Source organism: Ischnura elegans, chromosome 1, assembly GCF_921293095.1.
Source record: "Ischnura elegans chromosome 1, ioIscEleg1.1, whole genome shotgun sequence".
NCBI classification, from domain to species: domain Eukaryota; kingdom Metazoa; phylum Arthropoda; class Insecta; order Odonata; family Coenagrionidae; genus Ischnura; species Ischnura elegans.
The window spans coordinates 159,238,704-159,310,792 of NC_060246.1; the positions used below are offsets into that span (position 1 = coordinate 159,238,704).

The following is a 72,089-nucleotide window of genomic DNA, read 5'->3' on the forward strand; positions in this document are numbered from 1 at the left end:
CTTTTCAATATAGTAATATAGGCATTGCACTGTCATAAAGTATTAATTTCAACCTTTCTTTTGGACGGTTTGTATTGCAGGTCCGCCGCTAGTATGTATTTTCGCACTAAATCTAAACATTTCACATTTCTCTTTACGGGGTCTGACCCTACCCTATAAGTTGTTGCAGATTTTTTGATTTTCAAATGTGCGCCCTTGCGGGCTTTTTAGTCCCTGCTCTCGCCGCTAGGGGAACACTACGGCGCAGCCTGTCCGCGCACCTCCTGTAGATGCGGTGAAGGCCTGTTCGCCTGCTCTCTCTCTCTCTCTCTCTCTCTCTCTCTCTCTCTCTCTCTCTCTCTCTCTCTCTCCTGAACCGTAGAGCAGAAAAGAACACTTCTCTCCCTAACTTCACTTGTTCACCGCGATGTCTCGGCCGCCTCACTTTACTATTTGCAGTATTAAATGTCTTAAAAGGAGCTAACGTGCCTTTCTTTTGTTGTAATACGCAACATAAGTTATCTAGGGGAATACCCACATTTCTATAGCTTTTCTTTTAAAACCCCGTCCACATATCGGTCGAAACATTTTGGTACCCTTCAGTTTCTCCTTTTCTGTCCATGTGAACACATACCAATCACTAATTGAGAAGTCCTATTTTGGCCAGTTTGTGATTAACATGAACTCATAAAGAAGTTATAGTGTTTTGATAACTAAAACAATTGTGAATCGTAAATTATTAGTTCCTGACAACCACAGAAATAAGGATTATTGAGCAGGTATACTATGTTTCATTTATTTCCGTTTCTAGTTTCCGTTTTTTTAATTGGTCTGAGACGAGGCACCACACTAATTTTTCATATTTTCCCTTCTATTTGATATTTAAACTTTGTACAAAGAAGACTTGTGTAGATTTTCACAAGCCTCTGTTTTTATTATGACTGTCAAAAATGTCATGGACATTTGCGCGGCGAGAACTGCACGGAAAAATGCTGGAGAAAAAAGAGAAAACCATAGTTGCTCGAAAAAGGAATTTGAATGCATATCTAGAGGGTTGTTTCAGATTACACGGAGATGAGGATGCAAAACTTGAGCTTATTAATTTTTTGAACGTGACATTTTTTTATTCCGACGAGAGAAGATGGCGAGCTAGTTCGCGATCAATCTCTCTTTTTGGAGAGGAATGGCACCTGGTTGGACAAAATTGTTGATTTCCCTGAAGTATTTCGCAACCTTCCAAGCACCTCAGGTTCGTGTTTTCCTAGTATTCTAATGGTGACACGTGGTCCCCTGGGATATTGTTCTAGTAGTCTTATTTTTTAACAGTTACTTCCGATATAAAAAGGGGTAGGCCAAGTAAGCAATTCACTGGCGTTACTACGCGCTCCAAAATTAGGAAAACGAAGTTGCTTGAAGTCAATTATTTGCAGGAGTAGAAGAGTTAATCTTTCAATTCTCAACAATTTTGAGATCTCTCTCTCGCGGATTTTTGATTGATCCAGTCAAATTTTAGTAGTTCTGCTAGGATACAGCGGAAAATTTTGTGAGACATTATGGATGGTTTTACATGCCACCCACGGAGCAGGTGCAGATGGTGGCAGAATACATGGTGCAGATGTCATCGAGTCGGCTCTCCTTCGGAGGAGGCCCAGGAATCTCGCAATAAAGATATTGGAAAATATTGCGAGCATCACGCGAGAAAAATATCTCGAATTCATACGAATGAGGATATTTTCCGGAGACTGATCCTAGCATCGGGCCCTTTTATTAGCACATTAGGAACTGACTGAACAAATTCCGGTGCCTTAAAGATCTTCCGCAGGAGGATCGTGATCTCTTGGTCTTGCAAGAGTCTCAAAATTCTGCGAGCGAATGCGATGAGGAGGATGGGTGGGTTCATAATAATCCGATGATGAATAATTACAATACATAAATGTAAAGTTAAAAGGCATTAACTATTCTTATAATAGAATAAAAGAGTCACTTAAATACTATTTTGACATTTATTTAATAATTACTTTTAGTCCATGTAGAAGAGCCTCACGAAATCTGGAAATCGCAACTCTTTAACCTAAGTCAATGAACCCAACAACCCTACTTTTAGCAGTTTTTTTTTGTTTATTGACTAATTTCAACGATCATTAACTCATACTATATAACTAATTATCATTTATTTTCAGGCTTTGCCATGATTTGCGTTTGTCTATGCGGTCAGCGTTACAATTAGCCAGTTAATAAGTTAAAGTTCCACGATGTCGCCTAAAATAATGTTTTTTTTCGTAAAAATAACTGCAGAAATGAAAAAAGCATGCCAAAAAGCATATAGAGAGCAATTTTCAAAGCAAAGAGATATAACGAAAATCTGATCTTTGTCCAACTTTTTCGCGATCCGTACCACTATGCGACGTAGCCCAAAAGTTTTTATTAAGAATGTAACATGTTACATTTAACATTGAGTTATAAAACAAAAATTCGTGCTACACAAGTTTTTGGATTTCCACACGAAGCGGAAAACCAAAAAATTGTTGTATAGCACGATTTTTTGGTTTACAACACAATGTTAGATGTAACATGCTACACGGATTTGTAACTTTTTCGTAAAATATGTTAGTTATTGTTTATAGGGTGCGTCGACATCTTAGGTCATTTTGCATCGCATCATTCCAGTCGTAAAATTTCATTTTGGGAGGATCACGTCATAAACCTGAACCTGAAGGAATCTGGATATTTATTTCCTCGGAGTTAGTTATTATTTTTTTAGGGTGCGTCGACATCTTAGGTCATTTTGCACCGCATCATTCCATTCGTAGATTCATTTTGGGAGGATCACGTCATAAACCTTAACCTGAAGGTATCTGGATATTTATTTCCTCAGAATATAAAATAATAGGTGAGAAAGGTGAATGCAAATTGTGTAACGAGGTTAGATTTCATTCAGCAGACCAATAGTTTAGAGAAATTTTATTACCCGACTAAGACGTTCTGGGTCGTCACGAAGCATGTCGTTTAGTCCTCCAACAAGGTTCATCCTATATCGCAATACCCGATATAGGTCACATTCCGTCAGGATATGTCTCACACTGATTATAGAGTCACATTCCTCACAATGAGGCGGGATTTTCTCTTCTGTGAATAGATAGGAGTGAGTCATGGCGCAGTGCCCTATCCTCAGTCGTGTGATGACTACCTCCTCTCTCCGAGTATTCCTGACCGAAGAGGCCCACTCTGACAAGTCAGGTTTCACGCTACGGAGTTTGTTCCCCGTTTGGGAACACCAGCGTTCTTTCCACTGATTTAGAACGATTCTCTTCCACGCTACCTGGAGACCACCTGCAGGTACTGGCAGTGTATTGCGTTCTATATCGGATAGAGCCTCTTTCGCCGCTCTGTCTGCCTTTTCGTTTCCGCGTATTCCCATATGCCCTGGTATCCACATGAAACTGATTTTCGCACCCCTCATTTGGAGGGAGTGGAGGGCAACATGAATTTCGTTTGCAATGGGATGCGACGGAGAGAAACGGAGTATGGTCTGCAGAGAGCTCATTGAGTCAGTGCAGATGACATAAGGTGTGTCATTTTGATGGATTCCCTGAAGGGCCATCCACAGAGCAATCCATTCAGCCGTGAAAATACCGCACCGAGGGCTGAGCTTCCGCTTGATGACACCGTGGTGATTTGAGACCACGGCACATGCACACGCCGAATCAGTTTTCGACCCGTCCGTGTACACGGGAATTAACTCTGGGTTTAGGGATAAGAATTCGTTGAAGAGCTGCTTGAACTCGGCGGCCGAGGTGGAACTCTTGAGACGTCTGTGGAGTTGCGTATCGCATAACGGTCTCGTCTTCTCCCATGGAGGTAGTCTAGAAGTAGTAGCGGGGAATAGTACGGGAACGTTGAACGGGCATTCGTCTAAAGTTTCTTAGCCGTACGCTTACTGGTGTGGTGGCTTTCCGTCGTCGGTTAAATATTTCTAAAAATCGTGGTTTGAAAATTACATTATGCGCTGGGTGATTTCTCGTCGCTAAAATTTTTGCAGCGTAGTTGCACATTAGAAACTTCCGTCGCGTTTCGAGAGGTGGTTCTCCAGCTTCAGCACACAAACTCAGGGTGGGTGACGTCCTGAAAGCCCCAGTTGACAAGCGCAGGCCAGTATGGTGTACGGTTGATAGTGATTTCAGGTAGGAGTCACGTCCGGACGAATAGACTATGGACCCGTAATCTAATCTGGAGCGAACTAGTGCGCGGTACAGTAAAATCATTGAGGAGCGATCCGCTCCCCAAGTTGTTCCGGTTAAAAACCGTAAAATATTTAAAATCTTCAGACATCTCTCCCGCAAGTCTTCTCCTCCGCCAGACTCTGTCATACGCCTTTTCTAAGTCGAAAAAGACTGCTACGACATGCTGTCTAAGGAGGAAGGCTTCCTGAATGAAATTTTCTGCACGGACGAGGTGGTCTAATGTGGATCTACCTCGGCGGAAGCCACATTGAATGTTTGAGAGAAGCTTTTGCCCTTCCAGCCACCACATGAGTCTCCGATTTATCATTTTCTCCATGACTTTACATAGGCAGCTTGTGAGGGAAATGGGTCTGTAATTATTCGGGTCAGCTTTTTCTTTTCCTTGTTTAGGGATATTTACCACTATTGACTCCCGCCATGACGATGGAAAATCCCCATCAACCCAAAGTTGGTTTAAAGTGAGCAGAACTTCGTCCAATGCCTTTTCCGGAATATTACGGAGGAATGCATTATGTACCTCGTCCAACCCTGGCGAGGTGTTCCTGGTGTCTTCGATGGCGGAGGCGAGTTCCCACAGGGTGAACGGGTCGTTGTACGGAGCATCTGTATCACCTTCTAACAAAGAAAGGCGAGAGGTTTCGTGTTGACGATTACGGAGGAGAAAGGAGCCGTGAAAGTTATCATCGCTGCTTGTGTTGGCTAGGATCTGCCCAAAAGCTTCCGAAATGGTGGGCGCTGTTGTCTATAAATTGCCGTCAATTTTCAAGTAGGATAGGTAGTTAGGCTGTCCCGAAGCTAAAATGGATTTGACCTTGCGCCATACCTGCGCAAGTGGCGTTTTATAGTTAACAATTGCAATAAATTCCATCCATATGATCCTTTTAGCCTCTTTCACCACACGACGAGCTTTGGATCGCAGACGGCGGAAAGAGGCCAAGTTTGTTGCTGTGGGGTACTTATTAAATATTCGAAGAGCCTTTTTACGAATATTAATAGCTCTGGCACATTCATCGTTCCACCATGGTACCCGTGGTTGTTTTGCCTTACCTCGAGATCGCGGTACACTAACATTTGCAGCTTCTATGATGGCCGAAGTTAAGAGCTCGATGTTTTGTACTGCGTCCCGATTATTATCGTGCAAGTATTTAAAACATTCTTTAAAATGGTCCCAGTCGGCTTTACGGGGAAGCCAGGTAACCGATCGATTAAAATTGTCATTTACACAGTGGTCTTTTGTAATTAAAAGCGGGAAGTGATCGCTCCCACATAGGTCGTCGTGCACGGCCACGCTAGTCTTCGTTATAAGACTGCTTGATAAAATACAAAGGTCTATGGAGGAGTATATCAAGCAATATAAAGGGCCTAGGTAGTTGGCGGGTAAGGTTCTCCAAGTTGCACCGCGTGACCGGCGCACCCTCCGGTAGGTAAACGTTGCATAACATTATAGTCTCCGGAGCATGGATTGTCACCGCTACTGCTTGGAGTGGTCAAGTGCAATTGGGAGGTGCAAAGGGTCTCCCGAATAGCAATTGCCACTCCACCTTGGGCTCTTTGACCACTGGTGTCGTCGTGTCTAAAAACATTAAAACCCTTTAAGATTCCTTTATCTGTAGCTTTAAAATGAGTCTCTTGGAGACAAACACAACTAGGGTTAAAATCACGAATTAAAATGGTAAGCTCCTCCCTGTGTCGGTAAAAACCATTACAGTTCCACTGTATGATAAAAGCCATTAAAATAGGGAATAAGTTAAATAAATAAACTAAAACTCGGTCACTAGGCTATAGGGAGACCCAACGCTTTAAGCGTCTCTTCTCCTTAGCCTTCGCCCGGTTTATCTCTGACTCCGAGATATCGTCTTCATCCATGGACTCTGGTAGGCTGTGTGTAGCCTTACCAGATGGACCGGGGGACTGGGACTTCCCACGCTTGTTTCGCGTGGCCCCAGTGGTGCCCGAGTTCCGGTTCTTCTTCGAAGAATCAAACACGGCGTCATTTTGTTCAGTCAGAATGTTCTTTGTTACCGGTTTACTAGCCTTATCCGGTTTGGCTTGGTTGTTGCTGTTGTCCGTTGCTTTGTTCTCTTTCACGTTCTTTTTGTTTCCTTGGAAACATAATGAAAATACACTTTTGTATGTTCCACAAGAGTTTTTAATACCGACCCAGGTTTCGGCAGTACACACTGTCATTATCAAGGTGATTGTTTCCTTGGCTTACATTGTTATTATTATTAACTGAGGTGTCTACTACTGCAGCGTACGATCTTGAAAAGGTAGGTGCCATTAACATTCTGAATTTTTTGTGGGCTTCAAAATCGGGTAACTTCTCCACAGTCTTGATTTCCATGATTTCTTCTCTTCCATCATTTTGGGACAATCACGGGCGTACACTGGGTGTGTACCCTCGCAATTGACGCAGGATGGATCTGAGGTGCAGGAATCACCGTCATGTTTAACTTTACCACAGCGTGGGTAGGTGGCCTTGCCCTGGCATCTTGTTGCGATGTGGCCGAAACGCTGGCATTGGAAGCATCGCATAGGACTGGGCATGATGGTCGGACTGACACAGATTCGTAGCCCACATATACCTTTTCGGGAAGTGTGTCGCGTGAGAATGTTAGGATTACAGATGAGCTATTTATCAGCTCCCCGTTACTTTTAATTTTTAATCGGCGACAGTCTATTACGCCTTGTGGAGCCATCTCCGTCTTAATTTCATCATCGGACACAGAGGAGGTCATAGTTGCTGATTACACCCCGGCAAGTGTTAAGGGTGCGGTGCACTTGAACCTTGACAGGGATATTATTAAATTTCTCTAATGCGAGTAATTTTTCGCGCTGTGCTTCGTTTGTTGTCTGTATAAGAAGCGTTCCGTCTCTTAATTTTTTGGCGGATTTTAGGTCACCAGTCACCGTTGCTGAAAGGACTACGTATTAAGAAAGAAGACACCTTAGTAAGGGTCTCCCCTTCGTTTACACATTTCATCACAAGAAATCTGCGGCAAGGGGAAGTTATGTTTACTCCCCCGTCCGTTTCCGGACGGGATCTTTTCGTTGGAGGTAAGAAGTTATTGTCCATACACACATACAAAATTCATCCCCTGGGCTCCCCACCCACCACGGAGCCACACATTCGGGACGCCACACCGAGATCCGGGGTGGTCGCCAGGGCTACCCAAGGGATATAGGAACCTTCGAAAGGGGGTCTCTTTCGGGTTAGAACCTCCAGCGCGGGGGCCCTCCGAACCCACACGCCTTCGGCCGCCCTACGGAGACCCCCATATCTCCAGCACTAACCCGTCCTGGCGTACGCTCGGAAGGAGCCGCCAAGCTCCCCAGCCGCCAGGAGCCGATTGACCGAGCTGGGCTCTTCTCGGCCGCCCGTTTTTCGGGGAATCCAGGGCCGAAGTGGGGTATTGAACTCCGGCCCATACCGGGTTTCCGACGCCCAGCTGGGTGCCGGAGAACTCACCCACCAGGATCCCTTTCTCTCCCATGTACGGGTCTCCACGCACGGCAAACACGTGGGTGATTCTGGACGCCAGATGTTACGGCTACTCAGAACAGTAGTCACATGCTGTCTGGACACTATTCGCGCGAGCGACGGGGTTTTTTAACGAGCTTGTCTCCTCGGTGGGCTCGGGTCCGTGGGGGCGCGGCTCCCCAAAGGAAGAGATTTCTCTCTTCCCCCCGTGCGGGGTCGTAAAATGTTTTATGTAACTTGTTTACATCACGTGTTACTCCGTGTAAACGCACCTTCACAATTCACACATTGTGGGTCCTCGGAGGAGCTTGCGTCACCGTGCGCATCCAGGTGGCGGCGCAGTCGGGCGGCTTTGCCCTCACATCGTGTTGGCGAAACGTTGGCGCTGCGCTCTTTAATTACACTATTGCCCTCATCCCATTCTCGCGCCCCGCATTCGCACTACCCGGGGCAACTGACGGTGGGGAACGTGTCTAACTACACAAAGGAAAGATCAAGATTTCATTGAGAAAGAATGTGGAAGACAGAGCAGAATGGTTAGCGAGCAATCGGTCAGGTTAAAATTGTTTTTAACAAGAATTATTTCTGGATGTCCTTAAGTTTACGATATTATACCCCAGTTCTCAGTAGTAAAAGTATCATATTTTAAAATGCACAATCGAAGGTAACTAGATTTACATTAGAAACCGTTCTTAGAGTTTCGTGTCCCAGATAACCAATTAAAGTACAGAATCAATCGCAAAATTGTTTTTTTACCGAAATTGATGATTAAATTTTCTATAAGGCAAGAGGGAGGGATTAAACAGAAACCCAACTGTTTAAGGATTTAGAACATCATACAGAATTCTGCCCGTGGGAAATATTTTAAAACCACCTATAACTTCAGAGATAATGACGCAATGCTACCCCTAGATGATAACACTGCAGCTACAAGTAGTAGCATGCCAACAGCACACAAAGAGACAGGAGGAAGAAGACAACTCAAGTGGTTCGTAATTTGTCTTAGATAAGAGCGGAATTTAACGAAGATGTATTAACTTTGGAATATTTCTCAATTGTTTTCTTTGCTCGATATCTCCTTGGCTAAAAGTGGATGCATTAACTGCAAGAAAATTTTCTGGGAAGAAAACAATTGAGGACAGTAATCACATATTAATCATGGAAAGAACATTTCCAGGAATAACTAAGGATGTAGAGGGTTTGCTGTGTCCATCAAAGAGGTTTATCAGAATTTGTAAAAAAAGCGCTGTCAATTTTCAGAAATCAATTTTGTAATAAAACTCATAAAATTGAGAAAGTCGGTGCTTTCAAATGCAGAGAAGTTCAAGTTAGGGATAGAATATGAGCCCGAGGCAATGGACATTTAATGTTCACTCTAAATTTACTTTTTCAGTGTGTGATATAAAAGTTTTAAGTGGTCGTCTCCAGTTGCTTCACAAGCGAAACAAAAAAGGAATATTATGTCAAATTTATAGAAAATATATGCAACTGAATCATACTTGACTTTGTCACTAAAGCAGATTAAAATAATCATTTTAACTATCGACTCGTTTCTGAATTTCGATGTAAACAAGCCCAGACCCCAGCATTTACTCGGTTACCAACTGATGATAACAAAGACAGAGAGAATCTCAGCTGTTGGATGAAATAGTACAGAAGAAAGTATGAGGACCTCATGGTAATCAATGTATCAAATGATTAAATATACCAATCTAAGGTGTGTCATATTTCAGCTATTCATGGTTTACATAGCTATATCCATACGCGATAGTTCGCCGTAATGATGAAATTATCTCTTATGTCCAAAGAATTAATTGCAACGAATATGATCTAAATGTAATGTTTCCTCGTGCGTTCATTCATTAATGGTTTGAATTTTTTGTAATATTATTCCTTATTGACTTAAAGATATTAAAAATTCTGTTTTTGGCCAAGGAAAGGGTGTCCTAGGAGGATTATCAATGACTACATTGATCCTCCTTCGGATGAAGATTGGACCAAACTTGAAGCGCGTGTTTCAAGGACATTTGGTTAGTGTATTTGATATGCTGAAGATATTTGATGTCTAGCCATTTAATATTGTGCGTTTGTGTTCATCATTAAATATTTATCATTTCAGATTCAAAGGAAAAAGTGTCTTCCTTTTTGGAACACTTAACTGTCTCCACTAATCTTGACACAGAAAATGATGGCGATGGGAAAGAGGAACGGAGGAGAGAGGCAAGGAAGCGTTGGCCTAGTGATTCCAGTGAGGACTTGGAGCTGCAGGGTCAAGTATGGGAGAGAAAGACAATGCCAAAGAAAAAACAAAATGATAGCTCTATGCTCCCTGAGAGACCTAGGGTCTTCCTCAACCATGGCAGTCATTCTATTACACAAAAGACTTCTCATGTAGATTAATTGCCTGGGACAAGCACATCCTCGCGCAGTAAGTGCTAATTTATTTTTTATCATTATTTTTTCCCGAGTCTTCTCAATAACTAGCATAATTTTTACATTTTCAGGTAGTGGTATGAGTCGATCCATTTCGAGTTTTCCAGGTAAGGTGAATTTTGACCGCCCAGCATTAGACTCGAGAACTCCCTGCCAAGGTATAAGACAAATTGTGTTCTTTTTTCACTAAATGACTTCAATGCAATGTAAATACCGGCTTGGCATTCATTGATGGATAATTTAACTTCCAGGTACGAATAAGATTCTGCGAGAAATTTTACAGTGATTTTGGCCACACTGGCAGAGCATTGGGAAATACTGCGTTATCTCCAGACGGCATCTCAGGATGCTGAGAAAAATGCTCAGCCAGAAGGATGACGGGCCAGCAAGAATGCCTCTTTCTTGTCTCCAAGACTCGGATGAGTGGGAGTCATTCCTAAAGAATGAGGACAATCATTCTTTTGCGGTCAGTTAATGCTTTCAATTGACAACTTTTGTTTGGCATGAAAAGTTGGATGCATAAACTATCACTTGGAGAAATCTGTCCACTTGGCAGGTGCAGCCTCCTGTATTCTTCTCCGAAATTGACCTTCGCACGTTGCTTTTGCATTTCATGTGTTCTGAGATACAATTTGACTTGATCGGTTTGCGCATCTGTTCCATCATGATCATTTTGTCCATGCCCAGGGACCCGAGTATGATTTCTGAAATGGAAAACCCCATAACACAGCCATTCTGATTGCGTAGTCTTCTCAACTTTTGGGAGTGTGGCATTAGAAGCAGATTTCGTTCTCACCATCAAATCTGACATTTATCTAAGAGAAGCAGCATTCACTTGGTGGAAATGATATATACCTATTGCCTTTCATCACAGGAGAGAAATGCATTGTAAATTTCCAAAAATTCATTTGCACGTGTGGTTTTCAGGTTTCGGCAGATTAAGACACCACCCTGATCAGCATGGTGATGATGGAATACAGTATGACATACGTAATCTGTTTGTACAGATTTCTTTAATGTGCTTTAACCTGCCCAATTATTTCACTGCGCCCCCTATTCCTGTTCATCAGTATATAATGTTAGAATGTATTTTCCATGCAGGTGATCTACTTCATCCGAGTCGGGGGTGACAGCTGCGGTGAGATGTTCCGGCGCATCTTGAGGAAGCTGTTCTCGGTTGGCCTTTCAGCCAAATTAAATATCCAAGGGAGCGAGAAGAGAAAGGGGTTGCGGTCAACAGCCACTTGGATTCTATTCCATTAAAAGGAAGAATGAAACGAAAACCAATAATAAAAATGAATGGAGTGAGCGTCAAATACAACAATGAAGTTAAATACCTGGGAGTGATAGAGGGTGAGAATACCACTTTTAAGGAACACTGCAATGATTTAATAAATAAGATAACAGAAACATTTCTACCACTATCACAACTGGCAAAAGCATCACAAGGCTGCACATGTGCATCGTTGAGAAAATTGTATATTGGGATTGCAGAGCCAATAATAATGTATGGCTGTGAGGCGTGGGGCAACGAAATAAAAATTCGAGGCAAAAGCCGGCTTAAAGTTTTAAGAGCTCAGAGAATAGCGCTATTGAAAGTTACTAAGGCCTACATGACAGTTCCTAGTGAAGCACCATGTGTATTGGCGGGATGCATCCCTATCCATCTACTAATAGAAGAAAGGATGGAGATTTTTAGCAATAAAATGACGAACACCGACAGTGAAATACGAAGAAAAGCTCTCAGAAAAGTGACAATTGCCAAATGGCAAAAAGAATGGGATGACCCAGACGAAGGCAGAGAAACCCATCTCTTTTATCCTGGCGTGCGCGAGTGGATCCGCAAAAAAGCAAAAGATCTAGATCACAATACAGTGCAATTCGTAACAGGACATGGAAATTTAAATGGAAAACTTAACGATTTCAATTTAACCGACACCAGAATATGCACTTTCTGTAACAAAATGGATGAATCCTCTAGGAACATTTTTAGCTGAATGTGAATCGCTAATGAATGAACGAAGTGAGTTAATAAAAATGCTGCAAGAGAATAACCTCACTATATGAACAGAAGGAACGTCATAAATGAGATGACCATAAACACCACGAGACAGTTAATGAATAAAATCTTAAATATGAAAAATGAAACAACCAAAACTGAGAAATAAGAAAGCCGATTCCCGATGATCTTACCACGACGTGGTAAGTGAGGGAGACACTAGCCCGGCGAAAGCCGGGGCCAACCAAATAATTCATTCTAATAAATCGGCAAGCCAAGCACATGGATAAGAAAAGCAGCCCCCGGGAAATAAGCCTCTGACTTGAAACCCGGGGGGGGGGGGGATGGAGGAGGGTTTATGGGGGCTTTGCCCCCAACACTAGCCACTTTGAAGTTCATTCAAGGTAAGTCTTTCTGTTTACAATTTGTGTTAGTCTTTTAATTTTCATATTTATCATTACATCTTCATGTCTGCTATGAAATGAAGATTCAAACTTCTTAAGTGGTGATTTGATTTTTTATCCCTTAGGTGCATGCTGCAAATATTTTCCTGATATAGCCCAGGCCAATATTGATAAAGAAACAGTGTATGCCATCGGTAAATGGCTGAGAAAACCAATACTCAAAATAAATAAAGTGTCCAATAAATTGAATGAGTCTTATTTAATTCATATCTTTACCTCTCAACTTCTTTTTACAAAATTCAAGCAGCCTTTTTTTTTTAGGCGCCTTTTCAAGGCGCCTAAAAGGCGCATCGAAGCTAGAAGATGATACACTTTATAGGCGCCTTGTGTGCCTTTTGAAGGCAGTGGCTTGCCTTGCTCTACTCGTTAGTATTGTATCGCATTTAATGCTAACGAGTGTTATCTAAATCCCAGCCGCGTATTGCGTCGCTTTTGTGTACACCTATGTGTACCTTTTAGCCAAGCAGTGAGTGATAAACATTCTAGATCGCGGTGCATTACGGTCATCTATAGGAAGTCGAGGCAGCTTGCATCGGAACTATTGGCTTAGCGTGTTTCTAACGCCCGAGATTCAGATAGCAGCTGGCACACTTGCATGACAACAGCCCATCGGTTAATGATTCGTCCGATACGCCAGCAGAGCATAAAGGATTTCCACTGGCAACCGCAGAATTGGGTTCTTGTCAACGTTCTAAAGCTACAATTCGCCATTTTTTCATCTTACAATCGGAAGAACAATTCATTTGATAGTGTTGTATAAGTACTCGCCGGGTATCTTTGGATATATCGTTTTCCGGCCCCTGTCAGAAGGGATTCATATTCCTACGGCAAGAATTTAAGCAATGAGAGAACCCCGGCCAGTTGCAGCGGCTAATTGTTTTACTTTTCAAAACCTCCAATAAATGTTAACCGACTTACGCTTAACGCAAAGCTTTCCATTTCCTTTTCCAAACGCTTTTTTTGCCGTCGCGATTTCATGTAATTCTGCTATCATTCTCACTGTAGGAAACTTTCCACGAGACTGTTTCCCTGCATGTGCTCAAGGTCCTGGGCGGTCCTGGGTCAAGGCCCCCCTGAAGTGCCTTTTCTATTCAGGCGTATGCTTATTAAGGTCCGCTTCTGAGGTCTTGATAAATGCTTTTATTTGTATAATATGCCACATTTCATTTTCTAGTTGTAGGCAAGGACCAGGAGATGAAAGAGGCGCAGGAGGAATTTGAAAATTTGATGGGTAAGGAAAATATGTCGCCACGCAAGGCCATCGTGGTAGTGCATGGTGAGCGTCCTCCAAAGGAGGAGGAGATGCCCATAGATGGACAGTAATGCTCGTAATCTGGCTCCCATTCGTTTTGGGGAAGATTTCCCCCCACTAGCAGATGCTATAGGAAATGCATTAAGGATTCAAGGGGACGACGACTGGTACAGTCCAGAGGCGTGTGGGTCAAGAGTGCCAGAGGCTGTTACGTTACAGGACAATGTTAATAACAGCTTGTCCAACATTGAAGGTAGACCCTCAATGGAGGCACTGTTGGCCAATGCTGTTAAGTTCTTCATGGCTTCATGCTGTTTTTAATTACGATAGTCATGGATAACTGGTTCAGAATCTAATATCCTGATTGTTTCCACTGTTTTTAATAGATTCTTGTTTAATTTCTAGCTGATGATAGTGAAAGGGGCCACATTCTGCTTCAGCGTGCAAGGCATTTCTTGCAAAAAGGCCCTTCTGAGCTGAAATTATGTCTTCTTGGTGTAGTACCTTAATATATATGTTCCAATATCCTGTCACTCCATTCTATAAGCTAACATGTTATTTTCAGGTTTTATTGCATCCGTCATTCAATGTTTACATGTGAAAAACTAACAAGATATCTGCTATAAGCAATGGGACAACTCCCCAGAAGCTGCAGGATCAGCTATTACTAAAATTGTTTGGGAGGAAGTACATTGGAGTCCATTCTTCTAGCGGCCAAAGGAGAGGGAGAGGTGGGAACCCCACTGCAGATGTGGAGACGATGGAGGCCGTCGATGGTAATTACTCATGTTGCATGGGAGGAATCTAAATTCTAATTCTTCCCTGGGAATGATAGGGCATGTTAAATATCCATGGAATGTTGAGTAAGACTTTCAACAGTCCTTATACTGTTGTGGAACCACAATAGTCAATATTTCATGTACAATTTTTGTGTCAAGTTGGATGATAATAATAATAATGATGTCTGTGTATTAATAGTGATTCTCTTACGATTCTTGCTGAAAATACCGTTTTCAAAACTGAATTTTAACAATTTCACGTCATCCGTGAATATGGATGCACTGATGGCAACTTCATTTTCATCAACTTTGCATTTTATGGAGTTTCACAGAAAGTTCTTTTTTATGTCTGAAGTTAGTATGTTAGGAAAGAGCTGTGGACTGTGAAAAACACATTTAACACTACTGCTAGTTTTCCCAGCATCTAGTGTAGGTTTCTCCTTTATTTTTATTGCCTTTCTGTCAAATGGTGGTGTATAATTTGTAGCATGTCCTTTGCAAATTGCATAATTTGTGATAATTTCAATTTATTTTAACTACTTACTGCAACTAATGTATATGTTGTTCAGGCTGTTGCAATAGCATTTCTTTTTTATCTCAACATTAATCTTGTTCTTATGCAGTGTACCTTATTTGTGCGAGTATTCACTGCTTAAGATTTGAACAGATGAAAATTGCTTTAAATCTTCCTTGGGTACAAATGTTTTCTCTCATTTATATTTCAATGGAAGTAGGTACCTAGTTTGTTTCATTTTTTATGAATGCGACATTGCGAAGTATTTTTATGAATGTGCAATGTAAATTTGTTATAGAAACTAGCCCCAATTTCAAATTAGTTTCATTACAATATTTTCATCACTGTTCATAGAATGCAATAAATCTGCCTAGGATTAGGTTTGTCTTCTCATGCTTAGTATGCAAATAATTATTTAGGTAACTACTCAGAGAGCTAAAATCAGGCTTCATTTAGGGAGTAATATAGCACATCAATTCTTAGATTATCATTGCTTTGATTTCAGCATATGCCAAGATGAAGTTTAGATGCCAAGAGGCTTTCAACGACCTATAATAACCTGGCGAAGAATGTGTGGGTGCCCAAGGGTTACCGGCTTGCATCGACCTATAAATAACCTGGCGAAGAATGTGTGTCCAAGGGTTACCGGGCAGGAAAATACCGTTATGTGAAAAGGTAAATATCATTTAAAATTGGTTGATGTAGAACAGGAGCCCAATAGCAAATACTGGAAATATTTCTGACAAGTCTGTGCTGAGCAAAATGTCCACAAAGAAAATCATTCATCATCAACCTCGAAGTGAAACAAGAATATTCCTTTTTTATCCAAGAATATACCTAATTTTGGTTTGGGGGTCATATCACAGTCAAGGCAAACTAATTTCCCCCTTTGGAATTTTCTCAACTTATGACATTCCACCGCCGCATAACCTCTAGTTTCTTGTCTTAGCCCTGATATGATCATCTCCACATGAATTCACTTTCATACAATTTTGATGAACTTAAATCGAGCCCTTTGGGAACTATAAAACTTTTCATTTGAAATGCTTCTAACTTAGTGAAGTATGTGCTTGAAACAAATTACTAGTTCAGAAGTTAGAAAGATGTTTGTAAAATATTAAAATCTTCCTGGGTACTTGCCATTTTATGGCAGCTGTGACCTGACATTTGACATTGTCATTTACGAAAAAAATTACCTTAACTTATGGCTCATGACTGCAATGCTGTAACCAATACTGCTATAGAGTTTAACTTTAAGGCAAACAGCACAGCTAATCCTTAAAAATTCCTGTTTTGCGTATGAACTTTAGAAATTCTAACAATTTAGTGCATGTATTCTTTGTAATTTCAGGAAGGCAGCCGAAGAGGCATGTGGAACCTCATCATCATGAAGATTTTTCCATGAAATGATAACATCATTCTCATAGCATCATTCTTTTTCAACATTCGTTTGCTTCTTGGGCATGTTTATATTAAAGGATTGTGCATTGTATTTGTATTTCATAAATTTCTTTTGTAACCATATCTAACCCATTTATTTTGCTCCACAGAGTTACAACTTAAGCTTCAACAGCAGTAAGTGCGAACTTCGGCTCCCTTCAACGAATTCTATTCTATAAGCAATCTACCATTTGTGGGGAAACTCAACAAAGGCACTTTTGTAAATTTAGGTGAACTTTAGTTGGTGCCTGTTGATGTACAGAATAAGAGGTTTTTCTCAGTTATGTCAATCTTTTGAGTGCCATCAATTTTTTCTCACTAAGGAATGCAGTCTACCTTTTCTTTGACAAGTCTACATTTGGTCATTTCAGTCTATGATACATCTTGATCCGTTCCTTCTTCAACATGGATCAGTGAATCAGGATCTTTGCGAATTGCCTATCCAGATTTGATTTTTTTTGTCTGACTCTTCATTAAAATAAGATATACTGGGAATTCAATAGCCTTTTCTAGGCTTTCAAACATTGTTTCAAGGAAAGAGTATTATAATGAATCAACTGTGGCTGCACTATGGCAACTGCACTGACCGTGCTGTGGCAACTGCACTGCGGCTGTGCTATAACCAATTCAAGGGCAGTCTAAGTAGTCCTTTTAGCACAGTTACAGTGCAGCTTTAGTACAGCCACATCACCAATTTTTTTGAATGGGTAACCCTCAACTGAGCCCTTCAGAGAAAGGTTGAGTGACGTGACGCCCACAATAAGGGAAATGTGATATAACCCAACCTAAGGGAAATCAACCCTTTATTACATCAACGAGCGAGCAGTAAAATGTGAGACCAATACAAATTCACCTGTGATTTATACATGAAAGGAATCAATCTAAATTCTAATAGGCTGATTCTCTTGTCGAGTCTGGTAGAGTGACTGTGTTGGGAGCTTTCTCATCAACTGGGTAAGACTGATAAGACTAATTGAGTTGATGTTACATGTTAAGACTTATCATGTAGCAAGAAATTACAGCGTAATTAAGTGGGGTTTTGGCAGTATCCTAGCAATGCAAATTCATTTTCCAGAATGCAACTCCATCTTTCTATCTCCATGTTCCTAACTTGTTGAATTCAGTTTGTCGTTAAACCTCAGCGAAGTCTGAGCTTTCTGATAAGCTTTCTACCATTATTTTAAATTCACATTTAATTTTAATTTACATTAATCAGATTTTACCTCATTAGATAGCTCAATGGGATTGTTATTGTTTTGCTTAATGTCATTACCTTTCTGGATTTGACCCTTCACAGCACTGAGTATGAATAGAGTTCTGAACTTGGGATAGTTGACATGCATAGCATTTGATGTATCTAATATACACGTTCAGGCTTCCTCCAAGCTAATCATTGTAAGCCTAGTCATGTCCTCCCAATTTCATGTCCCCTGGAGGCTCAATGAAACAAACAGGTTCCAATGAGTACTTGGATGGGAACATTAGTGACCCTTTTAGTCGCCTTCTACGACAAGCAGGGATACTGTGGGAGAATTCTACATCCCCCTACCCACAGGGGAACCTGATACCAACACCTACACAACCAACAGGGTCACTATCTTGTCAATTTCTTGTTGAGCTATCTGATTGCATCATTAATTCATTTTACAAAGCATTCCTCACTTTGAAGTGATTCTGAGGGAGAGAAACGATTCTAAGGAAGCAAAACGAGTCTCTCCTCACAAACCGGAGATTAAAAAAGCAGTTGAAAACTAATTAATTACAAATCTACTCAACCAATTTTAATTACTAAGACCACTCAAACGCTTTCACTGATAAAGCAAGAGAATGTGTCTAACAATAAGATGACCTCTAGCCAAATGATGGGAAGGAAGCAAATGTTGCTTTAGCAAGAAGCAAACGATTCATAACAACCTATTCAGCACCATGCCCCCCACAAATTACACACAAGGATAAATACCAAAGTGTGAAAGTACCTCCTTTCCCTTACTTTGACTTTCGTAGAAAATACAGGGCAAATGAATGCTTCTCTGTATTACTTCAGGATTCTTTATCACCATACAAAATATTAACAATAAGACCTTAAGCAGTGCACAAGAGTACTACAAATCTTCAAGGACACATGCCCTATATACTCCTAATGTAAAAGCAACTCCAACTAACACAGCAAGAGGGTTATAATTTGACTTAATGAAGCCAATACATGAAGGGAAAGCCATGGGCCAGAACATGGGTGAGGCAGATGGAGCACATGCCCCAGGCGGCAGATTTCAGGAGGCAGCAAAATTTGAAAAGTTTGCTTAATAAAGTTATTTAATTTACCTAATTAATTCACTTAAAAATTATTATTAATAATTAAGTAAACAATTTTAATAAAAATTCTTATTTGCAAACATACGGTTTGTACTTTCAAGTACTGCATCACAAAAAAATAGCTTACGGATGTATATACTTCATTTTAGCGGTGGGGGAGGAGGGGGGGAGCAAGGGGGCATTAAGGGAAAGTGCAGCAAACTGTTATTTCCCCTACCTGACAAAACTCCTAGTTCCGCCCCTGGGAAAGCCTATCTAAATATATAGAAAGAGATATTAACATACACAGAGGGATAGGTTAATAAATGAATACACACTCTATGCACATAGTCTTTATAATAACAAATTTAATTTTCATCAGTCTTGGGGAAAGATACAAATTTAGAGGAGAGCCAAGGTAAGGGTTTCCAGATAAATTCCTTTTCACGCAAAACACGCATCCACAAGAAGGCATCCCGAAGATCCCCTGAAGATGATCAGCAAGTCGTGGATCAAAACGTCGGGAGACATGGACGACATCAACCGGTGGAAAACCCGAGAAACTTTTCTGCCACGCATCCACAACTTTGAAGATTAGTTAGACAAATTTTGCAATTGCACAAACAGGGTTTTTAAATTCCAACATTTAAGTAAATACTGAAGATTTCATGAGCCGGCTGACGTATTTTTCATCAAGTTGCCATGACAAGGGCTAGTATTTTTGATCTGATGGTCATTCAACACTCCAGGGGACTTTGCATTTTCATTTAAGATTATGTGACACCCACAGCTATATTTAAAAAAATTTTCATCCATCAAAACTGCACCGAGCGTTAATTATACTAGGCTAGCTGATAGTTATAATTTTAAAAAAACCTTCATACACAAGTTCGTATGACATTTTATGACGCAATGATGTGAGAAGCAATTCCAGCACACAATTTACCATTAATCCTATTGTTTTTCATGCAAATGCCATACTTTACAATAACTGACTGCTAGTCCTATAAATATGATACAGTGTATCGAAACTAGTCAGGAAAATAAAGTTCCAAATTGTAGAAACAGCAAAGTTTTTCATTCACAAATCAGCTTTACAATAACGTTAACTACTGTTTACCAGCATTTCAATTTTCAAATTTATCTGGATGATCTTTATGATGAAATTGCTGAATTCCAGTGTAATGCTGAAGCTGTTTCTTCGTGGATAAAAGATGACCAATCAATCTTGAACAACACTAAAACCAAAGCCATGCTAATCCACGGCTCCCAATCAATCAACAAAATCAAAGTCTTTCCAGGCTCTGAAATAGATAAAAACACCATTCAGTTTTCTAAAATTGTCACAATTTGTAAATCCTTATGAATAACAATCTTAACTGGTATTATCAAATAAATGAAATCTCTAACCATGTCAATAGTATATCATATCAACTGAAAATCCAAGGAAATGTTAAACTGACTCACAGAAGAAAGCAATTAGGTAGTAACTGCATTAGCAATCACCCACCAACGTTACTGAGCCTGAATGATTAGTGACCTTTCCAAAGAACACTATGACAAACTTCAGAAAATCCAAAACTCACGTGTCAGATTCATTTTCAACCTCTGCTATGATGAGCATGTATCCTCGTATTGGGGTGAATTAACTTGATTAGGGGGTATTCATTAATTATGTGAGGCAATTAGGATGGGAGGAGGTCGAGCAGAGTCTCATCCAACCTCAAGTGGGGAAATGTGGGGTCCTGGCATGTATCACACAATTTTTTTCCACCAAAAACAGTATAAAATTGTGGTCTTAGCAATCTTAAACACTAGTCTACACTAATCTTGCATAAAAATAATTGAGCTAATCTTTTTCATTAATAAATCAAACACAATGAAGCATATCATACCTAAACTGAAAATATGCATTTTGAACAATCTCACGAGAGATTAGAGGGATGATGATAATAATAATAATAATATTTATTGTTCTTGGACAAATTGTCCATCAAGAACATAAAATGGATATAACATACAATAGAGCTCAAAAAATAAACTTTTTACAAAATATATCAAATATTTCCAAATGGAATTCAGCACAACTAACATATCAGGGCATAGAAATGAAATCTTGTAGTTAACTCAATCGATCATAGCAAGAAAACCTAACTACCGTATAAGCGTGTGTAAGAGGCGCACACGTGTAAGAGGCGCACCCCTATTTTGAGCATCAAAGCTATGAAGAAAAAAAATTTTGCGACATTTTTTTTATCCTATCGTGCGGTGTTGCAGACTTATGCCTGGAATTTCGACAGTTATCGAAATGTCCTCTTTCAGTACTATTTGAAAGAGGAAATTTTGATAACTGCGGCGGCATAAGAGGGAGTAGAAAGAGTTCCGATCCTCTCTTTGCATACGCCATCGCTCTACGTTGCTTGTCCTACTCACGACCAATTTTGTTTAAAAGCTCTCGCAGGAGTATTGCAATAGAATTGCAGCCTTGGAAAATTTTAAGGCAAAACACGACAGGCAAATGGTAGATTGAGAGATCTCCCATGAGATTGAACAACAATCGGGGCAATCTCAGCGCCGTAGGATAATAACCACGTCGTAGATTTAAGGCCCCTTGCACACGCACGGATTTTGAACGGCCGGTAAAATATCGGCCGTCCACATTCCAATAGTGAACAATGGGAGAGCATTGGAGCTTGCACACGTACCGACCACACGCCGGCACCGGCAAAATGCTGGTTAGCTGCCGGCTATTGTCACTGTGGATCGCCGACGCCGGCTCAAAAACTTAGCAACGTATCGTTTGACCGGTAAAAATCTGGCGTGTGTGCAAGCATCGCTTCGCCGGTTTTTTCGTTTCCGAGACTCCACAGGAAAATATCAAGTTACAGGGGAACAATGGAAACGTGTTTCATCCCTACCCCATTCAACCAACTGACCTTTTTTGGTCTACCAGGTTCAATTCCCCGAGTTTCTGGAGGTCAAATGCTACGTGAGTCACCTTCTGAGCTCGAAGATATCTCGATATCTTTCAGCAATTGTATGACACGCACGAGGTTCTAAAAAGAATTAGACCAAACGCGACGTATATCTTACAGCATTTAAGTTTTTTGAGCTCTAATTGATTGACACAAAGATTTATAGCTAAAATAAGGCTACTAATATTCAACATAGTCCAAACAGCACAATTTCGGAAGAAACAAGCGCAGCATAAGCGCATTCAAACAAGACGAGACGGACTGGAAACTCAGGCAACGCAAACTGCGTATATCACATTGCTGCGCCTTCGCCCCTTCGCTTTAAAGGCAATGACGTCACATGCAAGATCGGACGTGTTCTTCCCTTGCTCCTTCGCTCGTAGCTTTAAATACGGAGGGGAGGGAGCCCTCTTCCCCTCGACCTCTCCTTCAGCGCTCTTCACTTATAAGCATTTCCGATTTCTTCTATCCACCATTAAGTCCAACAATGAGCACACTCGTTCGAATTTTTTCAACCGCAGGTTTTGACACCAATATTACTATATGTAGTATAAATGCCGCGGGATGCCCACTCGTGGCAATAAATTTAGCGCGCGCTCCGGAGCGAATCACCCCGCGCGATCTTTTCAATGTTCACCTCTGGGGTACCGACGTGACGGCGCGATGCTTGCAAGAAATTCAAACAAGAGCATTTTAAAAATACGTCACTAAGGGAGAAACTCCCCTGCCTGCCGCTTGATTTTGACCCAGGGTTTCAGATGACTGACTCACGCTGAAAACCAAGGCCACTCAGTTCCCCTTGAACTTGCAACCGGTGAAGGGGAGGGGGGGAAGATAAGAAGTTTGTGTAAGAGGCACACCCCCATTTTCGGCTGCAATATCTGGGATAAAAGGTGCGCCTCTTACACGCGCTTATACAGTAAGCACATTTACCGATCACAAAATTTAGGGTAGAACATAAAAAAAATAAATAAAACTAAATAAATAGAACATGAATAATGATGGAATAGGGTTGAACCAGATCTCACGTCACTTTACTAAGGGGAAGGGAGGTCTGAAAATCACCACAATTACCTCGCGTAATTAATAGATGCCCCCTTATCCTTTAATTGTAGGCGTTTTTACCTGATAAATTTTTTAACTTAATCTCAGTTTCTGAACCTAGATATTAATTGACATGTTCTTACACCAACCACCAACCTGATTAACTTAATTTTTAATTAAAACTTGGGAGTGCATTATCTGAATTATACCGCTACGGCCAAAGAACTGCCCAATGCCATAAATGCTTTCTAGTCAAACCCACTAAATTGCATAATTTCCTCCCGATAGACCAAAAACTGTTTAAAAAAGTCAGTAAAAACAAAAATTTTGTTCACCTTCAGCATGATAACATTCAGTAATTTGGATTTTAAATAGTTTTAAAAGCTGTTTTTCGTTGATATGCTATAAGGGATTTGTTTAATGTCTTCCATATCATTGTTTTAATTGTGAGCTCTTTAACTGAGTGAAAACAAAAAATATATGACAACAATGTCCTCTACTGCCTCCCTCATCGTTGAAAATATATTTTACATATTAGAATTGTAAGTTTGCTGAAAGAGAATTTCTGTTAAAGAATGTTAAAATGTCATAAAAGAGACTACTTTGCTCATTGTTATTCCTTATTTGGTGTTAGTGATTGATTTAATTTCTTTCTGAGCTCACTACTATTACAGTAGACTTATTAACACGAACAACGTTATTACAAAGTTCTCCTTATTACAAAGCAGATCATTGTCCCTGAGGAAAAGACCAATCCAATCTATAGTTAAAGAAACATTAGTACCAAATATTCGTTATCATGAAATTATGAGCCTCAGTCCCGGTCCCAGTGGTTACAAAAAGAACTTCTTCATGAAGTCCCACAAATAATGCAACATAATAATGCAACGGCATTTTGGTGAATACAGTAGACTCTCGTTACGAAGTTCAAAGGACCAAAAAACCGGTAATGACGAAGTTCGAATAATGTTTCCTTCAGGAATCATGAAAAAAAGGTACATTCTAAACGCGATTAAATTATGCGGAAATATATATATAAACAGGAAAATTTGTTTCAAATTCTCAACAGAAGGATGCAGCATTACACAATCGAGGGTTGATATCTTCCCGAATACAGTAAGCCCGATATACAAACTAGATGCGTTCCAAGACCTTGCTCCTAAGTTGATAAACCTACAGTCTGGCCGACAAAAGTTATCCGATGACAGGCATAATGGTCAAGGTTGGGGTAGGGGGTGAAGGCTGCCAGGTAAGAAAGGGAAACGCCTGGGAACGAAGAAAGGAACTGGAAGGGACGACGAGCGTGAAGGACCCAGGGGAAGAATTACTTGTTTTGGTGGATCAGGCTTATTCCAGTGCTCCTTATGCATTTAACATCGTTGTACGACTAGGCAAGGGTGTGAGGTGCATTTGGGGGACAGCGATTGGCTGTAAATCGTGCCCTCCTATAGTGCCGTCATCGAGCAACTCTCACCGGCCGGGCAGCAGGCAAGGAATCGAGGAGTACGATTATCCTACAGAACCTAACACTGCTTTACACTTACGCGCTAGCTCACGATTGTGACGAATTGATCTATCTGGGCATGTGACACATCTGGAGCCGAAAAAATAGCTCCCCGCGGTGACGAAAAACGGGCAAAATGCTGAACAGTTACTAAATTCACACCAGATTCAATGATACTTTGTTCAGATTGTGCCCTAAGTGAGAGTTCCCCAGCACCACACCACATAGCAACGGCCAAATCGAAAGACGACAAATTCTAAATTTTAAAATTTAGAATGCTCGTATCACTGAAAATTCGTAAATCAAATGTGTGTAGGAAGAGGACTAACTGTACGTCCAATTTACGGTTATAAGTGGATCACCATGACTCCTGATGAATGAAGCTTATTAAATGATGTTGCGTGTAAATTGAATTAAGAACCATAATTGACGCTCTTGGGCACAGTACACGAGAAGAACTTAAACGTGGCGCGATTATTAAAACTGAGCATAGTGAATATCCACCTAAATCCGTAGCTTATGCAGGTAACTTTGTAATAAAGTTCATTTTGTAACCGCCGCTACCGGGACTGAGGTTTGTATTTTCGTAAAAATGAAAATTTCATAATAACCCTTCTCTTACTTTAGCTTGGATAGGCCTTTTTGTCGGGACCAACGATTTTCTTCGTAATAACGAGAACTTTGTAATAACATTGTTCGTATTGACGAGAGTCTACTGTATACACTATGCTACGTTATAATCATTCTTCTCATGACTCTGCCCAAAAGCGTCGATTATGGTTCTTCTTCAGCACGCAACATCATATAATAAGCTTCATTGCTGCATGCATCAAGTACTCTTCTCAAGAACATTCGATTTACAAACTTTCAGAAACCTGAACTTTCAAAAAATTCAAACATGTGCGGAACTTCAAATTTGGTGCCTTTCAAGTTGTCCAATGCAACGTGGGGTGCGGTCCATTGAACGCTACCAATGCTTCGGAGCGCCACAGACGAGCTCCCTAGCGGTCCGTTATTCGCTACGGAGTGCTACAGGTTAAGGTGTGACGTCACGGAAAACATTTTTATATAGCATTTATATATATAGCAAGAATAACATTGTTCGTATTGACGAGAGTCTACTGTATACACTATGCTACGTTATAATCATTCTTCTCATGACTCTGCCCAAAAGCGTCGATTATGGTTCTTCTTCAGCACGCAACATCATATAATAAGCTTCATTGCTGCATGCATCAAGTACTCTTCTCAAGAACATTCGATTTACAAACTTTCAGAAACCTGAACTTTCAAAAAATTCAAACATGTGCGGAACTTCAAATTTGGTGCCTTTCAAGTTGTCCAATGCAACGTGGGGTGCGGTCCATTGAACGCTACCAATGCTTCGGAGCGCCACAGACGAGCTCCCTAGCGGTCCGTTATTCGCTACGGAGTGCTACAGGTTAAGGTGTGACGTCACGGAAAACGTCACACACCCATTTCCCGCCTCGCTTCAGACGCTCCCGTGAAAACTAGGGCCTGCGGAGGAGTGAGTCATTTTTTGGCGGAAATTCGAAGGGAATTCACTGAGGCAATGGAGAGTTTACTCACGTTACAGCATTTGGACGCTGAATGTAGATGCCTTTTATCTGTAAAGGTGAATACGAAGTAACGGAGTAGACGTACATAGTAAATAGATGTAAATTTAATGGTGATTTAAATAAATATATAGCAAGCACTATCTCTCCGTAGACATTCTCGTATGTCCCCCAAAATGAACTCAAATGTCTCTGGAAGCAGCCTTTACATTCAAAAGGCAACAAAAAATTATTAAAAGGGACATGTACTATAAGAAAGGATTGTAAGAACATATATCGACACCAACTCATGCCATAAATTAAAATATGAAGAAAAATAGGATACAAATGGAATGGATTAATGTTTTATAATAGTACAGTGCAACCTCGATATAACGACACCCCACGGTGCACTAATAAACACTCGCTATAGCGAATTGTCGCTTTACCGGAGGTGGAGCAAATAATAGCCAATATACCTGTTGCGAACAGATATACAGGAACAGGAGTGGTGCGGCGACAGATAAACATCTATCCGATAAACATAAGCATAAATCCAGACGAAAGGCGATGTTTTTTTGCATCACTAAATTTCCTTAATTAACGACTAACTATTCAAACAATTTATAAGCGCCGCACTGAATAAAAATCATGCAAAGCATTGTTTCGTCAATCATTATATTTATAGAACGACAGTTTACCACATAAATTTGAGACTGAGCACTCCATTAACTTCATTTATAACAGATCGCTAGCAGTTACAGAGGTTAAGGAGTCTTGATGAAAGTCTTCCAGCGGTGAAACCCTCGCTATGGCGAGAGCCAACGCCGAAAGGGCCTCGTAAAAACGAATTTTTTAACACGCTTATTATAGGGTCAATTGATGGTGCATCGGCTATCTCTCGTAATAGCGGGGGTGTCGCTATAGCCCGTACTCGCTTTAACGAGGTTCCACTGTAGTTAGCCATAATAAGTTAATATGCTTCAAGTGAGAAAACGGTAGAGTGCCTACTTTTTCCTTTACTAGGGTAATGAGTTTCAATTAGAAGGGGTAGGCGAGGGTAGGTGTGAGAAATACGGTCCAAAGTTTCTTGATTTACTTTGTGGAACCTCGATATTGGAAAATAAAATTCATTTAAATCATATTCAAACATATTTATTAATATTCAATGACCATAATCACCTCAATTCACAATTAAAACCATCTCTTCGATTTCATAATCCCAGTTTGCCTGCCCTTGTTCATTTCCGCCATTTTGACTTTGCTCCTGATCGGTCCGAAAAGAAATTCTCGTAGCGAACGTAGTGCCTATGGACCAGTGCTCCGGAGCACTTCCGTCTGTAGCGTCGCGAAAGCGAAAGTAGCTTTCATTGGACTGCACCCATGGTGTCAAGTGTTTTGCTCGCACTTACACTTTGGGCATAATCTGAACTAAGTATCACTTAATCCATTGTGAAGTCAATAACTGCTCAACATTTGGCCCGTTCTTCCTTCCCACTGAGAGCGATTTTTTTACGACTCCTGCTGCATCACACACCCAGCTAGATCAGTTCATCACAGATGTGAATTAACCAACCAATGTAATACAGTGCTGCATTCTGCAGGATAGCCACATTTCTCGAGGACTTCCTGAATTCGAGAAGACATCATTTGCATTTTATTACATCATGCTGCATTTGCCCTTTATTGCATCATGCTGCATTTTTCTATTGATGAAATCGAAAAAATGAATGTGCATGTTTTTATATATTTGTGCGTAATATAATTGCATATATGACTCTGAAGCTATTCCGCAGTGTGACTATAAGCACAGGAGATTGAAGAGACTAGAAAATTTGACACAGTATGCTTTTTTTGCGATGACTCCCAAAAGAATTGTTCACACAGAATTAGTCATTACAAACCTTCGGTTTTTCAGTCCCAGGAACTTTAAAATAACGAGAGTGTACTGTACTGCTATTTTTCATGTGACGCTATTAGGGGTAATTTACTCAGAGCAAAGAAATTATATGATAATTATTATGCCACATTGCATCCAAGGGATTAGGACCACCTCTACCTGAAGATAAAAAAGTTAATGAGCAACAATTCAAAAGGTTTAGTTGAGATTTGATCCAGCAAAATAAACTCAATCACTCAGCAAATAGTATAGTTACTTATAATCAGCCAAGAGCAGTGTCAAACCATTATTTGAATTGCTAACTTCTGATTACAATGACAGGGTACAGTGGAACCTCGTTAAAGCGAGTACGGGCTATAGCGACACCCCCGCTACTACGAGAGATAGCCGATGCACCGTCAATTGACCCTATAATAAGCGTGTTAAAAAATTCGTTTTTACAAGACCCTTTCGGTGTTGGCTCTCGCCATAGCGAGGGTTTCACCGCCGGAAGACTTTCATGAAGACTCCTTAACCTCTGTAATTGCTAGCGATCAGTTAGAAATGAAGTTAATGGAGTGCTCAGTCTCAAATTTATGTGGTAAACTGTCGTTCGATAAATATAATGATTGACGAAACAATGCTTTGCATGATTTTTATTCAGTGCAGCGCTTATAAATTGTTTGAATAGTTAGTCGTTATTTGAGTAAGGAAATTTAGTGATGCAAAAAAATATCGCCTTTCGTCTGGATTTATGCTTACGTTTATCGGATAGATGTTTATCTGTCGCCGCACCACTCCTGTTCCTGTATATCTGTTCGCAACAGGTATATTGGCTATTATTTGCTCCACCTCCGGTAAAGCGACAATTCGCTATAGCGAGTGTTTATTAGTGCACCGTGGGGTGTCGTTATATCGAGGTTGCACTTTATTTACCCAAATAATCCTTTTCAGACTAGTTGAAATAAGTACTTAAGACTATGATGAGTATAGCGTATCTATTAAATAAAATGAATTTAATACATAAAGGCTGCAAAGCTTTCAAGAAAGGATGGCCATGCTTTGGGGGAGGGCCAGATGAATTCGAAAAAAAAAATAGATTTTTCCGATCCGCCCTACAGTATATGTAGTGGTCTGTGCAGTGTCCTTCAAATTCAAAGGTCTGTAGTTTAATTCTAGCTCCATTGGAAATCTTTTCAAGTCATTTCATGCTTATGTTTAAGTCATTGTTGAAATTGCTTCAGTAACAGACAAGATGTCAAAATTTAAGTGGTATGTATTTGTTTTACCTGCAAACATAAAAAAATACATTGGAAAAATATTAAAGAAATTTATAGCGAAGTTTGACACATGGCTCAATGGAATAGGATGGTTTCCTATTATTTTTGTATTGCCTAAATCAAAAGATTATAACTCCTGGAGTACGCATTTCACGCTCTTAGATTTTTAAATGACGATATCTATTTTTCGCGATTAAAGGACGCGAAAACGCGATGGCTAAGTATGAATGCTGGGAAAAGCCCATGTGACGTCATACTGGTTCCGGCTGACACCATGTGAGGCCACCTTGGTGCGAGGCTATGAGCGCCACTTGACCTCAGGCAATTTTAATAGGTGATTATGAAGAGATTTTTCCGTGAGCTCAGTGCCTCATGCATGCATTGGTAATCTCAAACTATGTAAAACTCCTATCTACTCTTATAGTATCTAGGTTCTGGTGATGTCACGTGGAGTGGCATCACATGGCCGCTAATCTGGTCTTTTTAAAATGAGATTAATTTCGACCATTAACATTTGTCTAAACTGGGAGTTCTAAAACCAGCTAATTTGCATATTGTGAATACAGTAATGGTGGTTAACAAATCGCAATCAATGCCTTTCGTTTCCTTTGATGAAGGAAACTACCATATTCAGTTGGGTATTTACAACTCTAATTTACTAAAAATTAAACTCTCTAATCACTAGCAGTGCTCCTGAGCATCTATTGGTTCTTTCGCTTGCAGGAAATTTTATTTCGTTTACTCGCTACCTCTTATCATGGAATAGAAGTAAGCTGAGTTTCGCCTTCCTGATCTGCCTCAGTAAGCAACAGACCTCCGCTTATCTGCTTACCCCTTTTCACGGTTGGAACGTTTTGAACTATTTTGTAAACTGACTGCATGAAAAACATTTCCAAACGTTTGACCATTGTTTGGCTACCTACAGAAGTTTCCAAAATTTTTATTGCTACCCGCTTAGAGTCGAAGTGTACTTTCCCTCACTGTAGGGATCGCTCATGCAGCTCAACTCTCCCCCATCAACCTTCACGACTGGGGGTGCCTCCCAGAATTTCCTATCGTACTGCCCATTCCATATTATTTCCTTCCTGCTCCACACTGTTGACATGCCAACGACAAGTGTCCATCCATTAGAAAAAAAGAAGGGTTGGCCCAAAATATACGGATTCATTCCTTGCGAGACACTCCGCCAGGCTAGAGGGAAAAATATTCATAGGTTCTTCCCCACACAGGCTGTTAGCTAAAATCATGCTCTCCCGCAGCTAAAAGGGTTAACTAGCAACGTAGTTTCAAGAGAAGCTGCAACACTAACAATGATTTCAAATTCATTTTGCAAAAATTGAAGCCTTAGTAGAATAAGTGATGGAGTGAAGCGAAGTTCAAATACGTACTGTAGACATTTTTGAAGCTGAGTTTACACATTTGTGTCTAAAACTGCTGCATTGTAATTATAAAAAATTTACTTATTAAATTTCATTCTCCTTTAAATGTTAAATATAACCTCATTTGCTTCGGCTAATTAATTTCCTGTATAGGTATACGATTCAAGTCCACCATCAAATGTCTTTAGAGTCTTGTCTCATTCTAGTAAGATTCATTTTACAGTGGGTTAACTCTTCTCGGGATTCTCACCGGGTTAAATTATCCATTTTAGCCAACGTTTCAAGTGCCGAGTGCAGGGCTCTCGGGTCTCATCCTGCAGGAAGGCATGCAGCCCTGAGGATGAGCCAAGAGTCGTATCGTGGCTCACATCATACAAGAGTCGGAGCTTGAAACGTCGACTAATATGCATAATTTAACCCAGTCGCAATCCCAAGAAGAGTTTATCCACATTATTCCCTGAGAAAGAATCACTAATTCATTTTTATATTCGCTAACATTCACGATCTTAAATTCCCTGGTCAATTCAAACTTCCCAAATGGCATCACTTCCTTCCTTTGTCATGAACAAGCAAATACACTCAATTTCCTATTATACCAGCAAAATTCAATCCTAAATTATGCAAGTGCATGCAAGGCTATTACAGTATACGAAAGAGTGAAAAAAAAAAGTATGTACAGATAGTTAACATACATGACAACACAAGAATTTTTCCCCAAGGTACTAACACTTCACAAAAAATTGTTAATTACTACATATGTACATACATTTATTAAAGAAGAGCGTGGTGGACCAGTGGGTAGAGTGCTTGGCTACTGATCAACAGGTCCTGCCCTTGCTCCTGCCCACCGTTTCTCCCTCTTCCTGACGGACTGCGTGGCCCCACAGACTGGGCTGTCGTGCTCATTCACCTTCTCTCCACAAATCCTCACCAAAATCCAACAGTCTGCTGCCCTTCATTATGGCTGGTGTTGCACAGAAGTCGGACACATCAATCTGGCTGGAGAAAGGTCAAATATCAAAGTCATAGTTTTTAAATTAAATTTACAATGAGTGGAGCATAACATATGGCATATTATTCACTAATGATTTTGCAGACAAGAGCATTAATCATATGCTAAGTTAATATGTTAATTAAATGCTTTTAAATAGAGTCACTATTTTAGTTTTAGAAGGTGTAAACATGTTCCAGTGAATAAAGTGTTCTGTTCTCAATTACAGTTTAGAGATGAGAAAGTTACTACCCACTATTTCATGAAATATGCCTTATTAACTGAGGAAACCACCATCTGCACAAACCAGCCCCCATGCCCATGCCATGGCTGGCTCACTAGGCCAGCAATTATTTCAAAAAAATGATCTGATTTAAGGAATCATAGTCTAAAACTGTGCGAATTGGCTAGAAAAATTTATAGAATATTTCCTGGTTCGTGCGACGTCAGAAGGCCTGAGGAGTCTAAATTAAGTTTTTTTGACTGTTGAGTTTTTTGACCTGGATAAAATGTTTTCAAAGGTAAATATGATATTTTGGAGCCCCAAGAACATAAATTGCAGTTGTTTTGACATATCTTGATCCCGAATATCTTGATTTCGAAGAGAATTATTGTATGTAGTAGGCAATGTCGCGGTGGAAAAGCTTGTGCATTCAGACGACTCATACAGGGTTCACACACTACCTAAATAATGAAAGTCACGGTTTTTTCCAGGTTTTCAGTCTCAATGTCATCAAATTCACTGTCTATTAATAAGCTAACAATAAGGTTTTTTCAGGTTTTATGGCAAAATTCACGGCTTTTTCCAGGTTTTTTCACGGCAGACTAAATTCATGGCTTATTCGCGGTTTTAAAGTTTTCACAGTTGAATTGGAACCCTATCATAGAGCTGCACTGATGGGATTAATTCTTAACTACTTCCGGTAGGGCCACTTATGCCAAATAGGTCGAAGGGTAGGAGCCAGACAAAAGGTAGTCCACGTGATGGTGTCATATAAAAAACACAGTTGGAATGGATGTAGGAAACCCTACCAACTACCTCTTCGCTGAAAATGTGGAGTTCAAACATGAGCCTTGGAATCTCATCTAACGGGACCCATCCACAAAGGGCGGGTGTCATTCACGGTAGCGAGGTCGGCAAGGTCCTCAGGGTTGGCAACATGCAAAATCCTTGCCGACACTTATCTTCATCATCATCAGCAGCAACAATGATGAAAGAAGAAAAGAAGATGGTGAAGAAGTCAGCAATACATGTAGGGACGAGGAATGTGAGGACAGTGATGAGGGTGGGGAAGCTAGAAAATATCAAAAAGAAAATGGATAAAGGGAGGATAGATATCATAGGATTATGCGAGGTGAGGTGGAGGGATGGGAGGGGACTATTGGAGAGATGGTTATAGGATTACCTATATATAGTGGTGGAGAGGAAAGTCAACGAGGGGTAGCTTTACTATTAAACAGGAAGATGGGTAAGCCTGTGGTAGGTAAAGATCAGGTAAGCGATGGAATTCTTATAGTAGAAATTGAGGCACAATCCACCAACCTTGTGGTTGTTCAAGTTTGCATGCCCACTACCAACCATAGGGAAGAAGTTGATGAGGTGCATGAACAGCTCAAGGAAATAATAAGAGAAACTCCGGGTAAGAAAAATCTGGTAGCAATGGGGGACTGGAACGCTTCAGTCAGGGAAGGGAGGAATGGAAACAAAATAGGAGAATTTGGATCAGGAATTCGGAATGACAGGGGTGAGAAACCAGCAGAAATTTGCAGAAGAAACAAGTTATTCATCACAAACACGTGGTTTGATCATCACAAAGGTACACATGGGAAAGTTGAAGGGATATTGGGAGATATCAGATAAGACTGCACCATGGTAAGGCAGAGGTTTAGGAATAGTGTGAAAAACTCGCGCAGTTTCCCTACAGCAGATGCAGATTCAGAACACAACCTGATACTTATGAAATGCAACGTCTGATTCAAAAGACTTATGAAAAATAGGAAGGCAAGGAAATGGAATGTAGAAACGCTGTGAATTGAATTCCTCCTTTTATTCTGAGAATTGTCAAATTTTTAATGAAGCCCTACCATCAATATTAACGCATTTAATGCCGCAAAAATTTCCATGATGATGTTCATACATACTGAAATTGAGAAATAAGTTAACATTTACTGCAGAATTTCGTTTAAAAGTTGTAAACACTGCTCAAAAGACAAAGAATTCAATTCTTAGTTTATATTTTTTGCGAAAGGAACAAATATTTATTTTGAAAACTGACTGAATGAACAATTGAATAACCACATCCCTTACCACATAGAGGGATAAAATAAGGCGAGGGGTCAGGGTTCCTACTCCCGGATTTCGAGGGTACGGCTGAAGTCCCACTTTGCTGGGTCACGAAACTAAAACATCGCGAACAACCGACCATCATAAAGGGGGGAGAGTAAGGAAACATAATTTTTTTCATTCCTTCAACGTAGAAAAATCTCCAATGAAAATTTGCAGCTTTTGTCTCCCTGGCCAAGAAACGAGCTGCCACATATTTTCGTTGTTAGTAGCATAAGGGTTAATTGGTAGAATACTTAAATAATAATAGGCAATGACATAAATGCTCAGAGATATATAGACTTCCACAACGACCTTCTCATGGGCAATGAAGATGGTTCCCAGGCAGATAGCATAAAAGAAGACGAACCCTGTGAATCCGACGAATAAGAAAGTGTAGCTGTAGAAGAAAAAAATATCCTATAGAGAACTGCTGTTCCATCAAAAGAATTAGCAAAATGCATTCTCACCGAAGGTAACACTGATTTAATACTAGCTGACCCAGTGAACTTCGTAGCACATAGGGGAGAGTGGGGGCAAAACCGAATGGGCGGGTCAAACCCACCCCTTTAAACTCACCCAGTAGTTTTTGCTTTCAAGCAGCAACATTATAAGTTGAAGTGGCCACCAACAGATACAGATTGTTTACATTTGCGAAGTGGCCGCCATTTAGTTTCTGTGAATTTTTAAAATTTTATAGTTTTCTTAAGGATTTTTATTAAGTTTGTTTTGGATCTGACAGCTATAACGCGGATCTGATTTACCAACGGTAGTTGATACGATAATTCCGTGTTTTTAGTTGTGTTTTAAGCCCGTGCAGCCGAGTAGTTAATTATGGATACGCTTGTATTGCCATATTTCTGATGTCATGTGTCGAGGGGGCAAAACCGTCACCGGAGAGTGGGGCAGGACAGACAGAGATTGGATACTCTTAAAGACAGGGATGATTGTAACGAAGGAGACGAGGAGGCTTGCAAATTTTGCATTTAGTTGTATTCCAGTTCCGAGAACAAAGTGGGTTGAATACAATGTTTAAACTGCAAAGGATGGGCTCACGAGGCGCGTTCAAAATTTGAAGAAGAAGATGACAATGTCACTTGCGATTTATGTAAGATTTATATGTAAATTCATATCCAACCTCACATATTGTTAATTTTCTATTTCATGTTGAGAAATATCACACACGTGTTAAAAGAGTGTTTGTAAAATAAATCTTTGAAAATTGTACAATAAAGGTTATGTAAATGCAAATTCAATGGGTGTCTGTTTTGCCCCACCTATGGGGCATCATAGGTGGGGCAATTTTTTGTCAATGGTTGAAAAAAAAATTTTAAATATATTTAATTACTACAATAAAAATTCATTTACATAAATATTCTACACCCTACATGTATAAATGTTTCTATTAACCACATTTAAAAGATTATTAGCGACCGAAGGATCAAGTTTTCAATGAAAAAAGGTTAACCGCTCGGTTTTGCCCCACTTTCCCCAAATAATCAATGAACAGTTTAGTTACACCATTTACAAATCAATAATGGCTATACTGAATTTCACAATTTTTAACATATTATAATAAATTAAGGAAAGAAATCATGAAAACCACAAAAAAAATCTATTACAATGCCTTGTTAGAAGGACATTTTCTTTAGTAGTTTGAAATAGGGTAGACTGGGGCACATATACACAGAGATTTCCCAATTAATTATCTAATTTTTATATTTTACTAAGGAAATTTTAGGCATTGTTTTATAAAGCAGTTTATGAAGTAAATATTTTATTCGTTCAGTGGTTGGTTTATTTGTTTTTAAGCCATAAAAAAAAGTTTTTAGGTTACAGTCTGTTGAGTTAACTTGTCCCCTCCTTGGGGCAAGTTTACACAATGACAGAGCGATGCTCGACTGATGCTCAAATCTCATGAGAAAAGCCCCTAGGGAGCAGCATTAATATGTCATGACTTGTGGTGTGCCATTTACAACTCAGTTAGGAAAAGTGCACTGCGTAAACGTGCTCAGTCTACCGTACACATTCATTTTAATTATCTTGAATCAAGCATCTTCTGATATACAACAATTTTTGTTTTGATATCAGGCCCAGTAACAAATAAAGCAGATTGTTTACATACCGTTAACACACCACATATAATTGACCATGGGAAACGTTTTTTTTTCCAGACCATTTTTAAACTCAGATGTTTCATAAGATTTGAGAAAATTTTGCATTAAAAAAATTGTTCCATAAAACATAAAAATTTTGACCAGAGGCAATATATGTGAATCAAGCTAAATTATTTTTTCTAATATTCTTAAGGTATATTTCTCTCCCACCCCTGTAAAAATAAAATTGACGGCTTTTTGCTTGCTTTGTTGTTAAAAAAATTTACGAAAAAAAAATCCCTTTTTGCAACTCGAGTAGTGAGTGTTGGGTCTTCCTTCTAGTGTGATGAAATGCTTGTGTTAACTGTTTCTATGCCTGAGCAAATATTCATGACATAAATCTAGTACATAATCACTTAGGTCGTGACAGACAGGGTTCTGAAAACCCTATGTTTACATATGACTTCCTGCCTGCTGTCACCGGTTTTTCTTTAAGTATCCTAACTAGCACATCCATATCACTGTTCACATTATCAAGAACTTCTGTACCATGCTCTGGAAGTATATCTTCATCCAATATTTTACAAACCTTTATCACCAGGCATCTTACTATACAGTGGAATCCTGAAAACTATGAATACATAACAAGTTACCACGAGAGCTCTTGAAAGACAAGTTGGGCAAGTTTCCTTTATCACAATTTCAATATTTGCTGCAGTAAGACAATTTAATAACAATCTTAGCCAAAAGAAATTGAACATAAGTCTTTATGATTAAATAACTCTCTTGAAAGGTCAACCAAACATGAAACATAACACTAAAAAAAAGACTTGAAGATCGTAAAATCGTAAAATGGATCCATTGACATAAGGGTTAAGGGCTGTCAAAGCTTTAAACATGAGAATTTGGTTTAGGAATCGCTGACCATTAAATTCCTGCCACGTGAAATTCCGCGACGGCCAGAAAATAGAAAAAGGCGACTCCATTGACGCACGCCAAAAGAAGAATACCTTCAATGCTTTACACTAATTTGTACAGTTTAAGCATTGATTCAAAGAGGAAAGGCTACATTCCTCGTGGTAGAAGCATTACTTTACATTGATCGATACCGCAAACTGTCGAAAATTGTCACCTATGTCACAAATTCACTTCAAATACCTTAATATTAACGGCAATTTACATCATCCCTAGTAGCACAAAAAGGATTATATCTGTATATTTTTAAGATTTCGAAATACATCCGTATACATATTTGCAAATCTGTATATCATACATATTTTATACATGTCTGATGATCCATGGTTACACCATAAGGATATTAATTGTATATTTTAAAGATTCTGGTAAACATCATATACAGATACACATATCTGTATTATATATATATTTATCATATATTTTAAAATCTCTGCTTCTCTTTCAAACATCCCCACACAGCACAAGAACTCGCGTACATAATGTATTTACCAAGGAAATTGATGTATACTATACATAATGTATTTTGTAACGTATTATTGCTGTATTACAGAGTTATTATATGTAGGGATTTACATTATGTATATTGGTGTATCCATACCGGCATAAACCTTTGAGTTCATATTAGCGACTAAAAATATTAATGTAACATATAGATGAGTATACTGCCGAGGAAAATTATATTTGTGGATTAATATTCACTCTGAAAACTAATAATTGCCTAGTTGCACATTATCGGTTTTAATGAGTCCACTCATAAGATCATCTTTGAGCGAAGTAGTGATATCCTTGAAACTCCTACGTTGTTTACGAGTGAATTTACGTTACGTTTCACCACTTTATAGGGATTTTTGTGGTGTAAGTTGTTGAAAATTGAAGTTTCTGAGGATAGTGAATTTTCCTTTATTCTTGAATTTCATTCGCTGGGCTTAAGAAACGTGTGTTTGTGAGACATTTTTGTTAAAAACGCCTTTCATGTGTTCAGTACCGGGGTGCGAAGAAAACTCCAGAGTGGACCCAAAGTTTAAGGTTTTAGCTTTCCAAAATATCTTGAGTTGGAGATCAAGTGGATTCGGGCGATCAGAAGAGACAATTTCACCTCCACGAAAAACAGTAAGGTATGTACCCTTTCACGCTGTAATTATTTGGATGTAATTTCTAGCTAGATGTGGCTTGGGGATGTTGATGAATGTCTCCAATACTAAAAGTGGTGGTTTAAAATATTGTAGCGGCAATTCGACTGAAAATTCTTCTATTTTAGTTGTTTTTTGTATTATTTCGTTCAGTAAACGTGTGGTTGAAGGAGTTAGTTGGAATTATAATTCAGCAGCCAAGTTTATGGTATCGAATATTATTTCTTAGCTTGCCCTTTGGTGTGTTATGCGTCTGAAACTCAGTACTCAGTTAAAAATACTTATTTAACTTAGATTTGAAAAGCTGTTTGAATTATTTACGCCCTAAGTTATATACTAGGGTATTTTTGATGAGGCTTCCTGAGTCATTGTATTTTTGGCGTAGTACCGTATATTACGGGGGAAAGCACATACCTTTTAAGGTATTCATGCTTTCGAATTAATTTGAGCTTATGTATCATTTCGCAAGACCAGTGATACTCAATTAATAAGTTGCATGGAAAGCAATGCTGAGACATTCATTGAGTCTCGTCAGAAACTTCTATACTATTAGTGTGTATGAACCGCCGTGAATGGAAATATGCGTTTTTCTCTTACAATCGTGAGTGGTGCAATGAACCGGAATTTAACTGTGTCCGGCTTTTATCAGCTCAAATTATCTTATGCTTATATCTAGTTTTTTATAAAAAAATCATTGAGGTATATAGTTATCTCCTGTATTTACCAGCCAAGTCATTAGATATATTTCTCATTCAGAAATGCCTTAAATTGAAAATGAAATGACTAAGTAATTTACTTGGTATTTTCTTATTTATTAATTTTAGGTGTGTGAGCTGCACTTCACATCGATTGATATCAGAAAAGAATCTGTGGCCTTGCACGAGAAGATGGGGAGATAATTCGTGTTGAATTAAAGGTGCCGAGACTGGAGGAAGGTGCCATTTCTTCAGTTACCAAACTATCATTCAGAAGACAGAAAGACAGTGGTATTAGTGACGTATAGAACTATGGTGGATGTGGATTTTTTTTAAGTGGATGATGTGACAATAGACATTCGTTGGAGAAACTATTGAAGATAGTATGGCTTCTGTCAATGCACTTAAAAATAATTTTTGTTCAAAGAGAATGACAGTATTTGTTTCAGCAAAGTATTTCATGGTAACAAGAGAGGATTGCAGCTATTATTGTGATTGAATAATGAAAATAAAAAATATGTATTTTAATTGTTTTTTTCTTTCCTGCCACTAAAATTCATTATGGTGATGTCCTCATGCATGCTAAGAGCTGAGATGTGATTTAAGAGATATCATATTCTTTATACATATTTTTATGCTGGTGGTTTGGCAGGACTTTCAAATTTTTATTAGATTGATACATCTACTGAAGTGACATTGAAACTTTTGCTCATCCCATACAATATTTCAAATACATATCCGCCTGGGACTGGTACGTTTTAGTAGCTGAGGTTGGACTAGTAGTTGAGGTTTGGATTGATCTTTGCTTTTGCTGGCATAGTGGAAGTACAATCCTTTCAGACATATTTAGTTGAAAATATTATTTTTCTCGCGAATTTTACATTGTCAATAGTTCTTTGTGGCAAGTATAGTCTCTCTCTATTATCTCGTAGGTATATGGAGGGTTAATATATATTATCTTATTATATTATGGATTATATTTTGAATATATATTATGGAGGGTTATATTATGTCGCATATTTAATCTGTATAAAATCCATATTATTGCAGCAGATATAATACGTATAATATCTAGATATTATATGCGTGGTAGAGGACATTTGCATGGATTTTATACAGATATAATCTGTATACAGTGTATACAATGATACGTATTATATCTAGATATAATCCTTTTTGTGCTACTAGGGATAGCACATCTAGAAAATGTCACATTTTCATCTCAAAACTGAATATGTTACCTTCTTCGTGGTCGCATTTCTGGAATACTGGAAGTAGATGTTAGCGTTCGCAATCCTCTCATCCCACGTTACGAAGTCTCAAAACTATGCACTACAACTCTTCACTTCCTCCGATTTTAGGTAACTCTCTAATGGCTCGGTAGTAGTAAAATTGTCCGCTGTGAACAAGGGAAATGCATTACAATTTTCCATAGGGTACGTGAGTCACTATTAAATATTAAAATGCAACACCATGATTCCCGTTAGCAAGCAAAATTTTACCAATGAATCGATCGAGCCTTAAGGCCAAAAGAGTGCAAGTAGACTAATGAGCACATAAAATGCTATCCATTCGATACTTACCCCCACACGTGCTTCTTCTAGAGAATACAAATGTACGGTGAAAGTGCCAGCCTGAAACATAAATTTTCAATAAAATTATAAGAGTAACGTAATTCATTACTAACTAAATTATAATTTCACAATAATGAGAGGGCAATATAACAGCAACTTCACCACATTTATCCATAGTCTTTCCATTGCAGACCGGTCCTATCGGTCCTACCTACGACCACCATGACAACTGCCTTCTTCCCGTGATGCAATTGGACAAGTGACTCGTAAAAAATAAGTTAATCAATTGTGCGAAATAGTATAATAGGTAAAAATGGAAATAATTTATTATAAATTTATTTTTATAATTCTTACTATTAACTTTGTGAAAGTGTCGGTCGTACTCGTCGTACTGAACCTGATGCAGGATCACGTGACTCCTGTAAGAGCGAAATTCAAATATTGCTTTCGTCCTCCCCACAGTCTAAACATATTTAGACTGTGGTCTAAACGTATGTTTAGACTGTGATCCTCCCACTGTCTTCTTCTAGAGTCAAAATATATTTTTGATACAGCTACTGCACTGAATAAGAAAATTTAAGCTAATTCGTGCTCGAGGAATTATGTAATTTTTTAAAAGTATGTATGACAATAGCGCGGACCCAATATTTTTCAGAGTGGAGGAGGCTAAGCAATGGGAAACATATTATAAAAGAACAAAACACAATTGACCTAGCAAACTACAGAGAATATTTTAATGCCCACTACTATTGCTAAAATTTAAATTTCTACCCCTACATCTACTAATTTATTTTTTTAATCTCTTATTATAAGTACCCATGGAGAAAATTTTCATTAACTGCCTTTTCTTCGTTTATATAAAATTGAGAAAACTATATGTTTTTATTATACAATAATAATAGCCTTTGTTACAAGGAAAATTTACCTTTCATTAACTTGCATATACAAATGATTGCATTAAAAAATAAATTAATCAAAAAATAATTTATTGAATTTTTTTACTACAACCGATTTTATACAGTGTGGCCGATGAAAAATATCTGTATACTTATAAAGAGTATCATAATCTCTCACAATTCAAGAAATTTTCATGCATTGAAAACAGCAAGTACCACGCATTATTTAATTATACAAATAAATGTACATATCTTTATACAATAAAATAATGTGAAGCGAAATGGAGCATAAAAATCTTGGCTAAATTAAAGAAAACAGAGTAAGATCAAATAATATTGAGTAATGATAAAATACAATTCTTTTTTGGGCAGGGTATCATTTAAAATATTATTGCCCATAATCTACACCTAAAATACCCTACGAGCCACCTCTAGGGTGTTTGGCAGCGGGTGATCAATCAAAAGTATGCAGCATGCAATAGGATTCCCAAATGCACACCACAGGAACATAAAAATGTTACGCATACTAACAAATTATACTTCCAAATTCATGCAAAGGCAAAACTTGCCAACTACTAATGAAGGCAATCTGCTAATAAATATAGAGCACACAGAACATGCTGTTAGAACATCTCACATCTCCGTAGACGTTCTATCATACTCCTTGTGTATTACATAGTGATGCGAGACAGACAGATTCCGAATGTCATTTTTTCCACGATCAATAAGAGATTATAACGGCAGCAATAGAACTTGTAAATATATTGCATGACTTGTAGTGTAGCCTACTAACCTATGTAAAAATTAATGCATGTTTCTTAATTCAATTATTATTTCTAACAGCATATAGTAGAATAGTTTATTAGTATACGGGACGTTTTTGGACGGTGTGATGTTCATGTGGGAGTCCAAATGCATGGTGCATGCTGGTGATTGATCACCCCCTGCCAAACACCCTAGTGGTGGCTCGCAGGGTATTATGTAGATGTAGATTTTCCCGGAGTGTCCAGATATCGAGATTCGAGTTATCAGGGTGATAATGTTGATCACATGAGTCCTCTAAAATGCTTAAAAAACTTAAAACTCAATACTTATAAAATTTACCTTGGCAAGATTCCCGGTTTGGGACCCCCAATATCTTTTGTAAGTCGACATCCCTGATGAAAAGTTTCAGAAAGTTATATTTAAACTGATAATACGCCTATACATGACAATGCCATATTATGACATTAAAAATTTATAATTGTGGTTCTACAACGCTAGGCAATTCGGGAGGCCGCACCAGAGGGGGGGGGCGTTCTCCCCTAATATACCCGCCAATGGCATGCAAGAAGATCGCTACATGCACACCGCGCAGTCATAGAAATATTATGCATATTTGCAAAATCGACGGGTATTTTCATGCTAAGACAAAACTTGCGAATGGTTAGTAATTCCTATAGAAAATTCACGCAAGGTTAGAACAATGGAATAAAAACAAAACACTTAATGAGTCGTCCTAACAAATGACGCCATTAATTCTATTAAATGCGACGCTGTTACTATCCTTAATAGCACGAGGGAATAATGAAATTTTGAATCTCTCTCTTTTGCAGTCTATTTCTTTTACTTCCATCTCGTGATCACGTCTACCATAGTACGACGGTTAACGTAGAATATGTTTCAGTCCGTCTGAGAAAACATTTTCTTCGAATATACTAATTGTAAGTAAATTTAGTCTTTACTTCATTCTACGCTCCTGTAAAGATTCCCGTCCTAACTTGCGTAGCATTCTGGAATACGCTGCACTTTTATCATAATAACTCATCACGAATCTGGCCGCCCTGTGCTTTCCTCGATCGATTTCAGCTATTATCGATTTTAAGGGCCGTTTTACACGGGGAATGGGATTGCATAAGTTTAAACAGCAATAATTTCTTAAATGGCGCGGAATTGCGAGAATGCATGAACGAAATTAGAACAGGAGCTATTTTGCAATCTCACGTCCGCGCATTCGCGCATGTGTTCTAGCAATTCACCGCTTTAAGGCCGTTTTACACGGTACACGGAATTGCGCAGTCTGACGTACGTGTGAAGGCGCAATCAAAATTGCGTCGTGTAAAGCGGTGATTTGCTAGAACACATGCGAGAATGCGTGGATGCGAGACGCATTTAGAAATGCGGATTTAGAAATTAATGCAGCTCTAACCTGCGCAATTCTGTGTACCGTGTAAAACGGCCTTTACACGACGCAATTTTGACTGCGCCTTCGTACAAACGGCAGATTGTGCGAAGTATACGTGCCCCGTGCAAAACGGCCTTTAGATATTATAGAGTTAGATAGCAGAACAGATAGTTACAGGGGCGGATCCAGGATTTCTTTCTGGGGGGAGGGCACAAGCAAGGCCGTATCCAGGATCTTGTTCTGGTGGGGGCACAAGGATAGTATCTCGCAATACAAAACGAACGCAAAGATAATTAGACCCTATTAAAAATATTGCATATTTTTTTAGGGATTTGGGGGGGGGGGGCACGTGCCCTCGTATTTCCGCTTATGGATAGTTACGATGAACATTTAAAAAAGGATGACATTTAGAAATTCCTCACCCCGGAATACTCTACGGGATTTTCCATACGTCTGGTAGCCTGGGTTTTCCCCGATTCTTCTCCCTCAGTTCCCTTCCCATCCCCTCAACCTCCTGCCACCACCAAAAACCTTCCCCAACCCTAACAAGGGTCAACAACTTTGGGCACACTTGTTTGCCGACAAAAGACCCACGCCTCGTTATCCCTGACCAACAACCCCCACCCTTAGGACAGACGATTGCCTCCACGGGGGCTGGCTACCACACCTAGGGGCTATGCCACCCTCTGGTAGTACCCTATCCTTTCCTTTCTTCAATTCTCGGAATCTTCACAAGGGCTACACATGCACTCACTGTCTACAATACCTCATGGAATGAAAAGAGAAATGGCCAAGGCGTGTGTTTGCGATATCGCACAGTCCAGTGGCCACGGCCAACCACAGACTTGTAATCTCATCGCGTCTTTCCACGAAGGATTTAAAAAGAGAAGTCCCTTATCTCCCCAAACCAAAGAGGGCTAAAATAATCCATGCGAGTTTCCAAGAATATTATGCATTTAATGTGACGTTCCCATGGTGCACGTTGCACGTTACGATGTTGACCGTGGGAGAGAGAGTTTTTCATGAGCATGAGAATTTGTGTCAAGTTTCGAAAATGAGATTTATTTTCTGATATTCTACGTCGACGGTGAATAAATTCAGTTCACTCAATAGTTACTCAATAATTGAACGAGTTGAAATTGCCTTTAATTTTAAATCGACATAAAATCGAATTTATGGATATTTCTATGAATCAATGTGGAGTTTAATTTTAAAGGAAAATTTCTCTGATATTATGTAATACGGAAAATATAATTTGAAATTTGTAAAAGAAAAATAAACGAAAATTAGTTTTATTAAGTGTGAAATAAATTTTAAATATCATTTTAGCTGAAAACACACCGGCCGCGGAGTAAACAGGGTCATTTTTTTTCGTCACGAAAGTGATCACTCGCAAAATGATCGTCGCCGGCTATTGTTTTTCGCGATCGCCATGAGGATTCTGAGAGGATTCCCATCGCTATTTTTCATCACTCATCCGGTCGCTTTTTCCGTCGCTAAAACCGTCCCTAACACCCCATATCAGCCAATCAGAACGCACGACCGTGTGGTGTGATTGCAGCGCAGCGTTTGACAATTGTGGGAACGACATAGATAAACAAACACGCTATATATTTTCGTGAGGTGGGTCCTATGAAAACGAGCTGTGATATCGGAAATGATGCGAAAAGCAACGGCGGGAGTGACCATGTGATTCAGAAAAATGATCACTAGAACGATCGCTTTTCGCGACGTGATAAGTGATCGCGATTGTGATCACTTTCGCGACGAAAAAGAACGATTGTTTGATTCAGGCTTAAGGTCAAACCTGTCCTAGTAGCCGGCACGCGCGCAGATGATCCGAAGGGCCACGCGAATGGCCCCTCGGCGTGCGGACGGCCCGCCCTCATGTGTGGTTCCTATAACGTCAATGGAACATTGTCTGCGCGCATAGCGCGGACCGTTCGCGTCCATGCGAGGCGGGCATAAGGATTTCTCATTTGTCGTCGAGCAGAAATAAAATTAAGCGGGCCCATTTAGGTGCGTTACACTGTATAACCAGTGGCGCCGACTCCGTGGGGCCTAAGGGGGCCAGAGCCCCCCCAAAAATTCGTTGAAGATGTGAGGAAAAAATGTGTCAGGTTTGTCGATTTTCCCCGGAGTGTCCAGATATCGATATTCGAGTGATTAGGGTTCTAATGTTATCATATTACTCTTCTAAAATACTTAAAAACTTAAAATTCACTACTTATAAAATTTACCGGGGCAAGGTCCCCGGTTTGGGCCCCCCCAATATTTTTTGTAAGTCGGCACCCCTGTGTATAACATGTTACACAAACATGTTATTTGTAACAAGATAATTGTAACATTTGTTTTATAACAAGAGTCCATCGGAGTCAAAAATGCACAAATAACATGATTAGATTACAGGTTCAGTCCAAGCCCACACGTCAACCGGCTATCCCCACCATGCGCCTCACCTTTTTTCTGTTCAACATGTTACACATTTTCCCAATTTTTGTTTTGTTATGCAATGTCACATGTAACTTGTTGCATGGATTTGTGACTTTTTCTTAAAACATGTTATATGTAACTTGTTTATATAGCATGTTATACAGTGTAAACGTACCTATACAAGAATTCCATTGGCGTCAATAGGGTAGTTTCCTTCATTAAATAAAACGAAATGCATCGATTGCGATTCGTTTCCCACCATTAGTGTATTCACAATATGCAAAATAATTGGTTTAAGAACTCCCAGTTTAGACAAATGTTAATGGTCAAAATTAGCCTTATTTGAAAAAGGCCAGATTGGCGCCCATGCGATGCCACTCCACGTGACGTCACAGGGACCTAGTTTCTATACGAGTAGTCACGTGTTTTACATCGTCTGAGATTACCAATGCATGCATGAGGCACAGAGCTCAGGGAAACATGTCTTAATAATCACCTATTAAAACTGCCTATAGTCGGAAAGTTTTCTTCGTTTGATAAGGTATTAATAATCCTTATTTAAGCCAAGCGCTACCAGCTAGCAGGGTACTCTGCTACCTGCTAGCATCCTGCGTCGTATCAGCGCTCAAAGCCTCGCCCCACAGAAAGTTAATAATAAAACTGAAATCTTATGGTCTAGATGAAGATGTCATTTCCTGGATAAGAGAACTTTTGAGCGACCGTGTCCAAAGAGTTGTATTAGACGGTAGTAAAGCTAACCGTAAACTTGGATTTGTAAAAAGAATTCTTGGTAAATGCCCATAAAAGGTGAAAGAAATAAGCTACCTGACTCCAGTGAGGTCTCACTTGGAATATGCTGCTAGCGTGTGGGACCCTTACGAGGTAGGACTAATAGCTGAAATCAAACGAGTACAGCGCAGGGCAGCCAGATTTGTGATGAGTTGTTACGACAAAAAGTGCAGCGTTTCAAGTATGTTAAACGAGTTAGGATGGGAATCTTTACAGGAGCGGAGATCGAAGTATAGGCTTAACTTACTTAGGAAATTCGAAGAAGATATATTTTATCAGACGACGTGAATCATATCCTTCGTTTACCATCGTACTATAGTAGACGCGACCATGAGAACAAAATAAAATAAATAGACTGCAAAACAGAGAGATTTAAAATGTTATTCTTCCCTCGTACTATTAAGGATAGCAACGTTGTCTCAATTGATAGGATTAATGGCATCGCTCGCTAGGATCACTCATTGCATGTTTTTTTTTTCATAGTTCTAACCAGGGACGGCGCTAGCAGGTGCGGGGCCAGGGGCGAACCTTCAGTGCGGGGCCCTTCACTTAAAATATTAAACTCTATACCCCATCTACAAACTCGAGCATTTTGAATCCCTACCACTCTCTGGCTAAGTATGTGTTCCCCTCCCAAATTCAGACTTCGTAATTACGCCGTTATGATATCATCACGCAGTTGAGTTCAAAAAAGTATAATACAAATAAAATTTATAATTATTATAATAAAATTATAACGTAAAATAAACATAAAAAGCGCGCTTTTTACTTTAAATTACTGCATTATTCCTTTTTCATAATATTATTTTTTGTCTAGCACGGACTTAACAATACAGTAATAGTTGAAATTGCGTTTTCAAACTATCGTTTATTTTAATTTTTTTCACGAACTCGGGGCCCCCCAAAGCGCGGGGCCCCGCCCTAAGGCCTGCTCTGGTTCTAACCTAGCATGTATTTACTCTAGGAATCACTAGCCATTAACAATTTTTTTGTGAATAAGCATGTATATTTTGCTAGTGTGCGTAGTATTTCTATGACCGTGCGGTGTGCATATGGCGGTCCTCTTGCATGCTGCATGTTGGTGATTTGTCACCCCCTGCCAAACACCCTAGAGGTGGCTCGCAGGGAATTATGTAGATGTAAAATTATGATAATTATTATATTAGATGTAAGATCGGTATGCAGTACCGCGCGTCCAGTGCAAGTAATAGGGTTCCGAACGGTCCGCACACTGTTTCGGGCCCATATGGAGTCCGGAGGACCTTCACTTCAAAGTGTTACGGGATCATTTTCTAGAGCAGTGATAAGGAATCATTTCGGGATTAATTTACCGCCCAACTTCACTCCGCCATTGTCGCCTGGAATAGATGCACCAACCAGTTCCTGCATTGATTCCAAGGCAACTCCAAAAGCCATTAAAATCTGTTACAAAGTAGTTTGCATTGTGTACAAATGAGTTCCAAAATGGGTGGGCGAGTGTTGCAAATCAGTTGCAGGGATAATTCCAAATTTGTTTCAAAGGCTGAAGAAGTAAGGAAATTTGTTCCATTGCAATTTCCATGGCAAATCTAAAGAAGTTCAAAATGTGTTACATGTGAGTTAGAAAGGTATGCAATTGAGTTGAGTGAATAACAGGATTGTAAGATGTCATGGTAATCTGTGTATATTGACTGAATTCTACAACTGTTCGAAGGCACATGTAAATCAGCAGGGATGCCTTCTTACAAAATTATTGGGGGACCCAAACCGAGGATAATGGCCCAGGAAATTTTATATGCAGTGAGTTTTAAGATTTTTAAGCATTTTAGAAGAGTTGTATGATCAGCATTGGAACCCTGATAACTCGAATCTCGACAATTCGAAGGAATTAGTGACCATAGGGTAGTAACTGCAAAGTTTTCTCTAAATACCGCTGTAAACTTTAAAAAAGAGCGTAAAGTTTTCATTTTTAAAAGAGCTGATTTTGATGGGTTTAAGAGTCATCTGAAAAATGCTTTCCCCGAGTTTCAAGAATCAGTATTAAAGTTATATGTAGAGAATACTTGGAAAGCTTTTCTTTCGCTCGTAACTTCGGGAATAAATAGCTACATCCCCAGTAAAACAGTAAAAGAAGGCAGCGAACCGAGATGGTACGACGCGGAAGTGAGAAGATCATTGAGGCGACAGAGCGTGTCATGCAAAAATGAAAAAAGTCAGCACGGATTTATCCGCTAATGAACGCGAGCTAATAATTAAATAAAAATAAGCTCTTATAAAAATATTTTTTTTTAAACCAGCCTTTATATTTAGATTACAGGGGATGAGCAACGTTTATATATGACACAAAGCAAAAAAACTCAGTGACCCCGAAAAACCAAAAGTGACGTATTAAAAAAGTCACTATATTTATTAAATTTTCAGTGAATGGTAAGCCCCCTATGTTTCAAAATGCCACCCCTATGCTTTTAAATGTCTACCCCTATGTTAAAAATGCCACCCCCCTATGTTAAAAATGCCACCCCGTACGTTTTATGTAACGGTAAAACAATATTCAAACATTTACAAAACCTTACAATTGTTAATAAATATATGAAGATCATAATTAGCTAATTTTATGGTGGATAACTTTTACTGTGGTCGCAAAACACGAAAATCGACCATTTGGAACTTCTTAGATCAAAAACATGTTTTGGGGGGCTATAGGTTGACTGGGGGGTGGTTAAAAGGGGGTTGGAAAGAAAAAGTTATATTTTCATGTATTGTCATCGGAAATGAAGAAGTGTGCAAAATTTCAGCGTTTTTGCTTCACAGGAAGTGAGTCAAATTTGAGTAACAAGATTTGTACCAGACAAACAGACAAACAAACAGACAGGTTGGTGAGTTGATATAAAGGTTTTTGGAGTGCATGATGTAGCGTGGAACTGGATTCTCTTTCGTATGCTTTTTGTTGCGTTGAGGTCGATTGCTTCGTTTGGACGCTGGAGCTCCTCAAGCTCGAGTGTCTTGCTTTTTTTACAGACAGTAAATGCTTTTATTTTCTTATTAAATAGCGCATGCATTGCATTACACGTATCTTTACTCAGTAATAAATATATCCATGGCTAACACGGCTTTAATTTTAACAGGGACAAACTTTGCAGTGAAAAGAAACACAATCTCCTTTCAGGAATCTCTCATCGCAACCGAAGGCACTACGCGTATTCACCATAACGCTGACCCGAGTCACGTGATACACGACCACGCTTATGTTGACCACGCTTGCGTGACGTCATGCGCCATCTACCTATATGAAAGATCTATGGTCCTAGCACCCCCCGCCACACGCCTATTAAGGCGGCTTGCATTTGGGTAGTACGTAAACGTAAATGTAAAAAAAGGCTGGAAAAATATAGGATGACTAAAGCCGCCACGAAGGAAGCGTTCAGGAATGCGTTCACGAATTTTAAAAGAAAAACACTAGTAGAGCAGTTACAAGATAACCCAAAAGCATTTTGGTCATATGTTAGGGAAGTTCAAGGTAAACGATCTACCGTATGTTCGCTGAGAAACGACAATGGAGATGTGTTGACAAGCAGTTACGATAAAGCCAATTTATTAAATTCCTACTTCAAGAGCGTGTTCACGGAGCCTTCCGAAAACTCACCCGAGACCGATGACAATCCCTGTATACATAAGATGCCAGCTATTTACATTAGTACGCTCGGAATAGAAAATATATTGAAATCGCTTAGTCCAAATAAATCACCTGGTCCAGACGAAATCCCTTCTCGCGTATATAAAGAACTAGCCTCAGAAATTGCCCCTTACTTGCAGTTAATATTCAGTAAATCCATCAAGCAACACGAAGTACCTAATGACTGGAAAATCGCTAATGTAACGCCAATATTTAAAAGTGGAGACAAGGAACAGCCATCTAATTACAGGCCGATATCTTTAACGTCCATCTCTTGCAAAGTCCTTGAACACATCGTAGTCAGCTCGGTAATGAAACACCTAGACGCGCAAAACTTATTAATGGGAAATCAACATGGATTCAGGAAAAGCAGATCGTGCGAAACTCAGTTAGCGCTTTTCGCCCACGATGTTTTAGTCTCCGGGGATGACAACATTCCAGTAGACGCGATTTTTCTTGATTTCAAAAAGGCATTTGATAAAGTACCCCACGGAAAGTTAATAATAAAACTGAAATCTTATGGTCTAGACGAAGATGTCATTTCCTGGATTAGCGAATTTTTGAGCGACCGCGTCCAAAGAGTAGTATTAGACGGTGCAGTCTCCAATGAGGTTAGAGTGACTTCTGGCGTTCCTCAGGGTAGTGTCATTGGCCCACTCCTATTCCTTCTTTATATAAACGACATTGGCGAAGTAGTGCAGAGTAAGTTACGATTATTTGCAGACGACGCTGTAGTTTACAGAGAAATTCGTTCCAGCAAAGATATGGATGAACTAACGAATGACCTTGCTGCTATCAGAGCTTGGTGCGATGCTTGGCAGTTAGAATTAAATTTGGAAAAATGCGTCGTAATGAATTTCTGGAAGAAGAATAACTCCCTACAGCGCAACTATATCATTCGGGGCACCCAGTTAAAGGCTGTTGAATCCGTGAAATATCTAGGCGTTAGACTCAATAATGATCTATCGTGGAATAAACATATTCGTGAAATAACCGGTCAAGCTAATCGTAAAATGGGTTTTGTTAAAAGAATATTAGGAAAGTGCGACGACAAAGTGAGAGAAATTAGCTACTTTTCCCTCGTTAGACCACATTTGGAATACGCTGCCAGTGTCTGGGACCCTCATGAAAAAGGCTTGATGACTGAGTTAGAACGCGTGCAAAGAAGAGCTGCCAGGTATGTGAAAGGTCGTTACGATAGTCTTGTTAGTGTAACTGACCTCTTAGATAAACTCGGATGGGAATCTCTGTCGGACCGTAGATTGAAAAATAGGCTAAACCTTTTAGATAAATTCAAGAGCAGTGTCTTTTCTGACGAAGTTAACCATATCTTGCGGACGCCAACGTACTACGGAAAATCAGATCATACAAATAAAAAAAGAGAGATAGATTGTAGAACAGACAGATTCCGAATGTCATTTTTTCCACGATCAATAAGAGATTATAACGGCAGCAATAGAACTTGTAAATAGATTGCATGACTTGTAGTGTAGCCTACTGACCTATGTAAAACTTAATGCATGTTTCTGAAATTCTATTCTATATTCTATTTCTAACAGCATATAGTAGTATAGTTTGTTATTATACGGGACGTTTTTTGGACGATGTGGTGTGCATGTGGGAGTCCAAATGCATGCTGCATGCTGGTGATTGATCACCCCCTGCCAAACACCCTAGAGGTGGCTCGCAGGGTATTATGTAGATGTAGATGTAGATGAATGGACACTCCGTGGGGAAAATCGACAAGCCTGACACATATTTTTCCTCACACCCATAACGAATTTTTGAGGGGGCTCGGGCCCTCTCAGGCGCCATGGGGTCGTCGCCACTGTAAATCAGTGGTTATAAAGAAGATAGATGACAGTTCCAGATGGGTAACACAGCAGAAATTTTCCCCCAAATTGCAGCCAAGGGAACCTACAATTAGTGTCTAGGGTTGAAGGAAAGAGGATTTGAATTTCAGACCGGCAAATAATGATTAATACGAACCTTAATAATTTGCGTACATAACCTGTTATTTTAATACGCAATGAATACTCCAGTAAAGATAGGGTTGAAGAATTATATTTGAAAAAAAATGCGTAGAAATGAATTTCTGGAAAAAGAATAACTCACCACAACATATCATTCGGGGTATAGTTACCCATACCGCAGATAGGCATAAACCAGAGGCTGCGTCGTTTCTGCACGGACATCGGAGCCTCCTTCGTGGACCTTAGGCCGGCAATCCGATCGTGTCGGATCCCTCTGAACCGTTCGGGAGTCCATTACACGGCCGAGTCGGCTAGTCGTGTAGCGAGTAGCATATTTGAGCACTGTAGGTCTTTTTTAGAGTAGAGAGTAGGGCAGAGTGTAGATATATTAGTGGGTTGAAAAATAAAGGGGTAAGTTCAAAACGTTTCACAGACAAAGATTCTTCCAGAAATGAGAATAGAGAAGTAGAGAGAAAAATCAGCGTTTCAGGTATTACATTTAAGCACGAGAAGCGTCAGTCGAGCAACACGTTCAAAGGCAGTCAAGGCTCAAGTCATTTTGATAGTGTGTCAATAAGACATGCATTTCCGTTTATCAGCGGTATAGAGCCTGTGAATAGTCTATTCGACAAAAGCAAATCAGAATTATTCCCGAATCGCAATACTACTACTTCCGAAGTTTTAATCGTGGCTGTGGTTAATTGCCGTAGTTTAAGAAATAAGATTCCCGAATTCCACCATTTAATTCATAGTACGAAGTGTAACGTCATTTTTGGAACAGAAAGTTGGCTAACAGATGATGATTCAGACAATGAGATCTTCCCAAAATCGTTCACTGTTTATCGGAAAGATAGAATTAATCGAGTTGGGGGCGGAGTTTTTATAGCTGTAAAGAATTCAATCGTCAGCCAAGCGATAACCGTAACTGAGACCAGCGTTGAATCTGTGTGGTGTTTAATTAAATGTCCAAAATTCAAAACTATTTTATTATGTTCGTATTACAGACCACCTAACTCAGATATAACGTCAATGTTGGATTTTCAAAATCAAATAAACAGCGTAGCATCCAAGCATCCTGAAAGAAACTTGATTGTGGGTGGAGATTTCAACGTACCTTCTATAGATTGGGAGACTTATAGCTTCATTCCTGGTGGGAGGGATAAAGTGATCTGCGAGGCTTTATTACACACTTTCACATCTAATTCATTGTTTCAAATAGCATCCGCACCAAACAGAGGAGAAAATATTCTTGATTTATTAGCGACAAATATACCACATCAGGTAATAAACGTTGGCACTGTCGAAGGAATAAGTGACCATAGGGTAGTAACTGCAAAGTTTTCTCTAAATACCGCTGTAAACTTTAAAAAAGAGCGTAAAGTTTTCATTTTTAAAAGAGCTAATTTTGATGGGTTTAAGAGTCATATGAAAAATGCTTTCCCCGAGTTTCAAGAATCAGTATTAAAGTTAAATGTAGAGAATACTTGGAAAGCTTTTCTTTCGCTCGTTACTTCGGGAATAAATAGCTACATCCCTAGTAAAATAGTAAAAGAAGGCAGCGAACCGAGATGGTACGACGCGGAAGTGAGAAAATCATTGAGGCGACAGAGAGCGTGTCATGCTAAAATGAAAAAAGTCAGCACGGATTTATCCGCTAATGAACGCGAGCTAATAATTAAAAAATATGGGATGACTAAAGCCGCCACGAAGGAAGCGTTCAGGAATGCGTTCACGAATTTTAAAAGAAAAACATTAGTAGAGCAGTTACAGGAAAACCCAAAAGCATTTTGGTCATATGTTAGGGAAGTTCAAGGTAAACGATCTACCGTATGTTCGCTGAGAAACGACAATGGAGATGTGTTGACAAGCAGTTACGATAAAGCCAATTTATTAAATTCCTACTTCAAGAGCGTGTTCACGGAGCCTTCCGAAAACTCACCCGAGACCGATGACAATCCCTGTATACATAAGATGCCAGCTATTTACATTAGTACGCTCGGAATAGAAAATATATTGAAATCGCTTAGTCCAAATAAATCACCTGGTCCAGACGAAATCCCTTCTCGCGTATATAAAGAACTAGCCTCAGAAATTGCCCCTTACTTGCAGTTAATATTCAGTAAATCCATCAAGCAACACGAAGTACCTAATGATTGGAAAATCGCTAATGTAACGCCAATATTTAAAAGTGGAGACAAGGAACAGCCATCTAATTACAGGCCGATATCTTTAACGTCCATCTCTTGCAAAGTCCTTGAACACATCGTAGTCAGCTCGGTAATGAAACACCTAGACGCGCAAAACTTATTAATGGGAAATCAACATGGATTCAGGAAAAGCAGATCGTGCGAAACTCAGTTAGCGCTTTTCGCCCACGATGTTTTAGTCTCCGGGGAAGACAACATTCCAGTAGACGCGATTTTTCTTGATTTCAAAAAGGTATTTGATAAAGTACCCCACGGAAAGTTAATAATAAAACTGAAATCTTATGGTCTAGACGAAGATGTCATTTCCTGGATTAGCGAATTTTTGAGCGACCGCGTCCAAAGAGTAGTATTAGACGGTGCAGTCTCCAATGAGGTTAGAGTGACTTCTGGCGTTCCTCAGGGTAGTGTCATTGGCCCACTCCTATTCCTTCTTTATATAAACGACATTGGCGAAGTAGTGCAGAGTAAGTTACGATTATTTGCAGACGACGCTGTAGTTTACAGAGAAATTCGTTCCAGCAAAGATATGGATGAACTAACGAATGACCTTGCTGCTATCAGAGCTTGGTGCGATGCTTGGCAGTTAGAATTAAATTTGGAAAAATGCGTCGTAATGAATTTCTGGAAGAAGAATAACTCCCTACAGCGCAACTATATCATTCGGGGCACCCAGTTAAAGGCTGTTGAATCCGTGAAATATCTAGGCGTTAGACTCAATAATGATCTATCGTGGAATAAACATATTCGTGAAATAACCGGTCAAGCTAATCGTAAAATGGGTTTTGTTAAAAGAATATTAGGAAAGTGCGACGACAAAGTGAGAGAAATTAGCTACTTTTCCCTCGTTAGACCACATTTGGAATACGCTGCCAGTGTCTGGGACCCTCATGAAAAAGGCTTGATGACTGAGTTAGAACGCGTGCAAAGAAGAGCTGCCAGGTATGTGAAAGGTCGTTACGATAGTCTTGTTAGTGTAACTGACCTCTTAGATAAACTCGGATGGGAATCTCTGTCGGACCGTAGATTGAAAAATAGGCTAAACCTTTTAGATAAATTCAAGAGCAGTGTCTTTTCTGACGAAGTTAACCATATCTTGCGGACGCCAACGTACTACGGAAAATCAGATCATACAAATAAAAAAAGAGAGATAGATTGTAGAACAGACAGATTCCGAATGTCATTTTTTCCACGATCAATAAGAGATTATAACGGCAGCAATAGAACTTGTAAATAGATTGCATGACTTGTAGTGTAGCCTACTAACCTATGTAAAACTTACTGCATGTTTCTGAAATTCTATTCTATATTCTATTTCTAACAGCATATAGTAGTATAGTTTGTTATTATACGGGACGTTTCTTGGACGGTGTGGTGTGCATGTGGGAGTCCAAATGCATGCTGCATGCTGGTGATTGATCACCCCCTGCCAAACACCCTAGAGGTGGCTCGCAGGGTAATTTGTAGATGTAGATAGACTGTAGAACAGACAGATTCAGAATTTCTTTTTTTCCACGATCAATAAGAGATTATAACGGCAGCGATAGAACTCACAAATAGATTAAATGACTTGTAGTTTAGCCTATTAACTTATGTATTCCGTATTGCATTTTTCTGAAATTTCTTATTATTTCCAAGAACATGTTTTTTGTATTCTAGCTTTATTTGCACATAACCTTAATGAGTACTTAATAAGTTTTGCCTTTGCATGAGTGTGGTGGTATAGGTGCGTTTACACTTTGTAACATGTAACTGGTTACTTGTAACATTTGTTTTATAAATAGAGTCCAGCGGAGACAAAAATCCACAAATAACATGATACAGATTCACCCGTCAACTGGCTATACCCACCAAGCGCCTCTGAACCTCTTTTCTTTAACATGTTACACATTTTCCCACTTCGTCTAACGAGGGAAAAGTAGCTAATTTCTCTCACTTTGTCGTCGCACTTTCCTAATATTCTTTTAACAACTACAAGTCATGCAATCTATTCATGAGTTCTATCGCTGCCGTTATAATCTCTTATTGATCGTAGAAAAAAAGACATTCTGAATCTGTCTGTTCTACAGTCTCTCTCTCTCTCTTATTTACCTTTGGTGTAATGGTCCATAATGGTCGCCGATGATGGTTATGCATGGCCGAATGGTGTGCTGTGGGAATAAATTGCATCTCCCCCTGCCAAAAACCCTATAGGCGGCTCGCAGGGTATTACGTAAGTGTAGAAATGATAGCTGAATTTTTAAATCTTCATCAATATAACGTATTTCACATTTATTGTAACAAACATGGTTTTGAAGAACGTAGACATAAGCTGGCTACATATCGCTACAATATTTCTTAACGTATTACCTCCAAATGTGGGAAAACATTATTCCTCTCTCAACGCACCGGGCAAGGAAGACAGCAAGGAATATTTCCCGCGTTTTCTTGGCCCCCCCCTTCCGGAGGAATCAGGGAGTTGTCCTGCTGCTACTGCTGCTTCTCTCCCCTCCTCTTCGCCCTAGGCGAATCCTCAACCTCTCTCCCGGGACAGCGGAAGGGGGAGAAACATCTCGCTATACCCCCGCCCCCGCTTTCTTCTACCCCTTCCATTGGTCCCTAAAGAAAGAGAAGCGTGCACGGCCGAATGTGGAGGAACGCGGAGAAGAACCGGGAGACTGCTGCACATGATCTTGGAGGATTCGGGATTCGAACCAATTATCGCTCACCAGGGTTAGCAGAAACGTAATTATTTAGGGAGTGGACGAAGTTGTCTCCGTGATGGTCCCACAAGGCATTGATCAGTATCAGAAGTTAGCGGTTCGATGTGGCTGGTTTCAGTGCATTTCGTAGTCCTCCGTGTTGCATGTGACATGCTGTGACACGTTGACTCTGGATAATTCCGGAGGAAAAGGTGAAGACGTGGACTTCCAAGAAGATGCATGATTTTCAAGGTGTGTTTTGTGAGTTCTAGGTGTACTGGCAGAATACCTTAACTAGCAGTCGGCAAGTTTTGCCTTTGCATGAACGTGGTAGTATAATTTGTTAGTATGCGTAACGTTTCTTGGACCGTGAGAGACTCAAATGTGCTTGTTTCAATGCCTCTGAATAAAGACATTAATTATCATCGAATTGTAATTGGTGCAGGAGAAGATACGAATTGTTTTTATTGTGATCGTAGATTTTTTGGCTTGGTGTTACCCTTTACAACAATGCTGTGTTTGACATAGCGAGCAAATTCTTCCAATGATTTTATTAGTATCCGCGTTGAACCATAAAACTTGGTGTGGCATCAGTGTCGAATCAAATTTATTTGTGTGTTATGTTTTTTGCAGATAGCTGTCACTATTTCGTCTTTACGGAATGGAGTGGGGCAAGAGTCGACTTCAATAGCAGCGAAATCGCCGTTTCATTCTTGGAGGATGTATTTTTTTTGTCAGGTGAGTTTCTGTTGAAATTAAAACCAATGTATTTCTGTCGCCTCTTCAAAGTCGCATATTAGTTGTGAGGGTTGTTGCATTGATGAAATACGTTAATTGGCCCATGTTCCTCAAATGCTTTTATGACCGCGATAATTTGGCACAAAAATAAAAATTCTTGTAATTATTAGCAGTGGATTAGGGAATAGAGACACGATGTGCGAATTCATGCAAATTAGTTTTGAATTAACACCATTGACGTCATGGCAAAATTATCAGTGCCGGAACGCACTTTCCCTATCTTTTTTTAGTAGTGAAATATTACTCAGTCTGTTTTTTTATTACAATTTTTTTGCTTTGGTTACGTATATATTAGACAATTTGAGGAAACAAAATTGAGTATTTTCAGTGGCGTATCAAGAGATACTTGGGGGGGGGGGTGTTAAGGGGGTGGATGAGGGGGATTAGTGGAGGCAATCCCCCCCAGGAAATGGGGAATTCAGGAAAATTTTTGAAAAATAAAATTCCTGAAAATGCATTTTACATCGTTTTATAGCTCATAATTTAACTTTAAACAGTGGCAGTCATGTATTAAATCCAGACATGATTTTTAAATAAATTTTTGATTTCTCTAAGGCTTTGTGGGGGGGGGATACATTCCCTCATCTCTACACTGCATACTCCCTGTCTAAGGAAAGGGCGGCAGTGGCATAGCCAGGAATTTTGTTCGAGGGGAGTCTAATACCAGGGGAAAAATTTTTGAAAAACATGGTACTAAGAAGTGGGTTTTTGAATTAATTTTAGCACTTTTCATAATCGAACAAACTTAATTTGTTTAGGAAATATATTTTGTAAATGCATGATTTTTCAATACAATCGTCTTTACGGACTGGGGAAGAGCAAGAGTCGACTTCAATAGCAGCGAAATTGCCATTTTATTCTTGGACGATGTTTTTTTTTGTTAGGTGAGTTTCTGTGGAAATTAAAAAAATATATTTCTGTGGCCTTTTTACAGTCGCATATTAGTTGTGAGGATTGTTGCATTGATGAAATACGTTAATTGGCCTATGCTCCTTAAATGCTTTTATGACCGCGATAATTTTGCACAAAAATAAAAATTCTTATAATTATTAGCAGTGGATTAGGGAATAGAGACACGATGTGCGAATTCATGCGAATTAGTTTTGAATTAACAATGCACACTCCCTATCTCATCAAAGGGTGGAGATCGGGTTTGTGTGGTGGCCAGAGTGTTGACTTCCCAACATGTGTGCTCGGGTTTAAATCCCGACGGTGGCAGAGAATTGTCAGAGACTGGCCGATCCCTATTTGAATGTTAATTGGAGGACATTTCATGTGACACTCTGTCCATTGGATGGGACGTTAAACTGTGACCCCCTTGGGGCTTTTCATTAAGAGTAGGCTAAAGCTGATGCCGGGTTTCTCTCCAGGCCTTTCCCTCATGGCACAAATGACCTAAGGGCCATTTCATCTCAAATCGGGCAGTTAGTGCAAAGTCATGTCAATGTGACCATCACCAATTTCTATGAAAGTTAAAGATATATATGAAAGCAGTATCCTTTTGATTAATAATGATCATTTTATCGCAGCTCAGAACTGAAATGTTATAAAGTTACTTTCCTTTGAACATGGCAGAGTCAGGCCTCCGGAGTAAAAAATTAAAAATCACATAAATGCTGATTACTAAGGAACCAGGGACCATAAGGCATTGGTTATTGCTTCATTTGTAGGAAAATTCAATTATGCACATTCTGACATAACTTGCAAGTCATTTAAAGCAATAATAAACAAATAGGACTTGTTTTAGCTGTACAAAATTAGTCATTATTTAACAATTTATTACTAAAGAAGGCCACCTTTTATTTTCTTTAAAATTTCTCATTGGGTAGTTTATACGTACTGCTATCATTTAAAAAAATCAAAAAAGGTAGCATTTTCATACTTTTTGTTTTAACCCTTTCACTGCGGTGAACATACTTTTACATCCTCCCTACCATGTGCTCAGCACTTTCAGCACATGTGACTGGTAGGTTTCAGAAGGGTGGGCTGCAGAAAAAGGGTTACGGCATGTCAAAGTTAGGCATGTTTTCGACTCTTGTACACCAAGATTGCATACCTTCAAGGGATAAAAATAAAGCTTCATTCTAATTAGCATGCATAATGGATAAAAAGTTCATATCTGAATGGTTGGTTACATCCATTAACTGAAAGCAAGTTCAATCTTGTTTACTTCCGTGGCATCCAATGTGTGTAAACACCCACTGCTACCGACTGGAAACAGTGAATGTGTCGCACTTTGTTGCACAGAGTATTTTTCAACGGCACTTCACGAAAGTCTTCCACTTTGGGCCGCGTGGAACAATAGGGTAGTTTCCTTCTTCAAAGAAAACAAAATGGCATTGATTGAGATTCATTACCCACCATTAGTGTATTCATAACATACAAATTATTTGGTTTTAGATATCCCTGTTTAGACGAATGATAATGGTCAATTTTAACCTCATTTGAAAAAGGCCAGATTGGCACCCATGCGATGACACTCCATGTGACATCATAGGGACCTAGATTCTATACGAATAGATAGGAGTTTTACATCATCTGAGATTACCGATGCATGCATTAGGCACAGAGCTCAGGTAAACATTTCTTAATAATCACCTATTAATATTGCCTATGGTTGGAAAGTTTCCTTTGTTTGATAGGGTATTAACCCATTAAATCCCAAGCATGTTAATAACTTAAAAATTCCAAATATTTTGATAAATTAGCAATAAAACAGACTTAAATAAGGCAAATTATCGATTTTTATTGTTTTTAGTTTGCCGTTGGTGAAACGTTGCGTATACGCAACGTTGAGAGTTCCCCTGGTCAAATGAGCCATTTTGCCTTTTTTTCGGAACTCTTTTCTTTTTGCAAATAATTCTTTTTCATTATAACCCAAACATATAATTAACCGAAAATATTGATTAAACTTTGTATTGTTCATGAAATTTAGAAGAGCAATCAGTATGTAGATGAATATTGCACTTTTGGTAATCACTAATTTTCTGGCTGCTACAAACTCGGCATCGTGAATGTTTTCGTCACGTTCAATATTGTGGCCAACCTTGTCTTTCCTTACTGCATTTCGCTAACTATTTATTCCGTTATGTCCTATATTACGGCAATTTTAGTAACTATAAGGGTAGTTGCCTAAATCGAAACTTGAAGCATGCATTGCAAAAGGATGCAATCAAAACTCAATTTGGGAGAAGGCAATAATTATTAAAGTATCACAAATTTACCTAACTGTAGACTTAACAATGTTTTTAAAAGTGTGTAATGGAGTAGCAAAAAAGTCCAGGTTACTGTTAGCATTGCTATCTCTCATTGCACGGAAAAGAGGTAAGAAAAAAGAATAGTTATTTCTTAAGAAAGGAATTGTGAACAGTGAAGTGCTTCGAGATGAAACTGTTGGAACTCTGATGGGTACAAGAGAAAGCAATGTTGAACATTTAACATGATTATTTAATATACAACATAGAAAAATAATGGCAAGTTGTTTTCTCCGCAGATGAAGGGAGGCTAAATTAATAAATTCCATTAGGTCATTGCGGTCACCAATCCCATTTAGGTGAAATTTATAGGCAATAATTCTTAGGAACTTATGTTGCACTTTCTCAATGACTTGTACATATTTAACATAAAAGGGACTCCAGATAATGGAGCAATACTCAAGAATAGGTCTCACTAATGCTATGTATAGCAATCTAAAACAGTTAATGTCATTGAAGTCCTTGCAGGTTCGGCCAACGAAACCCAACATTCTGTAAGCTTTTAGTGTAATATTCTCTATGTGTGGGGCAAATGATAATCTGCTATCAAAAATAACACCAAGATCTTGAAAACAATCGATTCTATCTAATGTATGGTCAGATATACTATAATTGAATTCAACTTTTGAATTACATTTACTTATGGTCATTGTATAGCACTTATTCAGGTTCAATTCCATGTGATTACTGTTGCACCATTTCACCAGATTATTGAGGGAGTCTGTAAGTACAGAGGTGTCCTTAGGGTCCTTGACTTGGTAATAAATTTTTAGGTCATCAGCATATAATAAGTATTTCATCTGATGAATATAGTTGCCAATGTCGTTAATAAAAAGTAAAAAAAGCAAAGGTCCCAAATGGGATCCCTGAGGAACTCCACTAGGGGCACAAAAGGAAAAAGATTTAATGCCAGATATCTTAACCATCAATTTTCTGTTAACAAGATAACTTTGAAACCAATTAAAAATGCTTCCAACAATGCTCTTACCTTAGTCAACAGAAGGGGGTGAAGAACCTTATCAAAGGCTTTTTTAAAGTCACAATATATAACGTCTACTTGAGTATACAGATTGAGCATTTGTGTGACATCATTCTGGAAGACAAGTAAGTTAGTGCATGTGGATCGACCACTTCTGAAATCGTGTTGCTCATCCATTAAAACACAGTCCAAGGTAGCACTAAGTTTATCTGTCACAAGGCTCTCCAGGATTTTGGCAAGGACAGATTGAATAACAATAGGCTGATAATTTGTGACATCTGTCTTGCTACCACCCTTATGTATACGAATAACGTAACCACTTTTGAAAGATTCGGGGTAAATTCCACTATTTAATGATTTGTTGAATAGAATATACAAGGGGTAAAGTAAATTTTATAAACATTTTAACGGAATGGCGGCCAAAATATGGCATCATCTTCTCGTCAAAAGATAATTTATGAGAAATTGCATAAAACCATAGAAATATTTGGTTGAGCTCGCAAAGTATGGACGTATCTTAGAAAACTTATCCCCCTTGTCCAAACTTCTGTTACCAACCAGGCGTATGAACATTTTAGGTTCAACAAAGCGTTTCAGAGACATCGTTTGACGCACAAGAGGAACTCCTTTATCAGCGTCCTTACTCCAGTAATATTTTGTAGCTAAGGTGTGATAAGTCACTAAACATCAGAACGGAAGAAATACCACACTATTGTAATATTTTCTGAGAATTTCACGCACTATGATCACTGGCGATAGTGAGCAACTCAGGCTGCAAATATGGGTTCAGGTCATTTGGAGGGAACAATTGTTCAACAGACAACCACAGATATAGTAAGAGCAGATGGAACAGAACATTGCCCCTTCTAGATACCGTAATACCTATAAAGCCCTTTACCTGAGTCAATATACCAAGAAATATTTTTCTTGGAATCCCTGTGCATTCATAGTCACTCATAGTTCTCAAAAAATTTCTTTCGAAATGACCTGCCTGCCATTTGGAGCCTTATCAGCTCCTTATCGTCAGCGGCCAGTGGGCATGAATTTCTCAGAAAATACTGCGATAATGTGATCCCTCTTATCTCTCCATTCATTTTCCTCACTCACCAATCCCCGCTGTGCACGGAGACCCATTGGTGCCGGGATATCCCCGCCCAGCCTAACTATGCATTTTACCCTCCCACTACCTTCCCTTTGAATCCTAGTCAACAACATCACGTAAATACGACTTTACAATCTATTTGCTAACCCTCACATACTCACTTGCTTTTAGCATACTTGTCAACTGTGGTAAGCAGATCGTTCTTACCTTTATAGGATGCCAGTATACCTTGGAATTGCAGACGCCTACAGAAATCTGGACATTTTTCTGGACAACTCTATAGCAAAGTTTTTATGCACCTTTTAGTGTAGGTCACAGTAAATTCCCACTATAGCGCAAGTAAACGCTGATTTAATCTTGCTCGATACGTGAAGTTAAAAACATCAAACAGTCACAACTCGGTGAAAACTCACCACCTGCCAAACATCCTAGTAAGGACCCTTCAACACTTATGTAGATGTATATTTAGGACTAAAATACTGTACAATTGCCTAAAACTAAAGTTTCACCATAAAAAGGTAACATAGTCTTGATAAGCATTTCATTTTTCAGTCCAAAAAGTAACACTCTAATCGACTACCGCCGCAGCGCGCCGTTTACATAGATTACCGGGGTTCTCCCAATGTTGCGTGAACGCAACACTTCCTTTATTCTTAAATAATTTAAAAACCACTGAGTCAAATTCACCCAAATTGTTGCAATGGCCTAGAATACAAATGCATCATTGTATTTGCAGAGAGACATAATCATTGAGTGCCTCAGATTTAACATAGTATGTAAACTCAGAAGATAGCCTAGAATAACGACTTACATATATATAAGGTCATTGTAAAAACAAAAGTTATTAAATTTCTTACATAGAAAAATTTATAACGCTTTAGAAAGCATTGAACTACCTTTGTTAAAAATATTAACGACTTATCAACAATAAATACGGAGAAAAAAAATCTCAAAGTTTGCATTGCGTTCACGCAACGTTGGGAAGAAATGGGTTAATAATCCTTATTTAAGCCAAGCACTACCTGTTAGCAGGGTACTCTACGCTACCGCCATGCTCGGCAGCAAGTAGCCTGCATCGTAGCGGCGTTCATAGCCTCGCACCCAGGTAGCCACACGTAGCAGCAGCCAGACGTCACACGGACTTTTCCCAGCATTCATACTAAGCCGTCGCATTTTCGTGTGCTTGAAAATTTTCACTTTTCATTGAATCGCAAAAGATAAATATCGTCATTTAAAAATCTAAAGGCGTGAAATATGTACTCCATGAGTAATAATCCTTCGATTTAGGCAATAAAAAAATTATAGGAAACCACCCTATTCGATGGGCCATGTTGATATATAAACGAGACACTAATGTCATTCTCCTCTAAATACACTGCAGTGATTTCTGAAATCCACCAGGTTTTTCGGAAGCATATAATGAAGTTATTCATGGTTAGATCTTGAGTACTGTATGTCTTCATGTCTGAATTTGTTTGTGTCACAGCTTGTTTGCATGGGTGGTTTGCAGTGTGCGAGAAATAGTTGTCCCATGTCTGTTAAACACCCAGACACAAAACTGTTGATGCCACATGTGCTCCTTTCACCCAGTCATTTTTTTGTCTCAATAGGAGGGAACACCCAAAATTAGAAATTGGATTTCGTTATTTTAAACCAAAAAGATATGAATGAAAAACACACACATAATTTCAGAGCTCAAATTCGATTTTTAACTGAGATAAGTAGCTTTAAAAGTCCGCTAGGAGCTTTGGCCACTCCCACGACGCGAAACGTATTTCTATTGGCTGACGGCGTTTGACGTGTGAACCTCATGAATGCCGCGGGAGTAACGCTTGAAGAAGCCGTAAACACATTGGGTTCGTGCAAATAGTGGCCAAAAGTTTATCATCATGGTGAAAAAAAACGTTAATTTTGTTCTGGCTGATTATCGAAATGTACTGACGTAATCAACTGAGGCTCGATGAACAATTTTTTTGTCTTAAAACGAATTATTTCATTGAAATGAAACTTATTAAGAAGAAATGTTTAACGTTTTGATAGAGACAGTGGTCACGGAAATTATAGTGGATGCTTTAATTTGTGGACTACCATCGTAAAATCCTTTACTTATTTATGGATTTTAGTTTCCGCATGTAAATTATGAAATAAATTAAAAAATGTGCTGTAGTTATAGCTGTTTTCTTGCTCTCTGAAGTGAGGAAGTTCGGGGTTCTCTCCGTTTCTTTTAGGATTAGCATTCAAATTTCCTTGGAACAGCATTTTTAAAGCAGAGGCCTCGCTTTGGTCGACTGTGCTCCTGATAATTCTTCAAGTCAGCTTCGTTCTATAAAAAATGGTAAGCAGTTGTCATCAAAATGATAGAGGACCTCAGAGATGGGGATTTTTACGTGAAAATATCCGTTAGTTCCCTTATATTTACATTTGAGCTACACGTACAGTCACCTTCAAAAGTTTAATTACAAATTTTGTGCAACCACTTATGCTACTAAAGAAAAATTAGTATCCTATATACTACTTTCGTAGTTTTCTGCTTTGCTCCACTAACATTCCGCTTGTGAGTGAATGCACTCAAAGGGATAAATTATTTTATACTGCAAATTTATCATTCCGCTTCTACTTATGCAGCATGTAATTATTATTTCGTATGCATTTACTGCGTACTTGAACCGGTTTTCACCCTTACTTTTTATAATACTTACTTTCCGAGTAATTTTATGTGACCGAGGCGGCCAAGTGGCCATCGATTTGAACTGTGCTAGTAAAGGTTGTGGGATCGGGACTGTCTTTCATAATTTTTCCAGCCTTTTCTCTCGTTTTCCTTCTTATTTACATGTTTTTTTGTATTCATAATTTTGCTGTCATTGCTAATACGCTTTCATTGACGTTAATGCAAATTTTTTAAATAAAGAAAAAAAATGGTGGATAAAATCATGACGTTGGCATTAACGTACAGTTTGAAGTCTATTGAGAGGAGTCGCACATTACATTGTATAATTTGACAATTATTCTTTTTCGATTGATGATAGTTCAAACTATTTGCTAGTATTCATTCAATATGCATTCGCCTTTGGTTTCCCTGTTTTGCTGTAAGATTAGAAAAGTTAAGTAATAAAGAAAAGTTATTATTTACTATTTGTGCTTCTATTTATAAACCTGGTGGCACCGTGCCTCAAATGTGCTTATTTCTGCTTGTTGTGAGTAATATGATATCGTTGTATTTCCTGGAGTACAATTTGTGATTATGATGTATTACTTTGTACTATTTGACATATCACCAGGTGAGCGTCGAAGACCCTTTCCGTTACAGTAGTTGGCTTTTAATGCGCAAGATAGAAACAAAGAGTGAAAACCGGGGCAAATATGTATTAGATGCACACGAAATAATTATCAAATTCAACATAAATTGAAACATAATGATATATTTGCAATTAAAAAGAAAAATTTCCCGTTGAGCGCGTATGCATTTAAGCACATACGAACTTTTGCGATGTGTGGCCAAAAATAACAAAAGGAGTAATGGAAACTAAATCCCATTGAGAAGCAGAAGAGACTTACATTAAAATGGCCCTCACAAATTCTATAACAGCCTATTTCTGAAGGAATATGCTGTCTCCGTGTAGCGTCATACCACCGCCTTCCTCAGTCTGGGTCGTTTGGCACAGCAAAAAATACTTTTCTTGTGTTTAACGATAGGTAGAACATTAGGCACACAACAATACACGTAAGGTTTCCTCCCACTTATTTGAAATTCTCCGTTTCATCTACCATTTATTTATACTCGAAATAACACCTACGATAATGCAATCCTTATGCAAGCAATGCAGATATCTTGAGGTTCACATGTCATCAACATGGCGTCGCCCGAGAAATACGTTTTTTGCGCAGAATTCAAGTTGAAACTTCAAACTCTTCTAGGGGCAAAATTATTCCGCGCTCAATGGTAAAATTTGGTGAGAGGCTTTCTTACACCCATTGCTTTATAAATCAAGCATAATATTTAGTAGTGTAATCCCTTCTATTGAGCTAGTTGACAAGTGTATGATGGAAGCTTTGTATGTATTAGGAAAGGATATACTCGCATGCACTACAAAGAATCCAGTTTTCTGAATGTACTTGCAGGAATTGAAATTTCTCAGGTTTTAGTTTGTGGTATAATTCTTAACTAATGCTTTCTTTTCCCAAAAAGCATGCTCCAGAAAAAGTAAAAATTCCGTATGTTATTAGTGCTCTCAGTAAAATTCACTTGCCCAGTACACAAAAGCTTGGAAAAGAACCATCCGAAACTCAAACAAAAAATATGACATTAACCTTGTTGTAGTCAATTGCTGTAGCATAAAAACAAGAGTGCCGAAATCGAGCGTATTTTTCATGATGCAGTCGTGGTCATGGAGACAGGGAAGGCTTACGGAAGATATAAGCGATAGCGAAGCTTTTCCTCCAGGATATAAAATTTACAGACACGATCGATGCAATACAACAGGTGGCAGAGTTTTTTTAGCAGTTCAATGACACTTACACAGTGCCACCCATGAAATAATTGACAATGAAATAGAAAGCGTGTGGTGTACAATTAAACAACGTAACAAAAGGAGCATTCATGTTTGCTCTTTTTATAGACCTCCTACTTCCGAAGATGAAATTATTTACCAATCAAATATCCACATTAACTCTGAGGGACAGTGAAAGTGTAATAGTTATTGGGGGAGATTATAATCTTCCATCTATATAAATTGGGATACTTACACTGTAATACCAAATTCAAGGAATAGAGAAATCAGCGAGACCTTACTTGCAAATCACTCTCTCGCCCAAGTATGTAGTTGACAAGCCTACGAGAGGAAATAAGATATTAGACCTTTTAGCAATAAGCCATCCTTTAAACCAAAACGCAATATTTGCTTATTTGATAATTGTAATTTCATTAAATTTGGCAAGATGCTAAACGACTCCTACACAAAATTTGTAGCTAAAACTGAGGATAAAAGCACACATATAACATGGAAACACTTCTTAGAAATTCTGAGCCAAGAACCACTCTAGTAAAACAATGATGTCAGAAGGGACCTCAGGAAACAGAGAAAACTATACAACTTGTACTATCATTTGCAAAAGTCTTGCAACAAATCGAGCGGCGCCACTTTCGCTCCACAAATATTGAGCCCGGAAACTGTATGGTTTTATGGTGTATGCAGCAATCCGTCTTTATGGTTCAATGTATGGAGAATGGGTCATTGGGTGGGTGAGGTATTTTATCATCCTTTTCAGTCTGCGGATTTGATCGCTTCCATTTAAGTGAAATTAATGCTCATGATATTCCCCCAAACACATTGTAGCATTTTATGCAGGAGGAGAGATCGAGGGTAATTCCTCGAAGAGATTTTTAGAAGTTTGTAGCTTGGCTCTTTTTGAGTGATCTTAGCTCTTTTCAGAGAGCTGGAAATCACGAGTCGCTCACTGTGAACATGGCGGACTTTTGTTTACATCTATTGACTCGAGTTGATGTTTTTAATACAATATCTACGACATAAGATACGAGGCAGCTTTGATATTCCAAATGTTTCATCATATAAATATCTGAGCAAATGCGAAAAATTGAAATTAGTGAAGCTGATGGGCATTAATTGTTGTGTAAATAACAACAGAGTTCTCCGAGGTCCGTCAATCGGTAAAGATGTATTCAAGGTATGACAAGGAAAGCTTAATACCTGCTAAAAGTGTCTTTTTCAATGATTTTCGGATTTCAAAAGGTATTGTTTGCTAGTAAGCTCCGCTGCTAAATAAGTGTGAACGCGTATAATAATTCTAAGCTGCTGTATCGTTGATGAAGTTATCATATTTAGCTGCAATCTTTTAAATAATGCTCTGATGAATTGGGGATAAATTAGGATACTTACTTAGCATCATTATACCATTTTTCCGAACTGATGGCGGCTGGGTGGAAAATAGCAAGTAGCCAATCAGAAGCGCTGCCCCTTCCACCTCTCCATTCCCCTCCATCCCCTCCCTTTTTCTCCTCCACTCGCCTCCATCTGGCTGACCGGCGTTGCCTGCCTTGAGAATAACGGTACTTTCGGGGGCGGCGGAAGATTCTCCGACGAACGCTGAGCGATTCGGCTTGGCAACACTGCTACTTATTAAAGTTGTGAGTACGCCTACCACTCTGATCTACAGACAGAGTAGGCACTTAAATTATATTTCTACCTACTACCTCCACATTTGAAACAGAGGGAGTGCCCCGTATGGGTTTAATGCTGTGCCAATGTTGGTCCAGCATATTGTTAGAAACTAGAAATTTTGTCTACAGGAATATCTGCAAATTTTATTCTCTTGCTGTTTTTAATACACACTTGCACAAGGCTAGTGGCACTCAATATAGCACTACCCGACTTAGAAGCTACCCAGGCTTTAGTTTTGGCTATGCTCCCAACTGCATCAACAGCACCCTTGCTATGATATGATTTAAAAAATTCCATTGCATGGAAATTCCGAATATTTCGGACCGATACGTTACGTTAAACAGGGCGTACATATTTCATTTTAAATAGGCTTGAAGAGCCATCTGAGTAAATTACTCTTCCATGCCGTGTTTTGCCACCATTGTCTCTCCAAGTAGATATTTTAATGCAGAGTCCATATCTTACTTATCTTGATCAATTTTATGACGTGCCAGAGCGTAAGATATTTTTCGAGGGATCCGTTTTGTACCATAATACGTCTGTGATTTTTAAAACTTTTTATGACTCCAGTGAGCTCTGTGAACCTCATACCGGTGCTGACACTAATTTCTGCTCCCGTCTTTGCCATCTTGACCAATCTTGACGTATGCCACGTGTTACAATCGCAGATAAAAACAATCATTCCACTAATATGTCCCTTGTTCACAACAAACGTAATGACGCGACGTTCTAACCCTGCGTGCCTTCCAACGACAATGAAGTCGAAGTCAACAATTAACAAACAAAATACAATGATCCACTGTGTAAACAAAGAATTTATCAAAGATAATAATACTGACATAAGATAATTCTAGGAATTTAGTGTGCCAGTCAGGAGCAGTGAAGCGCACGCTCAGAAATTTCAAACTTGAGGGAATTTGAGCGCTACGAAAAATTAAAATGCTTAGTCACTTAGGAACAAAAACTGTGAACATTGGGGAATGTTTTGTAATCAATCCTTCGTCATTTGGATGGACTTGATTTGGATATGAAACGATTTATCTCCATCGATTTCTATGAATGGAACAAAATGTACGTCAATCGTCACTGACTGAAACGAAAACAACGCACTATTGCGTTACATTTCTCTCCGTGAACATGCAACATCTAAGTATCGATTAAATCAGGGGTTCCCAAACTTTTTTGTACCATGCCCACCCGCTACACATATCAGCTTTCCATTTTGCAATACCCTATTTCCACGGTGCCGTACATACCTACTCCTGCTTGTACAAGTAATTGTACTCGTACAAGTATGTGCCTACTTGATACGGTGAGTAGGTAGATTTTCTTGTTGACTGTTGAATGCGGTAACGCAGAATGGAAAGATTCAATAATTGTACATATGATGAAAATTAAAACAAGTATTACATGATATACAAATATAATTACTGATACTGCGAGCTCCGCTCTCATCGGCGCGAGGGGCGGCGGTTGTTTGAAACGTGCAGGGGAACGATATTGAGAAATTTATAACGGAAACTTTTTTATCAATAAATTTTTGAAGATTTCTCCATTTTTTTCGAAACTTGAAAACATAAAAATAAACAACAGCAATTGATAGTGCAATAGGAGTGTGATACTTACCGTGATAGATCATATTCATTGTAAGATAAAAAGATCTTTTTATTTTCAATACATCTGCTTACAAAAATGAAGCATCTTCGAAAATGTATTGATAAAAAAAGTTTTCATAATTAATTTCTCGATATCATTCCCCTGCACGTTTCAAACAACGCGGCGGCCCTTGCGCCAATGAGAAGGGAGGTTGCACTGCGCGTGCACGAGAAGCATACGGATATCGCAACCCAGATCGGTACACACACCCGTTGCGTCTGACAGTAACTGCTATGGAGGGGGACGGTTTTGAGAACCTTGAACTCTTGTGTGTTTTGTAGTCTTAAAAACAGTAACCTTCTTTGATAAAGTTTACAACTTCATTGAAACTTTACAAAAACAATTATGAAAACTTAGAAAGACTTTATTTCAAAGATCTGAGGAAATTATTTTTGTAATTTTTTAAATTTATTTCATTTGGGTGTCATGCCCCCCCTGGACTTTCTCCACGCCCCCCAGGGGGGTGCGCCCCCCAGTTTGGGAACCCCTGGATTAAATGGATACGTAAGGCACAGTGATGATTGAGGAGGATGGTTAACTGAAAAATTTTAATAGAAAAAAACGTATCTTAGCTGCGAAACCTGCAGTATTTGAATGACACTGTAAAAGGAATCATTTGCACATATTAAACGAGAGCTCACTTCCATGACGTTTTCATAAAAAATTGTTATAGTATAGGAAGAAACAAGTGTGGAATTCTAAAATTTGGAATATTTACTCCATGTTAGGTCTTTGAACCGTCCATGTATCTCAGTTGAATTCTTGAACCCTAGTACGACAGTCATGTATAAACGCTCATATAGCTTTTTAATATTAAATTTTACCCATTCTTTGATTTTTTAAAGGGCCGAAAGGTATATTTAAATTTTCGAGGTGTAGAATAGTTCATGAATAATGTAGTTACCTTTGCTACGTAGAAAAAATATTTCCAAACTTTTCTCGTAAGGAAATGTTGGTATTATTCCTCTTACTTCAACCACAGCAAGGACGAAACTTGCCATTTTGGTAGTGTGCATTACTGGGAAATTGCCCAATGTCCGCGAAAGTTCAGCGT

General features: G+C 39.1%; 1 long non-coding RNA gene across 1 annotated transcript; it reads right to left on the reverse strand.

Moving 5' to 3' along the window:
• Positions 1-19,222: 19,222 nt before the first annotated feature.
• Positions 19,223-40,537, reverse strand: LOC124172666. Its single transcript, XR_006868241.1, has 5 exons — positions 40,441-40,537; positions 40,288-40,338; positions 39,946-40,103; positions 31,258-31,490; positions 19,223-20,178 (listed from the first exon to the last, which is right to left on the reverse strand). It is a non-coding gene; the product is annotated as an uncharacterized LOC124172666 (long non-coding RNA).
• Positions 40,538-72,089: the final 31,552 nt, after the last annotated feature.